This window comes from Marmota marmota, unplaced genomic scaffold (genome assembly GCF_001458135.2).
Source record: "Marmota marmota marmota unplaced genomic scaffold, marMar, whole genome shotgun sequence".
Lineage (NCBI taxonomy): Eukaryota > Metazoa > Chordata > Mammalia > Rodentia > Sciuridae > Marmota > Marmota marmota.
In genome coordinates, this window is record NW_026000108.1 from 44,620,452 (window position 1) to 44,692,540 (window position 72,089).

At 32.4% G+C, this 72,089-nt stretch overlaps 1 long non-coding RNA gene across 1 annotated transcript; it reads left to right on the forward strand.

The window, feature by feature from the left end:
• Positions 1–24,101: 24,101 nt before the first annotated feature.
• Positions 24,102–33,901, forward strand: LOC125610864. Its single transcript, XR_007340915.1, has 2 exons — positions 24,102–24,147; positions 33,811–33,901. It is a non-coding gene; the product is annotated as an uncharacterized LOC125610864 (long non-coding RNA).
• The last annotated feature ends 38,188 nt before the right edge of the window (positions 33,902–72,089 follow it).

Sequence of the window (72,089 nt, forward strand, 5' to 3'; positions counted from 1 at the left end):
GCTATCAAACCATGCCTTGCATATCAGGGCAAGCCAGTATGGAAGCTGTCTAAATCATTGACACTCCTAGAAATTGGCATTCTAGGTCATTCTATGAGCACTCTTAAAGGCTAAGGAAATAATCCATATATTTATCCAAAATGCTATGTCAGAAAACATTGTTTTATTACCTGCTGAGTATATTAAAATATGCACTTTCCTAATGTTTTTTTGATTAAGGTGAGAAGAAGGCAAGCATTGAGAAAATGGAAGTACCCTAAGAATTAGACATTTTCTAATGTCTAATGTCTGTACTTTTGGTAATTTCATTTGCTTTCTTTGTATTTGTAGACTGAATTTTGATGAATAATGAACCCTTAGATGAAATCCCTATGACAGAATTATAACTTAATAATTATGTTGCAGCTTAACACTTAAACATTTGTTAATTGTGGAGTAATTGTAGCATAGCAGAAAAAAGCCACTTTAATATTTTTAGTTACTGATAATAACAGTATAATTAGGATTTTCTATTCTCTTTTGTGCTTTTTCATCTTGCATACTTGGTAATATTTATTGATTAATATTTTAATATTAGTTACTAGAGACATATTGTTACAAATTAAAGTTTCACAATATGCATTACAAACTTGACAATGTCATTGGTAATACACTTAAACAGAAAAGTTCATACCAATTTTATTTAGTCAGCAGATGGCAGTGCTAGTGAGTACAATTTCCTGTTACCTATTAGATTTGAAGATTTGACATTGAAATACAGATTTCTTATGTTCAGAATTCTGATACTGTACAGTATCAGAAGATATGTTTGTGTGTTTTGGAAAGACTAAACTTGATGAATCTTTGAAGTACTTCACTCGTGATGCTGATCCACACTTACCCCTTGCAGTCTTCTTTTCATGTTCCATTTCTATCTTGATTTCCTCCTTTCATTTTCTTCTTTCATTCCTCCCTACCTTGTGCTCATTTCTTGGTTTTTCCTTATATGTTCTATCTCCTTTCCTGTTAAAAAGAATTCTAGAAAAACCATCTCATTTTTAGTTGGAAAATAATATATGTGGAGAGCATTTAATGTAAAGATTAGTTTTGTAAAAGAAAAATAAACCATCTGAAAAAGTATACATGGAAAATTATTTTGAGAATAAGGCTCTGAAAAGTCAGACTCATTGATAGATTTATTTTTGCTAATTTTGCTGATTTATTTAAATTGTCCAAATTTTTTGATGCATGAATAAGAGAGGGCTTGTTGTTTTTGATTTCTTTTATTTAGTATTTGAGGTGATTTCAACTTTTTTATTTCAGGAAATGTCATTTAAGGCTTCAAAGATGCTTGGATTTATCTATACTTTCAGTAGTTATAGAATAGATTTACAGATGAAGTTTTGAGCTATTTAGGAGTTATTTATTTTTCCTGGTGTTCATTTTTTTTTTTTGGTATGTCTAAAATGAAATCTATTGAGAAGAAACTTTTTACTTTGGATATTCAAAGTTTGCTTTAAAAACATCACTTCCTATACTCTTGGGAAATTGAATTTTGTAGTGCGTATTTCATAATTAATAATGTATAATGTTTAAAGTAAGAAACATGATAAACCACTAAATGAATGAAAGTTCTATTTTTTTCCTTCTGAAAGGCTTGCATTCTATTTAGTGAAAGGGGAATATCTTAACTAAAGTCTTTAATAATTATTGATCAGTCAAATTTATTAGGATTTTGAAATATGTTTAGTTTTTTGAACTTGTGTGTTTCTAAATTGAACTAAATGAACATTTTCTTATACAGGTACTCTAATTCTGTCTTGTTTTCATGCAAATGTCAATTTTGGGAATTTCCTGTCACCCACAACCAGGGCATCCACTCAGGAAAACTTCAATTCAATTGTTTGAAGGAAAGTAGCATTCAGTGTAATCCAAGTTTCACCTACTATGCATTCAAAAGTCATGAGTACACCTGCTTTGAAGTGTCACGAAAGGATCCTGGAAATATCTCTAAACATGATTTGGGGTTTGGGGAAAATCTGATAGTAGGATATAGTAGGATATAGTGAAACCTGAACAAACTTCCAAACCCTAGGGAAAAAGATATAGAGAAGTTCTATGAAATTTAAATGTAAACTTTAAGTAGAAACTCATTATCATTTTTTGCTGAAATTTAAATTTCAGTGCATGATATTTTGTTATTTTAATTATACATAGTAAAAATACTAGCATTCATTGAGCACAATCAGGAATTCTATGTTGAGCAAATAGAAGCTTAGGAAGCTGAGACATCTAGGTATTGTTTTTTCTTTTTTCCTTAAGGAATGAAGACACAATAGCAGTCTTAAAAAAGCAAAAGCAAAAGTAAACAAACAACAACAACAAAATTCTAAGCAACTAAACAATGAACAACCATAGGAAGGGAGAACATGATTACAGCTATTGTAGAGAGATATTCTCAGAGTCTTACAAAAGAAACTTAGTAGAGAGGCAGTATAGAGGCTCTTGGGTGGTCTAACCAGTAGGATGTAATTTAGATCTCTATAGTGGAATATTACAGCAAATTGAGAAGATAGGTAGATACAAAGGACATCTAAGGTTGAGTTTGACATAATTGATTTGTGTTGAGAGCAAAAGAAAGTAGAATCTACTTAAACATAGAAAACTCTTTGAAGTTTTTTTTCTGTTTCCTGACTTCTACTTAAATGTTCAGGAAACTCAATAATTTAAATACACCTATGTACAGCTGCTTTTAACACTTTGAAAATTTAATGTGATTTTTCTTTTGCCCTAAGATAGATCTATAATTAACAAATATGGGTTGATTTAATTTGAAATGGATATCATATGCCTCCTGAAGCAAGCACCATTTCATTTTGCTTCTGACTTTTGGGGAATATAAATGTATAGGAATAAAAGATATTTGTACCAGCAAGCCCAATAATTAAAATACTTTTAAAAAATAAAAATGCCAAGAAAAAATAGGGAAAATAAGATAAAAAGCATATACAATATATTCATCTCAAAAGTAAACATAAAGTAATTTCATGGTATTCTTATTAATAGACTTGATCCCAGAGCATTTTTGTTTCATCTATTACCTGCCCTGGCTCCTTCCTCTTTGAAGAGGATGCTTTGTTGGATGCTTTTGAACAGCCTTACTTAGAAAACTCCAATAAGAAATTTTGCATAAGGAATTTGGGGGAAAAATGATTTTTTTCTTTACCAAATAAGAAGTCTCTTCTAAATTAGATTTTATTGGAAGAAATAATATTATTCCTATTGGAATATATATTTTCTGTATGTCCCTGGAACTGTGCATATACACAAAGGGAAAATATAAGCAGGTTGAACAAAATGTTATAAACTGAATTCTTACATCCTACCAGGTATGTTACATGTTCTCCATTCAATGAACTTATTTATAACATCTCACTTTTTAGGTGATATAATTGAGGGTGAAAGAAACTAAATAACTTTCACTAGTCCAACTCCAAATAGTCTTCCCTTAGATTACACATTTATAATTATTTTAATGTCATTTTGGATATTTCAATTCTAATAAACACTAAATTAAAATATTAATATTTGATGTTTAGGTTTAGAATACATTTTCTTAGGGAAACATTTTTCTTACTTCAAAAACAATTATGATGTTATAACATATTTGTATATGCTTGCATAATTCAGAGTGACTGCAAATGGGAAAAATAGCATTATAGAGGACAGGCCATTCCCTACATAACATTTGTTATTTTCTTGCATGTAATGGTGCATTTTTAAAATAAGGTTACATGTTTATGAAACATTAAAATGTCAATAAATTTCTAACTGGTCATGAATATTTGGAAATCTCTCAGTATTCATTATGTTTTCAATGGTAGTAAGACAATAAATTTTGAAAACATAAGTTACAAGTAGAAAATTAAATAATAGTATAAATTATTGGTCAAGTGATAATAATTCCTGCTCTGTTTTATGAGTTATCTGGCTCTACACTGGTGGATATATAAGATCTGAATGTGTGCAAAATAAATAATAATTCAAGATTTAAATTAGTTTTAAGGAATTTATGTGATTAAAATATAGGAATTTTGCTTTCTTATTTTTAAGTGATTGGAAATGATTTCTTATGAGATAATGCTGTGAAATAATTTTACACTGACATAAAGATTTCATAAAAGTTGCACTTTCGGAAATGTTGCAATGAAGCTCAGTCTTCACCCAGATTCCTTAGCAAATGATATTTTTCCACCGTTGCTCACTCATAACTTTCTCTTTGCTGCATGTAGATGTCAAGAACTGTGAAGTGTCTGGGATTTTATCCTGCTTGGAAGCTAACAAGTTAGCTTGTCATAGTTTCATAGATGCTGGCACAAGTTGAGAGACACTTGGGTCATTGACAAAGATTTTGTTACTGGTGACATAACAGGCAGCATTAACTGCATATGCCCATTGGTTCCTTTTGTTTTCAGTTATGGGGATAAAAATTAAAAAGCAGGCTCAAGTGAATTGTCCCAAACAGTGGGCCCTTATCATGACCGAATAATCAGAAACTTAGGAAATCCCTTATCTTATCAAAAAGACCCAGCTAAACCTTTCAATCTTTCTACCAAAGGGAGATATTACATTTATTATCCTGGGGATAAGAAACATCTGCCCTCTGCTGAGTGAAAACTCTACTTCTTTCATCCATGGCTATTTCCCATGCAAATTTCCTTGCAAAGACAGTATTGGATAAAATATTTCTCAAGACCTAGAAATGCAAACACCCAGAGAATTGTCTCTCAGCAATAAATACTCATTATCATTCTTCCTTTTGTGGACCATTGAAGATAATTCCAGACATAATACACCCCTTAGTTCTTAATTAGGTCAGTCATGCACATTTTACCAAAACAAAGATAACCACAGCACAACCATGAAAATCTGGAAATTGACATTAATACAATATTACCCTGAAGTTACAGATTTTATTCAGTATTAACTAACAGTCCTATAATATCCCTTTTTTCCCTTTATGTCCAAGACTTAATACAGAATCATGCATTGCATTATTATGTGTCTTTATTTTTTCTTTAGTCTGGTTCATTTCTCTAGTCTGTTAATATTTGTCATGACCTTGACTCTTTGAATGAATGTATAGTTTTCTATCTAGAGGACTCCCCTGATCTGGTTCTGTTGAGTGTATTTTCTCATATGCAGAATCACCTAGTGACTTTTCAGGAGAAATGCCACAGAATAATTGTGGGCCTGTTGGTGTGTCCCATCCTTCACTGGACTGGGATTCTGACTATATGTTTAAGTTATAATATTTTCTTCAAATTTTTATATTTAAAATTTGTATTTTCCTTGTGTTATATTTTAACTATTTGGGGAAAAATGACTAAAAATATATGTATAGTACGATGGATTATCATTTTATCTAGTGTGATAAAAGTTATTACTGTTGACATTTTTTGATATTTAAATATTCCTAAATTTAGCAAGTGAGACACTCCTAGATACTCCCCATCTCCTTGGCTTTACTACAGCCTTTTAATTCACACTATCTTCTCAGCTTCTCCAAAGGAATATGTTGAAAGAAAAGAAGAAATTAATTTTATCTATTGTTGTTTACATAAGTTTGTTTTTAAATATTTAAGCAAATAAATAATTGCAACAAAGTAAATGTCATTTACAGAAGATCCATAAATCAATAAAATGGGGTAGAAGTTATGATGTCCTACATTGGCTACAATTGTTTTATTATGGTTGTATGTAGATTTTAGTATTAAGGCCTCACTTTTTTTGAATTGTAGCTGATGCCAACTATTTTTGTCTCCTAGTTTTGTTACATTAGAGATGGCATTCTATTAAATCAATGAAATGCTGTTCAGGATAGTCCCAACGGCATAAAGTTTCTGAGAGAAAAACAGGAACCAGTGAGTTATCAGAAATAGTGTCTTTGAACCATGACAGGACATCATATTCCTTCAGCAGAATTGGGACAGTTGGGTCCCAAGAGTTGCAGATAAAACTCTGAGTAACTTAGACCTATAAAAAAAGATATGTTGGAAGTGACCTGATATCTCTTTAGGATTCCAATATGATTTTCTGACCATATATACAGTAAGCATGAAAGCAGACTTGCTTCTAAAGTGAACGCAAATCTTTTATCTTACCATATTCAACATGAATTGAAGCCTTGAAAAAGATACAGACACTACTTTCAAAAAGTGTTAATAAAGCACTAGTTTAGCACTTTGTGATTTAAGTAATAGTTTGAGGTATCTAAGCATGCTCATGCTACTTTTAAGTAAAAATATATCAAAGCAAAATGTAAATATCAAGATGTAATTGAAGAGACTTGTAAGTTATTGGCCTAGTTTCCAAAAGAAAACCTTTGAAAGAGGTGTGATTAGTGAATCCAGCTTGAGTGAAGCTCTCTAATCATTTGTGTGTACAGAATGTTGCTGAACCATAAATGTTTGAAAATATAGTGATTTATAGTAAAATGACACTGATAAATATCAACTGCTCAAAAATGTTAGATTTATTATTTCTTTATATACACATATATATTTTTAGATGTTGATGAACCTTTATTTTATTCACTTATTTATATGCTGTGCTGAGAATCTAACCCAGTGCCTCACACATGCTATGCAATCACTCTACCACTGAACCCCAACCACAGCCCCTATTATTTCCTTTTTTAAAAATTTCTTACATACATGACAATAATGGAGTGCATTACATTCATAATCATCCATTCACAGCAAAATTTTTCGTAACTCTGTATGTAGAGTATATTCACGCCAAATTATGCCATTATACATGAGCTCTCTTATTTTTTTATCACAATTCTTAGTACACTTTCATACCACAATTTATCATATCTCTGTTTGTATATAAGGTATGTTGACACCAAATTCACATCTTCATACGTGTATTTTGTATAATGATGACTGTCTCCTTCCACTATCCTTGCTGTTCCCCTTTGCCCTCCCTTTCCTCCCTTTACCTGCCACTCCTATTCCGATCTAGAGGTAATTTTCCACCCATGCTCTCCCCCACTACCCCACTTTGAGTGACCCCCTTTATAACAGAGAAAACATTTGGCATTTGATTTTTAGGGATTGGCTAACTTCACTTAGTATAATCTTCTCTAATACCATCCATTTCCTTGCAAATGCCATGATCTTATTCTTTCTTAGTGCTGAGTAATATTCCATTGTATGTAAATGCCACATTTTTTTTTATCCATTCATTCACTGAAGGACATCTAGGTTGGCTCCAGAGTTTAGTTATTGTGAATTGTGCTGCTATAAACATTGATGTGGCTGAGTCCTATAGTATGCTGTTTTTAGGTCCTTTGGGTATAGTCTGAGAAGAGGAATAGCTGGGTCAAATGTTGGTTTCATTCCCAGCTTTCAAAGGAATCTCCATACTTCTTTCCAAATTGGCTGCACTAATTTGCAGTCCCACCAGCAGTGTATGAGTGTACCTTTTTTTCTCATCCTCCCCAACACTTGTTGTTCTTTGTCTTCATAATGGCTGCCATTCTTACTGGGGTGAGATGGTATCTTAGAGTAGTTTTGACTTGCATTTCTCTGACTGCTAGAGATGATGAGCATTTTTTTTTTGTATATTTGTTGATTGATAGTATATCCTCTTCTGAGAAGTGTCTGTTCAAGTCCTTGACCCATTTATTGACTGGATTATTTGTGGGGTTTTTTTGGTGCTTATCTTGTTGAGCGCTTTATATACCCCAGAGATTAGAGCTCTATCTGATGTGGGAGGAGTAAAAATTTGTTCCCAGGATGTAGGCTCCCTGTTCACCACACAGATTATTTCTTTTGCTGAGAAAAAACTTTTTAGTTTGAATCCATCCCATTTGTTGATTCTTGATGTGACTATTTAGAATGTGATTTTGAAATATAAGGTAGTTATTTTCTTTATTACTTGAGATTTGGGTTAAGTATAAATCTGGCCAGGCAAACAATACTGTAATTTTCTTCAGTCACACAAAGCAATATGGGAAGCCAAACTCCGGCACATGTGTCCTGAACACAGAGAGTAATTTAATGTCATAAATAAATAAATAAATAAATTAAACAATTGGTTACTCTTTCTATAATCATATAGATATTGAAACTTCTATTTTAGTGAAGCCTTATTTAATTGAAAATAAAAATTATAATTAAATCATTTTTATAATTTTAGGTATTAATCCTGAAAAGTATGCAAACATAGAACTAAACTTACATACCACATAATTGTATGTGTCTTAATCTAGTTGTCTAAGTACTGTGAAGCTGAGACTTGTAGTAGTGCAGCTCATTACCCTCCCCTCACCCTGTTGATTGTCATTTTCTTTTTTCTCCTCTTCACTGACAATATTTACCATTTGGCTTATTCCCACCATCAGCCACTTTTTGTTTTTCTCAAGCAGCTTTGACAAAATTTGCCAAAATTATTTATTTCATAAAAAGAACTTGCATTTTTCTAATGATTTATTTGAGGAAATGTTTCATTGCCTTTTAGACAACTAAAATCAACATTCTATAGAGATAATATGTGTACCAACATTTATAGCAACAAAGTTTTCAATAGCCAACTTTTTCAGTCAGCTTAGACAAACTGATAGAGAAAATTTAGTACCTATACACTATAAAGTCTTATTCAGCCAGTAAGAACAATGAAATTATGTCATTTGCTGGTACATAGTTGGAACTGGAGAATATCATGCTAAGTGAATATCATGCTAACTGGAGAATATCATGCTAAGTCAAAGGTTGAATGTTTTCTCTCATATATAGGAGAGAGAGAGAGAGAGACAGTGAGAGAGAGAGAGAGAGAGAGAGAGAGAGAGAGAGAGATATTAAAAAAAAAGGAATCTCTTGAAGATGGAAAGAAGACCAATAGAGAAAGAAAACCAGGTCTAGACAGTTAAAAGGAGGATAAAAGGAGGGCATGGAGAAGTACGGTGGAAATCTAATATATAATTATTATGCATTAACTAAAATAATTATAATAACAGCAACAACAGAGAGATTAGTACAGTAGAGCAAACAGATCAGTGGGAAGAAAAAGGAGAGATAAAGGGAAGGTACTAGGGCATGAGGTTGATCAAATTGTTATGTGCATGTACAAGTACCACATATAGAATTCCACTATCATGTACAATGTATCCACATAAAAATAAATAAAGCATACACTGTTGATATGGATTTTATTACGAAAATGAATCAGAGTAAATAAATGAAGAAAATTCTCCTAAAATATAGTGTCATTATATGCAGAATAATAATTAGCTTGTTTCTCTGTCACTTTTGGTTTAAGGTCAATTCAACTCAGATGAACACTAGAGAATATAAGAGTAAAATCTGTGAATGTGCCATAACATGTTGGAAATGTTCCTGGTGAAAATATGAAATTATGCTGTGGATTTCTTAAGGACAAGGCAAATATTTCTTTGAACACAAACTCGGAAATTGGCTAAGAAATCAATAGAATGAAATAGGGTATTGGTTTCAAAACTAGATACTGGAGTTCTATAGAAATGCCTCTGACAAAGTTGCAACAGCATGCCAAAAATTTTCTTCAATCATACAGTGACCAGCTGCATTGAATCCAGGTATTTTTTTTTTTTTTTACAGTCAATCTAACTTCATGGCAATCTGTACTAGTCTGACACAAATTGTATTGAATTTGATTTTTTTGGCCACTTAGCTATGGTCATTTTCTTCATTTCTATCACTGTAACTTTTTATTGCTTTCCTGAAATAAACTGAACTTCCACTTTTGTATTGTTTGGAACACCGAGTCTACTATTAGCAAAAAAAAAAAAAAATATGGGGTAAAGAATATAATAGTGGCATTAGAGCAGATAATGCTAAGTGAAGTTATCCAATCCCCAGAAAAACAAATGCAGAATGTCTTCTCTGATATAAGGGGAGTGACTCATAATAGGGAAGAGAGGAAGAGCATGGGAAGAAGATTACCTCTATATAGGGAAGAGGGGTGGGAGGGAAAGGGAGGGAGGAAGGGAATTGCATGGATGGTGGAATTAGACCCTCATTGTTATATAAAATACATGCATGAAGATGTGAGGAAAAAAATAATGTTACCCTAGATTAGGTAGAGAGAAGTGACGGGAGGGGAGGGGAGGAGTTAGGGAGATAGGAAGGATAGTAGAATGAAACAGACATTATTATTACTGTGTGTATATACGTGACTGCATGACCAATGTGATTCTGCAACCTGTAAACTCAGAAAAATGAGAAATTATATCCCATCTGATTCAAATGTATGATATGTCAAGATCATTGTACTGTCACGTGTAACTAAAAACAAATAAAAATAAATAAAATGGTAAATTTAAATTATGTTTTAAATTTAAAAAACAATATAATAGTGGTTAATTAATACTAAAAAATACTTCAATTTCTTATTGTTATTCTGATTATTATTTAAATTCAAAGTTACATGATAGATTAAAAAGATTTATGAAATTGCTTTTTGTTCATTGAAAACATTAGTTATACAAAAGCAATACATAGAAAATTCTCTGAGATTATCATTTGTCTAAACTATAAAGCTTCTTCCATTTGTATCTTGTACTCAAAGATTCCTGCAAATTTTTCTAAATTAAATCAAAGTAATATTTCATGAAATATTTTTGGATTCAATTCCAGTAATTTAATAATTTCCAGTTATAATTTATTTAGTTATATGGTGATTATGATGATGATGATGATGATACTTTAGAATTCATTTATCTCCAAATCCTAAAAGACACAAAGTTGTTTTAGTTAAGAGCATTCTGAACATTTAAAGCAGCCTCTCTAAAATTATTTAGGGTGGGTTTTTATCCTCCAGCTTAGTTACTAAACCTTAATGGACAAGTTATTTAATTTTCTTGTTCAAATAACCTAATATTTTTGGAGTCCCACTTTTGATGTTTGATAAATTTTACAAGATTAAATAAGTGATAGTCTATAATATATTGAGTATATTTTAAATGATCAATAAGTAGGAGTTCTTGCAAATCTCATATCATCATCACTAACTTAATCATAATACATAAATATCCTTTCTAAATATTCCTTGAGAGGCTCATGATACTAAGTAAAAGACAAAGATAGGTTTACAAGCCCATTTCCACTGAAATCAGTTAAATTCTAATGTTAGCACATTGTATTTTTCTAAATCCATTCTGTACTGTCAAATATGTATGTAATTGATATTCATTTCCTGCTCTGGAGTAACCATGTTCGTCAATAAAAAGCTATTATGCAAGACAAGAATGGTGGGTGGAAAGTCTCAAAATAGTTTGTATATTATGTTTCCATCCATCAAGGTAAAAGCAGAGAAATGCAAAACACATTTTATTACCTGACAAGCACTATGTGATGTCTAACACTACTGCATACAAAAATCATATTTTATTAGCATAAGTTAATATAAGGAAATGACATTTGTGGTATAGCATGATTTGTAAAGTGTATATTCCTTCTATGTGCATATATTCATAGTCACACTTTATTGCTCTTAGAGACTATGGGAAATCTATTGGACTGGCTGATAAATGGTTTATAGGCATTTATTAATGCTGTAAACATTTTTGACAATTCACTATATATCAAAGAAGTAATTAGGTTGTATGTATCCACAAGAAGCTATACATGTTCCCTGATCATAATAGCTAGAAGCTAAGAAAGATTGCTATTGAAGTAATGCTATGGACAGTAGCTTGATCAAATTTTTATTGTATTTAATGCAATCCTACTCATGGGCCAAAAAAACTTTGCTTATGTGCATGTGTCTGTTTGTGTCTGTTGTTGGGTGGGTGGAAAGGATTAGGAGACAAAAACAAAACAAAACAAAGGAAACTTCACCAAATGTTTTTCACAGTGAACATATACACATCAATACGATGAATAGCCATGCTTTAAACAGGGCTTTTATTTTGATGTAGTTCTGCAGAGACTGAATGTGGAGAGATGAATAGCAATGAAAGTGGAAAATGCTTTAATACCAGCTTAAGTTGTTTGGGCTTTGTTTTTTAGTTATGTAAAATTATAGAAATATTACAGAAAATTCATTCAATCATTCAGAATTATTAAGTCAAAAATTATTTGCAGAATACTTAGTAAGTTCCAGGCATTGTCTAAAAGCTGCAAACATAATGCTAATCAAATACTAACGCAGTTATTGTTCTTGCATAGCTTACAATCTATTGGGGGAAATCAGAAAGGAATGAAAAAATCCTCATAAATATACACATATAAATGTATAATTTAAAATGGGGAAAAATTGATATGGCAACACATATCAATCAATCAATGGTTAAGAAGTCGGTAAGTGGGCGTTCAACATGGATCTTGAGAATATTAAGACTTAACCAAGGAAAGAGGATGACAATGAGATGGACAATTTTTTTCAAGGAGAATAATGTGTTTGTATAGTTAGTTGATGAATATGACAAGTTTGAAAAATGGGTCCAAATCCAGACTAACTGTGACCTAGGCCATGAAGAAAGTCAGTTAGACACCCAAGCATAAGGTCTTGATAAGTATTGTGGAGTATATGCATTTTCTTTTGCTTTTAAAGAACTTATTAAATAATTATTATAGTAGTAAAACAAAGAAATGAGTAAACAATTCTATATGGAGTGAGGGAAAGAACCATGCTCTGTGTTACTCCCTCATTTTGGTGAGAACACCGACATCTTGGTGCCTTCATTCCCTGAAAAACAGAACACTGAGAAATGATAAGACCTGGAAGGAGACAGAATGGTGTTGTAGAATGAAAATTTGATAATAATGTAGGCAATATTTGGACATGGGAAATGAGACAGCTGTGAAAGGGGTACAATAGTTGATGAGGCTATTTTTAGTTTTCTTTAATGTGTAACAAATTACTTCCAAGTTTGTAATTTAAAAATATTGGGTTTTTTTTCCCTCATATTTTTCTGTTTTAGAAATTAGGGGGATAGCAGGGATGGCTCATAACTGCTTCACAAAGTCTTGAACCTGAAGTAAGATAACCTGTTTCTCTCCACTCTCCCTCTCTCTCCACCACCTTTCCCACATCTATGTTGGAATTACCCTCAGCATGGCAGTCTCAAATATTTGATTTCTTATGTGGATGTTCAGTGCTCTGAGAAGGAAGCAGAGACTGATGGTTTTCTGAAAGAATACAGTGTGGTGTGATTATTGGTTGTGTTGTTAGAATCCCATAAATGAAATATCATCAAACAGTATATGAATCATTCCTTAACTCTTATTGCATTACTCATTTTTTACTGGAAAAGATTATAAACCTGACAAAATCTTCCTTGAACTATTTTCACAGTTACCATTTGAAATAATTTTAAAATAAAAAAAGAATCATGCTAATGGTGGATTATAACATACTGAATTGCTACATTCCCTGAGTCCATAGGAGAAGGACTATGTGGTAATGTGGAGACAAAATTCTTCCTTACACAAGACTGAAGACTAATAATGAAAAGAGAACAATAAAATTAGAAAATAATCATGTTATAATCACTAATCTTGGAATTGACTCAGGCAAAAGCTATTAGTTAAATCTGATTGTGGTATAAAATATTCACCTGTGTTCTCCAAATGTCATCTCATAGATCACCTACTAGTTTCAAAAGGTAAAAACTAATTTTAAAATGAAACAATCTAAACCTCACATTAATCATGTGTTCAAACAGCATTCCGTGCTTTCAGTTTTAGCTAGGAGATGTAAAGAGTTGGAAAGAACATTTCACTTACTCATAAAATGAGAAAGAAAAAAAAGTACAGTGAACAGAAAACTAATTACTTTTTCTAAACCTATCAGAGAACCAAGTTCACAAGGGCAACCAACTAACTTGAAATCTTAAGGCTAACAGGCACATAGAGGGAGAAACAGGACCCAAGCTTTGACTGGGACAGGAGACCACAGTACCTTATAAACTTTAATTATTTAAAGTCAAATGTGGGCAAGAGAGCATGAATCTTATTATTAGTTGAATTATATACACTTAAAATATTTACATCTAAGTCCTAGTTCACAGCAACACACAATGTGACTTTATTTGGAAATCAGATTTTTACAGAAATAATCAAGGTAAAATGAGACTGTTTGGGTGAGCCCTGAGTCAATAAAACTGATGTTGCTATAAAAAGGAGTTTATGGATACAGAGACACTCAGGGATGGGGGGGGTGATGTGAAGAAGCATAAGGATGTTCATTTGCAAGCCAAAGAGAAAGACACAGAACAGACACTTCTCTCATAGTCTTCAGAAGGAAACAGTCCTGTTGACACCTTAGCTTGAGACTTCTCCCCTCCAGAATGTGGGACAATACATTTCTGTGCTTAAGCCAAAGTCCTATCAAACCTTTCCTGATATAAAGCAACATAGAAATGCTGACATAGAGCGGTCTTTCACTTTCATGCAGACTTTTAGAGGGAGAAACAGGACATATTCCCACAGAGAAAATCAAGGAGATCCTGAGAAATGCTTCTGCTGAGTGGAGAATAGAAAGGGCAGCAGCTTTAAGATTCAAACCAGATCATCCCCTATTTCCCATATGGTACAAAAGCCATATTTTGTTTGAGCAAATAACCAAACTTGCTGCATCAGGGTTCTATGAAAAGCCCATTGCAGTCAGGGGGAGGAGCATTGCTGAGCAACGGAACGCTTAGCTCTGTCCCCCTTATCATCCTAAGGAACAGAAACATTTATCCATAGCTTGGAGGGCACCCAAACTGCAACACTGTTGATAGAAACTGGGAAAGAATGACGGGGGGAATATATAAGGTCCAGCATTTTCCCTGCAGGAGTGGCTGAAACATCTATGAAAGCTATCCCCCTAAGATGCTGGTTCACAGTGCTTGTCTGAAAGCTAAATGAAATGTCAGAGAATATCATCCTTCCACATCCCTCCAATGAACAAACAAACCTCAAATAAAAATAAAAATAAAAACAGTGAAATAGAGCTGGATGGACTGAGGCAGAATCTCTCTGAGAGAAACACAAAGTGAAGATCCAAAGTCAATTTGGGAGCCAAACATAAGGCATAAGTAAGTATCACTAGAGGGATTTGTTTCTTTGGGCACTGCTCAATACCATAGTAGCAGCAACTTTCAAACACAACCACCTTCTGACTAGATCAGCTGAAGCCCCAAAATTAATTACCTTGCAATTAAAAAAATGCTAATTTTCAAACAGAAAAAAAATATATATTTTCTTCAATATCTATTATTTTATCTGTCTAGCTTTCAACAGCAAAAATTTTCAAGGCATATAAAAAAGTACACCAGAGAGCTAATTACAAAGTCTGGACTCATGTATACACATGTTAGAAATTATCAGACAGGGAACTTAAAATAACTAACTTTAATACACTGAAAGCTTTAGTGAAAAAGTAACGTGCATGAAAAATCAGACAAGAATGTTAACAGAGAGTTGGAAATTATAAGAGCAACCAAGTAATCAACATTAATATTACCAATGATAAATCAGAACATCTATCATATATTCTGCTCTATGATATTTCCCCCAAAATCATAAATTCATGTGATAAGGAGAAAACATCAGAAAAACACAAATTAAATATTTTTAAAAATACCTAGACATTTTTTTTCTTTCCAAAAGTGTTAAGGTCATAATGAACAAGAAAAGATAAACTCTATAGAAAGGAGTAGACTTAAGAGACACAATGACTGAAGTCACGATGATATCCTGGATGAGATCTTTGAAGACAGAAGAAGAACCTTAATGTGAAAACTGGCCAAATTAGAATGAGCCTGTACTATACATAAAGACATTAAAATTATTGGGATCAAATTGAAACTTATGTGGTAACTCTGCACTACCTTTACAACTTTCTAAATTATTATAATTATGCAAATATATAAATAATTGCAAAATGAAAGTCTATTCAAAATTTTTAATATGGAAGTGGTATAAGTTTACATCATATACCTCCTACGCTGATATAATAGTGTATAACTCTACCTATACAATATTTTATTCAAAAATTCTAGCATGGAAAATAATAACAATCATCTGTAATCACAGAGAAATAATAAAATAAATATAGGTTTGACCTATTCTATTGGACAACTGGTCTAAAGTTTTGGGAGAAAAGAGAAATACTAAAATGTACAAAGTGTAAAAAAATCAGAATTTAAAAAAATCAAAAAGTTGTGGGGTGTGTTAGTTTCCTAGGGCAGCCATACTAAAATATCTATAATTTAGTGGCATAAAACAATATGTTATTATCTCATAGATTTGGATATAGTCTAAAAATCAAGGTGTTAGAGCCATCCTTCCATTGTTTGCTATAGAGAAGAATTCTTTCTTGTCTCTTCCAGATCCTGGTGGCTCCAGGTGTTCTCTTGCCTTTGGTTACATCATCCCAGTTTTTACCTCTGTCTTATATGGTCTTTAAGTCTATATTGTCTCTTTTGTCTCCTATACACACACTTATCATTGTATTTAGAACACACAGATAATCCAGTGTAATATTATCTCAAAATACTTAATTTTTCCTGAAGAGACTGTTTTGTCCAAATAAGATCACATCCATAGGATATGGGATGCTGTCATATCTTTTGGGGATCACCATACAACCTACCCTAGGGAGAAATTTAAAGATAGTAGATATGTTCATATAACATGTTAACATTGGTATGATCAAGTTGAAGGTTATGTGATAACTCTCCATCTATTACAATTACAAAATACTAGAAAAGCAACTTAAATGAAAAAATATTTACTTTGGCTCATGGTTTTGGATATTTCAGTCTATGGTTGAACCCATTAATTTTAGGTCTGTGATAAGCCAGTACATCATAGTAGGAATGCATAGCAAAACAAGTTGCAAAGTTCTTGAGGAGTGATATTTTCTCTTATTCTTGATATTCTGTAACTTAAATTCTATGATATAAAACAAATAACATTGTAACACTATGATATAATGTCAATGTACTTTACATTACATAACAAGGGAATAGGCAACAGATGAAAGCAAATACACACATACAAATAGATGTTTATAAGAAAGAAAGAAGGAAACATGACAATTATTCCTTATTTCTGTAGCTGGTGATATGGTTGTAAGTGGTCTTTAAACCTCCCTTCTTCAAACATTTATTCTCTCATCATTTGCCTTCAGCAATCTCTCAACAGGTTGTGATTCTTTTCTTGGTAGAGCGATTCAAATCCTTATTCCTGAAAGGTCTGGGTCACTCTCAGTCCTATCTGAATTATGCTATTACACTTTTCCATTGATTTTGATCACAGGACATGGAAATACTAAAGAAGCCCAAAGTATCTCCAATACTTAGGCTTAGTAGCCCTTAACACCTCCATTATGTAGTAGTAGTCCAATTTCCTTTTGGTAATCAGAATACATCACCCCAACCAGTTCAATAACTTCTTTTTTTTGCCTGCTAAGAGGTATTAAAAAATCAAGAATAGCTGCACAATAGTTTTAATTTCCAACTAAATGGAGTCATATTTCTGTCTCTTGGTCGAAGCCTCTCCACATTGAAACTAAATCCTCTAGGCCACCAGAGTACAAGGTCCTATGAATAGCAGACATTTGCCAGTGGGTAATCAGGGGTAACAGTGACAGGTACCAATCCTGTTTCTGCCGCTGATTTCTGAACCCATGAATCCTGCCTATCAAAGAAGTAACACTATATACTAGATGCTGATTCAAAGCATATATTACCTTCTGGAAAACCTTGTCCCATTCCTGAAGTTTAAGCCACCTAGTTGGTGCTACAACTGAGCTTTTAAAATGTCCTTTTTACTATTCTATCAAGCAAGTTGCTTCAGGTTTGGAGGAATCATAATAAGATCAGTGAATGTCATGAGTATAGGTCCATTGATGAATTTCTTCTGCTGTGAAGTGACTTCCTTGATTAAAAGCAAAGTTGTGTGAAATATCATGATGGGGAAAAGGCATGATGGATGCTACTTTTGGCAGAAGCATTACATGCAGAGAAAGTAAATCCATATCTAGAGTAGATGTGTATTCCAGTAAGGACAAAATATTGCCTTTTTCCATAATGGACACAGTCCAAGGTAGTCAAACTGCCACTAGAAAACTAGCTTATCATTCTGGGAATTGGTGACTTATTGGAGCTCAGCATTGGTTTTAACTGCTGGCAGACTGGACATTGAGCAGTGGTCATAGTGATATTGGTTTTGATCAGTGTAAGTTCACATGACTGAATTTACATATAAGCTCTAATGCCACTATGTTAGCCACAATTTTTATGTGGCAATTGGACAATAACAATAGAAACTGGGGAAAGAAGCATACAGAATGAGTTATCCTATCCATTTTCCTATTAAATTTTTCTTCTGCTGAGGTCACTGTTTGTTGAATATTCACACTGACACATATATCTTCACATTTGTCACCCACAGACTGAAAACTGCATAGTTCTTTCTCAAATTTTTCTAAAGGAGAATTTTTTTCCTTGATGAGGAAATTATTTTATACCAATTTTCCAATCACATTCCTCTCAATTCCCTGGCCATCCAAGAAAATCACTGTCTATAGCCCATGAATGAATATATAATACCAGGTATGAATATTTCTCCTTTGAAGCAAAGGATATAATTAAGTGCACAGTCTGCAGTTCTATTCATTTCAAGGACTCCCATTCATTGTTATGATTCAGGGATGTCCCGGAGAGAGACTATTGTGGTATGACTGTCCATTTTCAGTCGCTGCTTGCATATTGTACAGAACCATCTGTAAACCATGCCTAAGTTTTCTATTCCTTTGTGAATTGATCATGGTGGATTCCCCATGAGGCCAGTGATATAGAGTGGGAGACAGAAGGCAGTGTAGCAGGAGTGCACATGGGCATTTGGGCCACTTCTTCATATAATGCAGTTGTTCCTCAGGGCCTGCTGTGTCCCTATCACATGTATGCCTCTTCTATCTGATGATATAATGCTGCTGTGTATGCTTAACTTTATGCCTTGACAGCACCCAGTTCATGATGGGCAACCCAGGTCACATGGTAACCTAGTGACCCATGATTACATGTTTACTCTCAGTTGGGCCCAACAGCAGGTCGATGTGCTATCTCTTAAAAGTAATACAGTCGTTTACAGAGTTGTGGTTCATATTGCTAGGAGCTTATACTGTGATTCACTATGGAAGCCTGCAAGAAGCTCTTCAGACTCTTCTGAAGTTTGAGAATTATGTAAAGTAGAAGAAGAAAACAACCAGTAACTCACACACCAGTCAATTTTGCTAAGTCTCTTCCAACTTTGAGTCATGCGTATTTTGAGCACTTCACATTTTTAAATCATACTCTATGAATTAATATATATTTTCATTTTGGTTTTAATTATTTTTATTTCCATGTTAATGGATATTTTAATGGTAGCATCGTTTGCTTTTATAAATTAACAAATATATTTACATCGATTATTTTCCATCTGTTCTAATTCTCTTATAATATTTATCTCTCTTAAAAGAGGAAGATGTCACAATATTTGCAACGTTTGAAATGGAAAAAATATCATTCTGTCAAATAAGTGCTACAAAATGAAAAACAAACAAATCAAACAAAAAGTCAAAAGTCCTCATTTTGAGTGATTGGGGCAGATTATGACTGTTGCAGAATTATGAAGCGCTAACACTCTTCTCATTGCACTTTCATTTCCACTCAATTATGTCATGACTATCTTTAGTTATAAAATGTTCCTGGTACCTAACTGATTCCTTTTGTTTCTGAGATGCTTGAAAGGCCAGTAAGGGAAAACAAAAAACATAAACAAAACAAAACGAAACAAAAACAACAAAAAAACACCTGAGCTGAAAAAAAAAAAATGAAAAAGTACCTAGTGGGGAAATTATCTGAAAGTATGGTAATACTTATTGGACAAAACAAAGTTGAATTTTACTTTGGGTATTTCTGTTGAATACATGGGATCATTAAAGGGAGAAATTTTTATTTTTATTTTTTTCTGTAAATGGTCTCCTGTACACTAAGAACAGAAGAAATGAATATTGTATTATTTAAAAAGTAATATAGATATGTTTGATACAACAGTGTGTGGTGTGACAATATTTAAAATAGTTGCTGAAAATCTTTGTAGGATCAAGAATGGAAGGCCTTAAGAATGAGAATTTAGATTTAATTTTTGAGAAAAAAGTAAAGTGTTTCATAACTTAAAAACAATTTCTGTGATAATTTTAGTGTGGAGAATATTCAAAGGTAAATTTGCAAATTAAAAAAATTAAGATTCATTAAAATATATTTCCAATACTAAAATAAAATTGCGTGTATCTTTATAATATTCAACCTATTGGGAAGCAAGTAGCTTACAATATATAAAATATAACTTCAGAGCTTCATGAAACTTGGCTCACAATTCATTAAACAGACAATATATGTTTTGAAATTTATTGGAATGACATAATTTAAAAAAAGATGTAGCTTATTAATACGGAGATTCAAAAAGTACCTTTAGATTCTCATTTTTATTTATCTCCTGCAAATGATTTCCACAGTGGAGCTCCCATTTACTACAAAATAGATAGTTATCTCAAAGGAAAATATTAGAGATAATCATATTTATATGACCCATGTGTGCAATCTGAAGAGAATGTCTGCTCACCTATAAACTACATATATGTGTGTGTATGTATATGTATGTATATATATCCAGTTTATTTGCCCAAAATTTGAGAAATGACTTCTTATTTGTTCTCTATTATTATACCAACAGTTAAAGAGAAAAAAATTACAACCAAAACAATGATTCCATGAAAGTATCAAAATACAAAAAAATAATATATTGAGTCAAACAATGGAAGGTGACATACACTTCACAATTAGAGTTTACTCTATGGCAATTGTAGGGTCAATACCAGTGATTTAGAAGGTTTCATATTTTCTTGCAGCATCATAAGATATTCCTTGAGTCAAGAGTATATTTTAGCAAATCCTCCTCCAAATATTAACGAATTAATTCTACTTCTAATTATTGTGCTTCTTTTCTCAGAAAATAAGTAACTAATGATAAGGTTTAAACACATTCTACTTAGAACTCTTCTGAGGGTGTTGGCTATTTGGCAGCATCCTCAGGAAAATCAAAACAAAGGTCATCAATCATCTTACTTAGGGTGGTCCTGTGTGAATATGGCTTTTGCTTCCACACATATTTGTTCTAAGGATTTTTGAAGGTTTATTATATCATTTTATTTCTAGTTTCACTTAGATGCCAAATTTAGGACCTGAGGAAACATGCAGAGATATGTTAATTTTTTATTGACAAAATTACATAGGCATAAACAATTAACTAAGTAAGAAATTTTAATAAATCTAATATGTGGGGCTATATAACATGTTGTAAATGAATTATCCTAAAACATTTTTTTTAATTTCTAATGGTACTAGCATAAATTGATATACTATTTGAAGTGACATTATTTAGCTTTCTTTTTTTTTTTTTTAACTTGCATTTCAATCAGTTGCTTAAAAGGTCATGTTTAATGTCACATTAGCACTTCCCCCAGAAAGGCTTATTTTTGTTTGGACTTAATATGATAAGATCAAATCTTTCTGGGTGCTTATTCCAAATGGAGCCTTCTAAATGTCCATTCGATTTTTTAGCATGATTCCATGAAGATGTTCTCCTTCAACTAAAGGTTTCTAACTATTACAAAACTTTACAACAAACAATGCATACTGCTATTTGTTCAATGAGTTTTTCTCTTTTCACTTTTTGGATTTCATACACAAATAATACATGAATATCATACCTATATAATGATTCTAAACACAAGTAATGCTCAAATAATTTTCTCTTTAAACTAGATTAATATCAAGGAAACAATATGAATTAGTTGGTCTTTAAACTGTTCTTTGAACATTAAAGTACGGCTTATTTCTTGTTTTGTTTTCTCCTCTTACTGGCCAATAGCTTCTTCAATCACAATAGAAATGCATTATTGCCTGAAGCCTTTAATAAGTGTTACGGAGCATGATGATATATAACCATCTGTCTCGGGTGCTGTCAGGTAAACATATGCCATGGCAATTGTCCCTGCTATTTTTGATAGCTGGGTATCATTTCCCTTTTTTTTTAATTATTGAGGGAAACTTAATTTGGTTCTGGTGAGCTACTTATGACATACTAAACAATCTATGTAATTCAAAGCCCAGGAGGAATCACCAATTGACTTTACTGAATCTGTATTTATGTACATGTATTCCCAGCCATGAATTTGTTCATTTTTCAAGGGAGGTTGCAACAAACATTTGCAGTGGATTCAGGGATAAAAATACTTCCTAATCTTTTGGAAAATTATCACAACTTATTCTCTCTTTCTGATTGACATAGAAACTGGAAACACAGAACACAAAGATACTGGTATACTTTTTAAATTCTCAGAATTTCTCAGCTTTAAATGAAATACAGGGCAACATAAAGAGGGAAGAATAAGTGAAACTTACAGAGTCTCTGCATGCTCCTAAATGAGCTCTTTCAAGTGCTAAAAACATCACTTTATTTTTCAGGCTAAGAATTATTTGCATTGGATCCAAAGATGCCTAACTAATAATTCTACCATTCTCTTAATTCAAGTAATAATTACAATTAGAATTTTTTTTTTGCTTTTTTACTGCATTTATTTTTAATTCTTTGAACATTAAAGTACTGCTTATTTCTTGCATTATAGTTAAACATAGTAGTTGTGGTTTTTTTTGATAAAATCTTACATGCATAGAATTTGACTTAAATTCATGTCCTCTTCCCACCATTCTCCCTCCCCCTTTTCTCCTTCTTCTACTCTACTGATCGTCCTTTTGCTTGTTTATTTATTTATTTTTGATTAGTATTTTCTACATACACAAATGTAAAATATCCTGTGGTATATCTATATATGCATACAATATTTTACTCCACTGATCTTCCCTATAACTTTATGTAATCTGATGTCTCTCCTACCCCCACTATTTTCTTTTCCTTATTTTGCTCTAGCTTCTGCATATGAAAGAAAACATTCAACCTTCGATATTTTGATTCTAGCTGCTTATACTTGGCATGATGCTCTCTATTCCCATTCATTTACTGGCAAATATCATAATTTCATTCTTGTTTATGGCTGAGTAAAACTCGTGTGTGTGTGTGTGTGTGTGTGTACTTCTCTTTCCATACACATACTTATCTAGCTCAATTTCCACCTCTCATCACTCTTTGTTATTTTGTTGTGACTTCTGAAAATCTACCACTTAATATATTCACAAATTTTCTCTAAAATATTCCTTCCTTTATTTAAAAAAAAAAAGTCTAATAAAACCTAAAAATCTGCCTATCCTCTTAGGATACTATTTTTCTTGAAGCATTCTTTTTTTTGTTGTTGTTGTTGAATGTCTTCCCCAGCATTATGAGGTTTACTTGTTTCTTTGAGGAGACCTAATCTTTTATTTGCTCATCATCATCATTTCCAATTATTTTTTCCTTCAAAACTCCCACATTCTTGAAATTTGTAGCAGCATACTAGAGCACTGACTAATTCCTTATAATTGTTGGGCATCACATTTCACATTTCATAGTTATGTAACATGCATTTATTGAATATTAGACCTCACTAGGTCACTCTCTCTATTCATTACTTTCTTTCATCATTTCCTTTTAATAATGAAAGTAAAAAAAAATCATCTTTATAGCAGTGAATTAGAGCCACTAAAATACACAAAGTACATATTATGGCTTTAATTCAAAATCTGTCATTTGATTCTATTAGAAACATCACTAATTTTACCATATTTATATTTATTTATGACTTTATCTATGCTATTTTTTTCTTTTTTCTTTTTTGGTCTGTTTTAGATTCACTGTCCTAGAAATCTGTTCAACATTTATTGCTCATGTACTTAATGTAATCATGATTCCCTCTATTAGCCAATACCCCACCCTGGTTAAACTTCAGCACTTGTGTATTTGCTCTGAAGCCTGCACATAGATGACTGGATATCACATAGAAACAAACAAACAAACAACAACAACAACAAAAATTATGTAACTATGTTTCCACATTCAATTTTATTTTATTTTATTTGTATATACTTTTTAATTTTTTTTATCAAGCTAGGTGCAGTTGCATATGCTTGTAATATCAGCAACTTGGGAGGTTGAGGCAGGAAGATCACAAGTTCAAAGACAGACTCAGCAATTTAATGAGGCCTTAAGCAACTTAGTGAGATCCTGTCTCAAAATTGAAAGGGATGGGGATGTGGCTCAGTGGTTAAGCACCCCTGGGTTTGCTCCCTGTTACCAAAGGGCGAAAATTTTTATCAAACTTCAAATGGATGTATTATATGTCTTATGGTTACATATTGTTGTATTTCGAGGCAAATATGGTTTCTTACTCTCTGAGAAAATCATTTTATCATTCCTGTCTCCACAAACATCTCATATCCCCTTGCTAACAAACAGTGTCATTAACAAATATTCCTTTTAAAAAATAGCAGGAATCAGAAGACATGCTGATAATTACAACAACAACAACAAAAAACCTGTTTATCTACTTATATTCTTTCCTATTTCTTGTGTAAAAAGTGCTCTATTGTCTTTCTTATGTGAAGGTTTCAATGCTACTGTGGAATCTATCATTTCTTGTCCCCTGGAAATGTACCTATTGTAATCTGATCTTGCCTGCTGAATGTAGGTCTTTATTATCACTACTCACAGGTATTTAAACCTGTCTTAATATTTTCTTAATAAAATTATCTTTACACTTGTGTCTCTCTCCTGATGATTCCCTATATACTCATTAAGTACAATGACCTTGTCTGTTTGGTCATTGCTGTATCCTCTAGGCTTAAAATAACTGCCACAGAAAAAAATCCATTTATGCTTTAAGGGGATATATGTACGAATAAATGAATTGGTGGATTAGTTGGTAGGACATTATATAAAATATATAAATGGATTATTAAGATGGTCTCAGATAAATTGAAATATGTCTATTTAGAACAGAAAATATTTTAAAAGGAGAGAAACCTTGATAGTAAAATGCAATCGTCACCTTCAGAGTTGAGATGTTGGAAGTGGCAGTAAATTTATGCACTAATTCTCTAACATATTTTCGTTAGAGAAAAAGGGAGTAAGTGAACAAAACAATAAAGGAAATACAGATGCCAGTGGAAATTACTGTAAGTATTAATATATTTTTCTTGTTCAAAAGTTTTAAATAAAGGTCAATTGGAAGCTTGAACCTAAAGATTGATTAAAATAAATGAAAGACTAAACAGAAAAGTCAATCATTCAAATATCCCTCTTCTTCCATTTTCTTAAAGCTATGAACATCTCTATACTGGTTAAAGTGAAAGATGTCAGAAGAGATACACACTTGAGTTTGTAAGTAAGTTCAGAAACTAATAAGCTATGGAGTCTTTGAACCATTGACTTGAACTATCTGGGTCCTGTCTCATGAGAGATGCAATGTAGACAGGCCTTTCATTTCACATATTTGCTAGGTAATGACCCAGCCAAGTTACGGCAATAAATAGATTATTTTCCTTTCTTTGTCTTTTTCTTATTGTTATTGTTATGTAAGAGAAATACTATGTATTTGCTATATATATATATATATATATATATATATATATATACACATATACATACATACATTTCTAATAGATTTTCCTAGCTTTTTCTGGATGCTTGTAAGCTTTTCTACAGAACCCCAAATAATTAATTTTGGCTTTTCAACCAGATGGTTTGTGTCATGTCATGAACAAGCATGCAGATTAAATGTTCTATAAAACCCATCAAAATCATTTAAATATTAAACAGTGATTATTGAATTTTGGCAACATTCTTATGTCTGAATATTTTGCAGTTGACAATTTTAAAACAATGTCTGAATCCTATGTTGTATTTACATTATAGAATTGAGGAATTTAATTTGGATTGTATGAAGACGTATCCAAAAATTGTTATAACATGAGCTTAAAATATAATTATATTTTAAGGCCAACATATTAAACAAAAAAAAATCTAAATGGTAAGGTAAAGATTTTCTTAAGAGAGAGTTCACTTTCTGGCATACTGATGCTGTATAGAATGTACAATAATGCAAACTTAAGCCTTAATGTTTAAAGTACCCTTTCATTTTTAAACTAGAAATAAATGTTCTTAGAGAATGAATGCTGCGTAGTGCCAATGAATATAATTTTGAGGACTACTTGGTTAGAAGTATGACATGGTCTTGTAATATAGCACATGCACAATTTTACCTTAGTTGTAATATGATATAATTTGAAAATGCAGTATTGATTTAATATCTGGGAATGAATTTAACTATCATATTCTTTGTGATAGCATCCTTTTGTTCTGGAAAACCTATCAACATGAAAAATGAATATTTGATTTAAATTACATATTTTTCCTTCAAAATACTGAGGGAGATATAGAAAGGTTGAGAGCCATGGCAAGATGGCAAGTGGGGAGATGAGGGGCGGGGCCAGAACAAAGGAGCAGGGAGAGGGTCAACTTTCTGATTGATGAAGGTGCTTGTGGACACAAGCAAGGGACCAATCAGATAGACACTCTGTACTCGTGCTCCTAAGTGGGACATTCAACAGAAAAACTAAAACAGATGCAGAGCTGGAGGGGCACTAATCAATAATAGTGAGGTAAGCTTGGATGGGAGAAAGAGATAAGAAAAGGTGGAAATTCCAGAGATCATAATAAAGAACAAGCCCAAATTCCCCTACCAGATTTCCAGCTCTGAGGCCCCTTCTCTTTGGAGCAAAGTCTGTCTCTGTCACTTTTGCAATAAACCTGCTGCTTACTTGCTACCTATGTGTCCTGTTTTTCAGTTTTTTTGCTGAATGGAGACAATGAACCCAGCACCCTTAGAAAATAACAACATCATTAAATTTGTATTGTTTACATAATACAATTCTGAAAATGATCTGATCTGGGTTTTAGGATTAAAAAGAGAACTAGACTATGTAGTAGAAATGTTTCAGAAGGTGCTTTCAGTTAGTTTTAATTAAAAGTGCAATTTTTCTCTAGTATTCACAAATTACCAGGTTTAGCAACATTTATTTTGATGGAAAAACATAAATGAAAGATAAGTATCAAGACTAAAATGTCTTACCTAGAAGAGATAACATCTAATAGTCAATACATTATTTCAAGGAAAAATCAGCTGATTGAGCTGGCTCTCCTGGGACAGCCCCTTCTCCATCTCTGCTCCATTTCTCACTCTTTGATTGAAATAGAACAATGAGAAATAAGATGTTACTGGCAAGGGACAGGGGCATAAAACATGGATTTTGGTCATACGATTTTCTTCCTATGATTCTCTGTGTCCATTTGTTTAGATGTCCTCCTGATACTGCAAAGCCTTGCTTACTTCAAGAGGAATAATAAACACGTTTTTCAAAAGTCACTTATGCTCCAAAGAAAAGTGTGACTAAGCCCACAGTAGCCTTCCATTCTGAGGTAATAAGTTTGAAATCAGGAAGAGCTGATGCCACAATTTGTAAAATTTTTCTTCATGCACTTAACACTTAAGTGATAATACATAACATAAAATGAAAAGATCTTGTAAATACTATTCAACGTGAAATAAGCCAGAAAAAAGGGGCAAAAATTGGATGATTCCACTTAAATAGTGTAACCAGTACAAGAAAATTCATAGAGACAGAAAGTGTGATAGCAGCTACCAGGAGCTTGAAGAGTAAGGAATGGGGACTTAATTAATTGGTAGAGAATTTCTCTTTGGAATGATGAAATAACTCGATTTTTTAACATGAATATTGGTGATGATTACACAATATTGTGAATGCAACTAAACTGCACAACTAAAAATGGTTAAAATGGTAGATTATATGTGTAGGATAGTTTTCTGGTTGGTTGTTGACAGACCTAGTTCTCTCTTTTTTCTCACCTGTAGTTCTCATTGTAACTAAAGGAAGAGTTGGGTATATAACATCCTGAAATAGACAGGAAGTAGTCAGAATATTTCAGGCTGTTTCAGACTTTTCTCCACATTCTCCTGAAACAGAATGTTCTTCAGTGCTTTGGGCGAATGAGTCATGTTTCCCAGGGTATAAACCCCAGGGTGGGGTGCTTTCTCTGCTGTGCAAATGGAATAGGAACAGGTGAGGCTCCATCCTTCCTAGAAAGCTTTCCTGAGTCTTATGAGACCTGCTCAAACTGAAAGCTAGGGTTTTGTTGCCTGTTAGTGCCTACCTGAAAGTAAAAAACCTGCTTCGTGAAACTGGTGTGTGTGTGAGCGTTCTCTCTGCATGGATTCAGACAAGTTGTTAACCAATGCACATTGAATCTATGTCATGATATAGTTTTATACATATGCATATGCATGTATATATTTAATTGTTGTTAATTGATACACTGTGAATTTATGTCATAATATGGTTTTATATATATAAAATACATATATACATATGTTGATGTATATATTATATAATAAATGTATGTGTGTGTGTGTATATATATTTATTTATTTATTACACAATAAATTCAATGGGAAAATGTGAACATGGTAGTAAGAAATAATATACTTTCATAAATATGCAAAATCAAGTTAAGAAATCATTTTTCTATGATAAAATCTCATATTGGTACTCTATTTTCTTTTGAAAGCAAATTTCCAATGTAAGTGGATTTTTTAAATAAAGATTAAAGGTATCTGCTGTAAAAATGATACTTTCACTCTTACTCTCTAAACTCTGAGACTAGAAAGCGCTATGCGATCTTTAACAATAATACTAAAGCTAACATTTATTAAGACTTCATGTTTCCAACTGCGTGACACAAATATTTATAAGCGAATTATTGCTATTATTCCGCATTTAAATATGAGAAGTTAGGCCTAAATAATTTAATAAGACCCCAGACATTTTTCTTGTCCTAGACTATGAAAATGGCTCTAAAATGTTGTCTTGGATTAATAATCAAGGAGTACTCATATATCTTCTAAGTTATATAAACACTTTGATAACTCCGCTTATCCATTATATTGGTCATCACATATCAGAGATATTGTTCAATACGTTTGATTTTTTTTCAAAAAGTTATGCAAAGTATTAGTGAATCTACACTTCAATCATGTTCAGTATGGAAAGACAAAGATCTAATTACTCTGCTTGCTATTCAAGTCCTTGTCACTGAAGACTCTTTTCAACATCAAGTTTACTCTGTGCTCTTAGCATGCTTTTATTTGCCAAGGTCTGCGCAGGTCTGTCTTCCACAGCGTATGCGGCTTCTTATATTTTTCCTCTTTGAACATGAGAGCATCTTGTAATCTTTCACTTTCTCAAAAGTACATTTCTGATTTTTCATGAGTGTATTCCTGCTATTGCGATTCCTTGTTTGTTTTCAAACTGTGAGGTATGCCATTGTATCAAGTAATATAATCAAATGCTTGAAAAAAATCAGATACTCCTATTAATTTTTTATCAATGTGGTTAAATATAGCTTAAATAATATGCACCAACCTTGTGATTTACAAATGTATTTGTTTAAAAAGATATCAAATATTTGCACAAATTGCAACCAAATTCAACATAAAATCTTTTGTGGGTGTTTAGTCCATGTTAAACATATCTACATGTTTCTACGGTCAACGAGGAAACATTTATTTAACAAAATCTACTAAAACTCAGTAAAAAAAGTAAGAGTCTGAGTTTGAAGAGTATATAAAGTTGAAAAAAATAGGGATAACAAAACAAGTGAAAGAAACAGGAAATATCAAATGAACACATCATATACACAAAGTATTTTATTTTTGTTTTTCTTTTTTCTTTTTATTTTTTGCTCGGGATCAAACCCAGGGCCTTGTGCATGAAAAGCAAGCACTCTACCAACTGATCTATATCCCCACCCCTATACAAAGTATTTTAAATTATACAACATATAATATCAATTACATACTTACGTTATTAACATATACATTATGATAAGCATGATACTACTCTAGTCATAACAATAAAATACTCTGCAGGGATGAGCAAAAATTTACAGTGGACTTGCAAGATAAGCTATAGAATTTCAAAGGAATAAAGCTGTGGGAAATTAGGTTTAGAATATAAAAATATATGAATGCTCATAGGTGTATAAAAAGGATGAGTATAAAAAATCCAGTAAAACCCTCTTAAATTTTGTACTTTCATAAGAAATTATTATCAGTTGCAATTTTTGTGTCTCTCTTCTCTGAGTATTACATGTGTATATACCTCCTTGAAAATATGAGTGTATGTGTGTAAATTCCTTCAAAGTGACTGCTTTATAGTACATAAGACAGGGATATTCATGGTTCATTATAACAAATCTGATATTTGCACAATAGAGATTTATAAATAGAATTTATGAACACATACAGAAAAAAGAAATTTGGGGAAAGGATTAATTTTTATGACAAGAATTAAAAACTTACAATGAGATATTCTAGAAATTTAAGTGGGATATAAATAGAAGGAGGCAAGTTATACATGTTGAACAATGTCATAGACTCAAAAAACTATGTAGAATACTAGAGAAAGAAATGCTAGATTGGTTTTACTATAGTAACAGTGCCCAAAATACACAATTTTGCAGAGAACCAGGGAGTTCTTGATCTGTCAGGTTAAAGAGGTAGTATTTAAACTGGTGGTAGTTAAATAAAGAATTTCAAGGGGGTCACATTTTAATCATACAGAAATAAATAACTCTCAATAGTTGGTTGCCTGCATGGTAACATGCAGAGCACCATAGATTTGTTCCTTCCTCAAAAGAATAGACATTATTGACAAAAAATTCTAAACTACTTGCAAATGTTACTGAGGACATACAGTAAATAGAGAAATTGTTATTCAGCAAAATCTACTGAAACTCCATAACAAATGAAACTGTTTCTGGCACTGTGCCTAAACTCAGTTCTTCCAGTTTTGTTACCACCCATGTGCACACTTTCCAAGATCAAGGTAACAAAAACTCCACCACGAATGAAGACAGCCAAGAACACAGAGCTGTGTGTTCCCCTGGTCCCCATGGGAGGAGTACAATATCTTTCAAGAAATGTGATGGGCATTAACATTTACCATCCTACATCTGGTGATCTGTGGCAGAGACTGTTTCAGAGTGAGTGCTGCTGAGAGTTGAAGAAGTCCTTCTTCCCTACACTCATGAGACGAAGGCTAACTCTTGGGCACTACACAGGTAGAAGCTGTCATTACTGAACTGCACACCAATAAAGGCAGGATGAGCAGATGTGAGGCTCTTCATCTGCCCCCAATAAACCCTCTTTTCATCCAAATGGGCCTTCACTCAGGGAAATGTGCCATTTCACCTCCCTAAGCCTCAGGATTCTGGCTCCAAGGCTTTTCTCAGGAAAAGGAGCAGAACATGAAACAGAGAGTTCTGATAGTTTTTCCAAACGAAGCAATTTTGTTTGTTACAGATTATAGGGTAAATTCAATCCTAGAAAAACTCTCAAAAATAATTCAAACTGAGGTAAAAAGCATTAGGAGAAGATTGGTTGAGTTTTTAATGATGTAATCTATGCCATAGGCCAGCCAGGGTGCCATGGACATCCAGGGATATGGACTGGTAAGAAACATACCCCTGCAGTCACATCAAATATCACACATTGACCTCAAGAATTCTCCTGGAAAATGATGCTGTTTAATCGTATTACACTATAGAGTAATTTATACTTAAAGACATTGTATAAGTAATAGTCAATAAAACCACCGTCATCTCAGAGTAAATATACACATGCACAAGTCTGTGTCTTTGAAGAGAAAAAACAAGTGTTTCTAGTGTGTGTGTGTAAGAAAAAGAACTGGAGGGATATTAAAATAACCCAGTATTAAAATAACCCAGTCAGTGACCAAATAAAACAAAACAAGCAAACAATAATACCCACAAGAGACAAGATCAGTTTACCAACTTGCTAAAATGTCTAATTTCTTACAAAAATGTAAGAGCTTGAAAAAAAAATAGGTAAGCATGACTCATGCTTGAGGGGGAAAAAAAGAAAAAAAAAGGAGGGAGCAGAAATTATATACCAATGAGCAGAAACTTCAAAGTAACCATTATACAATATGTTAAATATCTAATGATAACCATACTTGAACAGTAGATAAAGGAAATAAGGCAATATGTCCTCAAATAGAAAATATCCATGAAGAGATAGATATTATAACACACTATCAAACAGCAGTTTCTACTACAGACTGTAAAAACTTGGAAGTCATCATTCCTGCCCTCACAACATGAGAAAAGATGAACACAGTAAAAATCAATGGCTTTTCTTAGATCCATCCTAGAATTGAGATTGAGGACAAATCACCACACACAAAAAAAATGGAGACACGGGTGAACACAGTGAATACAGATTATCTTACCTGAAGCAGAAGTTACTAGAGCCAGTAACTTGAATGGTAATTTAATTTATTGCTAGAGGCTGAATGTATACTAGCTGAACAGTTCAAAGCTCTGGGGAACCATCCTAATGGCTTCTACCTCAATTAGTCCCAGCAGATCTTGGTGAAGTCCAGGGGGAAAAAATTTCCTTTGCTCTCTGACAAGAGAGAAAGAAAGTCTTGGATGCATACAAGTGGTAAAAATTACAATTTTCCAATTAAACCCACAAGAGTTAATTATGACAAAGACTGTCACCAAGCTAAAGTATGTAATCAGAGCCTTGTCCAATGAGAGAGAAGGAAATTATTCTACTTTTTTCCACAGACTGATCAACAAAAAGCTTGCCACAAAAACTTAACTATTTTGTTTTAGATAGCTAATGAAAACCATGTTAAACAGTAAGAGAAGGTAATATGTCATACAATAGACGATATCATCAAAAAGTTAGAAATTATTAAGAGGAAAAAAATGGTAGAGTTGTTTCTTACAAAATTTGTATGTTAAAACCTTAAGGTCCAGTGACTGTATCTGAAGACAGTCTTTTGGAGTTATAGTTAAATGATGTCCTATAGTGGTGTCCCAATCTAAATTGACAGGTACACTTACCTGGAGAGGAAGATATCTCTTTCTCACAACAATGAAAGCTATTTGAGCAAATGGTGAGGATGGCTTCTTCAAGCCAAAAGGGGTGTCTCCTCAGAAAATAAATAAGTTGACACCTTAATTTTGGAATTCTACCTTCCAAAACTGTGAAGAAACTATTTCATTATTTAAAATACCCATCTTGTGGTATTCTGTCATGAAAGCCCAAGAAGGTGAACACAGACTCTCTGAAATAAGTACAAAATAAAGGGAATTGTCACAGGTAGACTTGTCTAACAAGAAATATTAAAAGGTCATCAGAGAGAAAGAATGTGGTATTGGTAAAAACTTAAATCTGCATAAATAAAGGAGAACACCAAAGATGGAGTAAATGAAATACAGTGAAACAATATACTTTTATTGGTCCTAATTGATTGACTAGTAGACTGTTCAAAGTAATCATAGCAATAACGTATTGAGTGACTGCATAATTTGTATAAAGGAAATTATTGGCTTGGATATTATGAAGAATGTAAAGATAAATTAGGATGCTATTGTAGCTACACTACACATAAGCTGGTATCATTATAATTAAAAAGAGTACTTAGATAAATTGTAAATATTTACTGAAAAATCCAGGGTAACAACTTTGGAAAAAGCTTAATTTTTCCAATTATGATAAGAAAGGAGCAAAATTACAAGTATACAAAACGATCAACTAAAACCAGAGAAGAAATTAAAACAAGCAGGAAAGATGTCTTAAAAAAAAAAGGAACAAAGAGCAGGGCAAAGTGGCACAGGCCTGTTTTCCTAGCCGGCTAGCGAGGCTGAGGCAGGAGGATCAGGAGTTCAAAGCCATCCTCAGCAAAAGTGAGGCGCTAAGCAACTCAGTGAGACCCTGTCTCTAAATAAAATATAAAATAGGACTGGGGATGTGGCTCAGTGATTGAGTTCCCCTCAGTTCAATCCCTACCAAAAACAAACAAACAAAAAAATTTAAAAAGGAACGAAGAACAACTGCAACAAATGTAAAACCATCACAAATATGATATTATAAAATAGAAATAATTTTAATAAAAATAGTCACTTTACCTGTGAAAAGCATACCAATTAAAAGACGGAGTCTGTCAGAGTAGATAACCGTATATACATTACTATGTGTTGTAATGAATTAGAGTTACGGGATACCAAGGAAAAGAAAGGTGGTATAATTATCTCAATTTCAGACAAAGCTGACTTCGTAATAAAGATTACAAAATGCAATAAAGGGGGTGATTCCATAATGATAAAGGAGAAAGAGAGAGAAAGCGAGAGAGAGAGAGAGAGAGACAACGAGAGAGTGCACAAGTAATATTAGAAATGAAAGAGATTCATCTTTCTGATTCCTTGGATGTTGAAATCATAATAAGAGAATATTCTGATTAACATTAAAGACAAAAGTTGATTATCTTGAAAGACACAAATTTTTAAAATTCACCCATGTAGAAATGTATAATCTGAGTGTATCCATATACATACAAGAAAAAAAATAAATGTCAACCTTCCAAATAAACATGGGACCTGGCTCAGATGAATGATGTCACTGTTGAATTCTACTTTTAAGGATAAAATGATACTAATTACATGCAATCTCTTCATGAAACAGAATGCTTTTCCTACCTAATTTATAAGTCATTATTAGTATAGTACCGAAATCAAATGAAGATATTAAAATAAAAAAAATGTTTATTGGAGACAATTACAAAAATTATCTCTCATAAATGCAAAATTCCTCAGCAACAGATTAAAAGTTACCTGTGCATAGTTTGTTAGATATATTGCTAATAACTATTATTTTTATTTAGTTAATACAGATAAAGTTTCATTTCCCATCTTTAATTGTTGGTGTAAAGGATTCCAATTGACTTTTGCATATCAAATTTAGTCATTAATTACATAGCGTTTTTTTGCTGTTGATTTTGGGGGAATTTTCTAGAGACAATGATGTTATATGTAAACACAGGACATTTCTTCTCAAGAAATATCATTTGTTGCCTTTTTTAATCTGTTAAATTAGATAGACTTGTCATTATGTGGTTGAATTGGAGTGATGAGAGTAACATCATCACATCATTCCCTATCTTAGGTGGAAAACAGTTTCTCACTAAGTATTATATAAATTACATATTTTTTGTAGTTGTTTTCGCCAAGCTTTTCTCTATCTCTAGTTTGTTGAGAGTTTTTGTCATAAGTATTCATTAGATTTTTCAAATGTTTTTTTCTGCATCAGTATTAGTCTGCTTTTTTTTTAAAGAGAGAGAGAGAGAGAAGAGAGAGAGAGAATTTTAATATTTATTTTTCAGTTTTCGGCGGACACAACATCTTTGTTTGTATGTGGTGCTGAGGATCAAACCCGGGCCACAGGCATGCCAGGCGAGCACGCCACAGCTTGAGCCACATCCTCAGCCCAAGTAGTCTGCTTCTTATTTTAGCTTTAGACAGTGGCCAAAATTTCTGACATGAACCACATAAAGGAGGAAAGAGGAAGAGTTTAGGGAAAGATAAACACTTCCAGGGCATGTACCCAGTGACTTAATTCCTGCAACTAGTTTCTACTTTCCAGTAGTCCATTCAGCCATCATAAGATTAATCCACTGATGAAGCTAGAGCCCTCTTTGGGGTAATAAGGATATTTTAAAACTGATTGTGATCATTATAAAACTCTGGGAATATATTAAAACCATTAAATTTTGTTCCTTAATGGATGAATTTTAAGGTTTGTAAATTTGTTTGAGTCACCTTTTGTACTATTGTGAATAAAAGACCCAACAAGAAAAAATTCAGAGTAGAAAATGTCTATTTTGGGGACTTTGTGTGTCAGAGGTCCCAGTCCACAGAGGGCTGATTCCCTCAGGCAGGAAGTGAGGCAGAACATTATGGTGGAAAAGTGTGGTGGAGGAAATGGCTCAGAACATAATCAGGAAGGGGAGAGAAAGAGAGAGAGGAAGGGAGAGGGGGGAGAGAGAGAGAGACAGACAGACAGACAGACAGACACAGGGGGGAAGCAAGCCAGAGCCAGGCACCTATTCAGCTCAACAAATATATACCTGAAAGGCAGGCCCCCAATGACCCACCTCCTCCAGTCAGACTCTACCTGTGTTCAGTTACCACTCAGTTAATTCCCATCTGGGGATTAATTCACTGGTTGGGTTAAAGCTCTCGTATCCCAAACAAAATTATTACTCAAAATGTAAATAAAAATAAATAAGTCTCAACACTAGACGAAGGCTAATGAAACTGCAGAGACCTGTACATGTATGTACACATGTATCTATATATATAGATACATATATGTACACACATATTGATACAAATATACACATTATTCAACTAATATGTTCATAAATGAGATTTGTAAACAATGTATAATAAACAGTGTATGATTCTCTTTGATGGCCAAGTTGAAAATATATGCTATTTGTGAATATGTATCATGAAGCCTCCCTTAAGAAATAATTAGTATTCTACACTGAGCATCTCCCATTCTGGAAAATTCAAACCGTTGTGTCAGTACTCACATTTCTCTTTTGTAATTTAATGATTTATTATTGACATGTATTAATTGTACTCATTAATGTAGTTCAATATGATATTTCACATTTCATACTGTATGCACTTATTAAGTCTATTCTCCTTTTATCTATCTTTCCTCCTTACCATTCTCAACCTCTAGTAATCACAATTCTACATTTAGAAAAACACTTTTTAATTTCCAAATAAGAGAGAGAACATGTGGTACTTACCAACTGGTGTCTGGTTTATTTCACTTAACATAATGTTCTTCAGTTTGGTTTCATTTTCCTGGAAATGACAGGATTTCATCTTCTTTCTGGCTGAGTAATATTCTATTTTGCATATATATACCACATTTTCTTTATACATTATTCATTGATGGGCACCTCTGTGGATTCCATAACTTGGATATTTTGAATAGTGCTACAATAACCTATGTGTTTCATATAAGTACATAACACCTCTCATCACGCTTCAACCATTAATCTACTGTATTGTTGTTGTTGTTGTTGTTTTAGTTTTGAGCTCCTTTCAAGCTAATCAACCAAAGGCCACGATGGGATTCAATATAATTAGCTTATACACCTCTAATATCATTAATTGTTGATTGGCTCTATTCTGCCATCTCTATATTATTTCTGACTTTAACATAAAAGTGAAACATTATGTACCCTCTAAGTTCTCATGCATAAGTTTGTTGAATAAATATATTATAACTATTCAAGATAAGAGGCTCTATTTGACTTACAGTAGTCATATTTTTATTATCATCTTATCTTTGGTTTTTACTTTAGTTTTCTCAAACCATTGTGTTTTACAATAGGATTCATATGCCTTATTTTAATCAGAAATAATAGCAAAATATATTTATCTTATGGGACAGATATAAATAATTTACATAATTTATTACTTATTTTATAATATAATTTTAAATGCATTGGTTGGAATTCTCCTAGGTTTCTCAGGCCCCAAAGACCTTCCACTAATAAAATGCCTTTGCAATTGTATCTCATTCAGAAATAAGCATTCTTGTAGGAAAGTCCATGACATTGCCAATTAAGACATTCTTGTCATAGAGAATCAAATTGAAAAAAGTAGTAGAAGTCCTCGTCACCCTTTATAATGTAAGAGACAGGATTATTTATTAGAATGCATTTTCCATATGATTATATCATATTTACCAAGTATTCTGAAATCCATGAACTAAAGTAAAGCAAACACAGGTGAATTTCTTTTTATCATTTACTTGAAATGTAGTAAGACATTTTTTATATTTTTATTAGGAATTATGATTATATGTTAATAGTGGAATTCATTGCGCCATATTTGTACATGTACATAATATAATTTGCTCAAACTCATTCCCCAGTAACACCCTTCTCTCCCCTAATCTGATTGCTGTACTCTGCCCATATCCCTCTTAGTATTGTTATTGTTTTTATAATTAGTGCATTATAATTATGTGTATATATATATATGTATTTACAAATACATGTTTCTCTCTCTTTCTCTGTGTGTATACATGTATATACAGGATTCTTCTTTCTAAGTTACTTTAGGCCCTAAAATAGACCAGTGAGAAAAGTTCAGGTATAATAGATATACAATGGATTTTAAGTTGGCTTTCCAGATTAAAAAAAAAAAAAAAACATGCAATGAGACATTCTGCTACTGAAGTCCACAGTGCTCCTAGAAAGATGCAAGTACAAAAGTTAACGTTTCACCTGCTCTATGTACTTTTCACAAATAGAGCTTTATTGTCTTTTCACATTGTTTTGCTCACAGGTCCCTAGAGTGGCAGTACTAGTTGTTATTAGGCAGCAGTGAAGATAATATGAAACAACAAATGCAAACTATTTGCCTCATCTTTTGTACTAGTATAAAATCATTACTCAAAATTCTCAGCTAAAATAACTGTTAATGACCACAATTATTGTTTCAAAATGTAAACTAGAATTATTTCCAAAGGTATATTTCCTTATAAATACAAATAAAAACATTAGAGAAGGTGCTTAATATCTATGTAGATCACACTAGGCAGCTAGATTCAAAATTTGTTTACTCGTATGCACCCAGAATTACCTATGCTTTCAGAGGATCCTGCTTAATAATATAGTAATTTTAATCCTCTTTGTGCTGAGGCAAGCAAAACAGCACACTTGAAAAAAAGCCCATATATATAATTTTTTTTTGTTTAGTTCACCATTGAGACGATAATAAATGTTTGAATTGCCCACCTAGAATGATTTTTCTTTGAGGAGAAAGTGCTGGGGTCATTTAAAAAGTCACTTGATACTATGCTAGATAGAATAGCTTTTCTCTTGGGTTGGCTATCAATAGGTGAAATAGCTTTTTTCTCTCTCCTTGTCTGAACCCCCACCCCTATCACTCATGCTCTTTATAATGTTCGACAAAAGCATTGCTCAACTGCATCTTGTCTGACAGTGAAGGTACATAAAATGCCCATTTTGTTTAAATGAATGGCAGTAACCTTTTTGCTACACTAACTACTACTGCACCACAGGAAACAGCGTGCTTTCTGCTTATATCTCTTGTATATCGGTTCATGATGTCTTTCAGGTGTAAGAAATCACAATCACCTTTAATCTAATAGTCATTCAACACCAGATCCCTATGCCATATGAAGTAGGTCCTTTGCTTGTTTGAAACACCTGATGGTTTAATGTTGTATACTTTCTACCATTGATGAACATATTTTAAGAGGAATAACAAATATCCAATAGCATAGTCTCCAATCCTACAACACTCTCCTAACTTAAAAAAAATGTTCTATCTATTCTTTGATCTTAGATGGTGGCTTACATAATGCTTACTAATTCTCTTAAATACCAGTCTCATGTGAAGCACTTTGAATGAAGTGAGCAAGAAATTAAGAACCCTTCCTTCACTAATCTATCACTTAAATTCTTCATTTCCTGATATTTATATTTACATTTTATTGTGCATAATATTTCATATATTTTACATGTATTTACTATTTTTGAACTAATGGAAATAGTGAGCAGATGATCATGTAAGTCCTCCTTCCTAGAAAATTCATATCACTCGTCTATTGCTGACAAATGTAGTCAATATGTTCACAGTGGCCAAGCTAATATTTAAGACTAAAACCAACAGCACAAAAGCAATTTATGAGCAGAGTTAACACAAATTAACCCATAGATGCTACCAAGGATTATATTGGAAATGGTCAAATTGATGAAATCATATAACCACTGATTTAATGTCTGTTTTATTGAAGGTTAACCCAGAAACATAACCTGTGACGAGTATGGTAGTGCAAATAGTTATTTGGGAATCATTTGGGAATTACCTATCTAAAGATGTAGGAATGAGATAAGATGAAGACAGACAAGAAGCACTGGTGCATTTAGTTGCTATGATGGACATAGAAGCGGAGGAATCCTGGCATCATGATGTGTAACACCTGACAGAGAGCAGTATTCCCCAAGGGGAAAGGGAACTGAGGCTCATTGTTTGCCACCTATATCTCAGGGACACTAACTTCCTGGTTATTCTAGTTTAGTACAACAGTGAATAAAGAGGGCTCCAAAATCCAAAGAAACGCCTCAGGGAAACAAATGTAGGTGCTGGCAACTACAGATGTTCCCAGGAGGCAATAAAATGGTAGGTTTGAGGGACTCAGGTAAAATACTTACAATGCCTAATAACAAGACACAATGAAGAATCAATGGAACAGATAAAATACTGGGAATAACAAAAACTAAAGGAAGCAGTTAACATGAGTGATGCACCACTGGTCTTTCATCTTTTTGTATGAAATATTGAGCATACAGGCACAGTGTCACATACAAATAATTAAAAGGGAGCCTAACACGTAGTAGATTGTTTGTAAATATATGGGAAACAAATGAATCATTAGTGCTAAAAATATTTGAAATGCCATGTTAAAAGAAAAAAAAAGAAGAGGTGATTTTTACATTAAATACACTTAAATATATGTACTACACTTAAGTGGTTCTATAGATTATTCACGTTACAATAACTCAAAAGAAATATCATTCATTTTATTTTTTCTATATATATAAAACCAACAATCAGGCGGCAGAAATAATTTTGGACTTTGTAGTTTCAAAAGTTATTTTCTGTTTAAACACTCTACTATTATTATTAGAAGGGAAGTTAACAGTTTATCAGGATGATTTTAGGATTTGTTTGCTCTTGTCATCTGATACCATTTGCTTTTGATCTAACTTTTCTTTCAAACCGATACAAATTTTTCTGAGCTGGGAAGAAAAAAGAAAGAACTAAAGAGCAAATATTACAATATTCAGGTTATGTAACTTTGAGGAATGAATACTCAAGAAAAAGCAAAGATAATTGCCAGAGACCTTAATTAGTACTTAGCCTGAACTTGATAATGTTTAATGATCCACAATATTTGTAACATTGAGTGTAGTCTAAAAAATTTTTAAAGTACTTTGATTTAATAAAATGTCTAAACAGATGTTTCATGTTTAAGGGGAAAAGTATCCTGTCTGGTTAATCTAGTATATGTCTTAAAAATTGTGAAAACGTGAATCTGTTAGTTTTAACATTATAGTCAATGAAAACATGAATCTGTTAGTTTTAACATTATAATCAATGAACTATATGATCAAGCACACAGTCTTGAAGAATTTAGTTCAGTTTAATGAGTAGAAATATGAAGGGGGGTGCTGAAACTCAGGACTTCAAGTTATATAGAAATAACATGTGTGTATATATTTTTGTATGAGTATACATATTATATATAAAAAAATAGCATATGTAAACAGTGTATACACACACAAATAAATTGGGTATTTCTTTTCTCTTGAAAAGCTTTGTAGATTTGCCTCCTTTGATGAAGAAAAAGTTCTTAGAGTTTCCTTATTTAAATGTTACAATTTAATAGATAAGTAGTAAATGTGGGCTTTTCATCACATACACTAACTTCAAAAAGGTGATATATTAGCATTTTAGTTTATCAACAGTGTTGGAGTTTTTGTCTGTGTTTAAATGGAGAATTGTGACAAAAGGCAACTTTTAGTGTTGTAAGAAAATATAGTTTGTTGCAGGGCAGATTCAAATATACATTTACCATTCTTTCTCATGGACTTGTAACATGAATAATTAATTCTCGTCTCCTTACACGGGACAAAAATCTACATTGAAATTTGCTGAAGATCCAAAACTATATGATCAAGTAAACAGTCTTGAAGAATTTAACCTCTACTTATTCATTTAGCATTTTCACCTTAATATAAACTGACAAGTAAAGATATTCAATAAGGAACTCATCATCCATCTTCAAACCTAATCTCTCCCCCATGTACAGTAGTGGCCTAGTGGGAGGTACCACAAGCTGCACATTTGTTCTAGGACTAAACCCAGGAGATTCAATTACTTCTATCTTTCCTCATCCAACATTTAATCTAACATTCATCTTTGTTGATTCTCCCTCTTACAGTTCTCCTGAATCTAATTTTTTTCATCCCAATTGCCATCCACCAAATCAAGCCAAATAGCTTAAGCAAATATGGTTCAGAAACAGCAGCATATGTAGGGAAATAAATGGGGTACTGGTGGATTTACATTGTCTTCCCTCATAATATTTTATGTTACCAAATCACCCTTTAAAAAGTCTAATATTATAGTTTAACATACCAGTATAATTACAAAACCGTATGATATTATTTAAACTCCTTACATTTTTATGGTGATAAAAGTAAACACTTGGAATTAGCCAGCTGGACTTAGTCTAGATGATCCCAATTTTGTTAGCATCATCCAAAGCATCACAATCAGGAGCCAGTCAAACATACACTTTCTTCTCTCTCTCAGACCTGATCAGGGCCATATTAATCCTTTAGACCATTAATACATTAGAGCCTTCTTCACAGTCCATTTGACCTGGTGCTCATTGGCCTTGATATCCATCATGAGCACAAGTGTGTTGCTGTCTTCTCTTTTCTTCATGATGGACTCAGTGGCCAGGGAGAGCTTGATAATGGCATATTGGTCAAGCTTGTTTCTCCTGGTGGTGCTTTTCTGAGAGTATCTGGGCTGCTTCTGGGTGGGTGATATTCAGATCTTTTATTTTTTGGGGGGAATGTGGATTCCTTTCAACATTGCCTTCCTCTTTTTTTTAAAGAGAGAGAGAGAGAGAGAGAGAGAGAGAGAGAGAGAGAGAGAGAGAGAGAATTTTTTAATATTTATTTTTAGTTTTTGGTGGGCACAACATCATTGTTTGTATGTGGTGCTGAGGATCGAACCCAGGCCGCACGCATGCCAGGCAAGCGCACTACTGCTTGAGCCACATCCCCAGACCAACATTGACTTCTTAATCTTCAAAACCTTATTGATCTTCAGCTTTGGGAGGAGCAGACACTTCCTTCCTCACATTTGGAACCATCTTGGGAACTCTTTACTTTCAAAATAATAATATACTATTTCAATAATTATGCATAACAGAAATTGTATGATTTATGGAATTCAAATAACTTCAAATTAAACTGTACAATCTTATGAGATTAGTGACTAAAACCTACCTTTGAGTAGACATTGAATGAATGACAGGTTAAACTCTCTATCTTTGCAGATTTGATGATTCATTTTTATAGCTGTCATAGATCATTGATTAGGAGGAATAAAACTCATTAATTCTGGGATATCAAAATGGAGAGATTAATCAAACTCTCAAAACCCACAAAGATTGTCTGAAGACCAATGACTTTTCTGGACTATTATGGATAGAGTAACTTGAATGAATTAAATTGATAATTGGAGGGAGAAGTAAGATTCTGTAAAATAAATTCAGGATGGCTTTACTAAAGACTCAAAAGAATAAATTTCTATCCACAAAAATTGAACATTTTAGCTTTTATATTTTTGAGTTGACTGACTCATGACCATCTAGACTTCTCACACACCAGTTATTTTAGTATCCAGTCAATCAGTACTGATAATTACAGCTGAATGGAGCCTATCATTATGAATTAGTATAATATACTACTGTCTCACTCACACACACACACACACACACACACACACACGACAACTTTTACCTTGCTGTCAGAAAAATTAAATGATTCTTGTATTAGCCTTAAAAAGATTTTCTTTTCTTTCTTTCTTTTTCTTTTCTTTTTTTTCTTTCTTCTTTTTTTTTTTTTTTTTTACCAGGGATTGAACTCAGGGGCACAAAACCACTGAGCTACATCCCCAGCCCTACTTTTGTATTTTATTTAAAGGCATGGTCTCACTGAGTTGCTTAGCTCCTTGTCCTTGCTGAGGCTGGCTTTGAACCCGTGATCTTCCTGTCTAAACATCTGGAGCCCCTGCAATTACAGGCATATGCCACCGTGCCCATCTCTTTTCTTTTTGATGAAAATATTATTAAAAAATGTAATGGGTAAGGTTTGGTCAAGGACAAACCTGAATGACTATTATAGAAATATACATATTTTGAGTTTTTATATGAGCATATAAGTTTACCACTGTAAATGAGAAAATTATGCATATATTCACATAAAGTAGGTATTTTCTGTTTTAAATATATGAGTATTACTTAATTATTGATAGTATACCTGACTGTCAATAAAAATTAAAAAAATTCTAGTCCACTCTTCCATACTATAAAACCAATAATTTTTTTTTTAATTTGGAATTCATTCTTTTACTACAGAAGCTAAATCTATTTTTATATATTTTATATTCCAACTTGTTTATTCTTTTCTAAAGTTATTAGAGATTTTTGTCTCAAAGACCACTTTTTATTCCCTGATAAAAATCAAAGATGACTCATAATTTCAATTGGCAAGTAACATACTTTTTACTGTATACTTGCATTTTCTCCCATATGCTATTTTTTTTTCTAAGATTTTTATAAAGAAATCCTAATGGAAAATGAAAGAGAAATGTCAAATGGAATATCTTGATCTCATCTGGCTTTGGAGAACTTTTAGAAAAGCATAGGTCAAAGTACATTTCTCTCCCACCTAAGCATTGTATCTGAGTCATTTTATTCCTTGTGCATATAACCTTTTACTTAGATGCTTTCTTAGACACACAGGCAATTCTATTGTGGCATGAATACACAGATTTAGTTTGGAAAAGAATTCAAATGGAAAATAAGTTTACAGATTTAGTGTTACTATAATCTAGACATTTAAAAAATTCTTAAATCATGTGAAGGAGGAGAAAATACAAAAAGTAAAAAATACAACTAGTCAGTTTTGAGATACTAGGTTTTCTTGAAGTCGTAGAAATTTAACAGGAGTGTAAATTTATTATCATAAATAGATTTATGAGAATCATAACTGCAGAAAGTTTAGAAATTCTTAACCCATTCATTCACTGACTGGTTATGCATCACTCGCTATTTTTCTTCTCTCTTTCTCTTTTTCTTTTGTGGTACTAGGAATTGAACTCAGGGATATTTTGCCACTAATCTAAGCCCCAACCATTTTTATCTTTTTATTTTGAGACAGTGTCTCCCTAAGTTGCCCAGTCTAGTCTTAAACATGAGAATCTTCCTTGCTGGGCCTCCCAGGTAGCTGGGATTATACTAGTGCACCACTACCCCCAGCTATCAGACAGTATTTGAGGTTGGGTAGATGCAATGGTGAACAAGACTTCTCCTGATACAGTTTTAGGCCAGAACTTTTTCTATTATAACAGCAATATCAGTCATTAAACTATTACATGGACTCTTAATACACAAGATGAAGCAACTGGATTTCTTCTGTGAGATGTTTATATCAAAGGAGTTATTTGGGGGGAAATTCTTTTTTTTTACTTCTCTGGTCTTACAGCTTAACCCCATATCTATAAGTGACCATGTTTTCAACATCCATGATTAAAAACAAACAACCAACCAACCAAACAAACAAACAAAACTTTACAGAGAGATGATTCACAAGATTCACAAGATTGCCAGAGTGTCTATAATGTTCTCTCTTTTTGATGTATAAAAATTTAAATAAATTATCTTTTCTCAGCAAACTTACTTATTTTGGGAAGTCAATAGCTACCACTCTTCTATTATTTCTACATAGTTACTTTTACAACATTGTCAATATTACACAATTACATTACTTTTCTGTACACATGATTTTATAGACCTTTAGATGGCAAACATTTGGCTTGATCTCCCACTGGAATTTTGGCAGGTGGGGATGTGAGAAAAGGAATATAATGAAATTGAATTTAATGGATTAACAAAAGCATGAGTCTATGATAGACCTTTTATTTTTTTCCTTTAGTGATTGCTCTGTGCTAATTCATACACTTACTGCTCCCATACCTCTAACATTTCTTTATTAGATTATAGAGAATATATCTAATCACATTAACAAAAATAGCACCAGGTTCAGGCATGTTTCTGAATATTTGCTCCATCCTCTTGCTGGAACAAAAACATGATTCTGCTCTGGAGATGAAGCTTTCCCTAAAATCCTTTTACATTCTTAAAAACAAAAGGGGGAGGCTCCCTTTGGTAGTTGCACCACCACATATCAGTCAAAATTACCCTGATTAGAGCACCAGGTAGAGCTAATTGGGTGGATTGCTTCATTTGTGCTAGGACTTCTCTATTTGTCTCATGTATTATCTCACTTAACACTAAAATCAATATTGAGAGAAGTTTTAGTTTTACATCTGTTACATAAATGATAAAAAGTGTCACCAAAATTACAGCTAGAATGGTGTTTTTCAAATTATTTATTTCTAAATTATAATCACTGTGAATATATTGACTTTAGTGAATATAGCTTAAAATGCTGATTTTTTTAAATGTCTGTTCCTTATCTGCCATCCAAGTTTCTCAGAGACTGTGAGATGACTAAATTTCCAGGAAATTCCTCAGCTAATATTAAAATAATGAGAATGAGTGACCTAGTAATTAAAAAAAATAGGCTTTTAACCTAGGTACTCAATAAATCTGAAATCAGGTGTTCTTAACATTTCTAATAACAAAATAACATTTTAATGTAAGTATCATTAGTTTGGGGAGAGTGCCCATTCAAGGGGTTTAACGTACATGTTTTGTGATATTAGGATTTTACAGATAAAGGTGACTTTATTACACAAAGAATATATGATGAGGTCTGTAATTAATAAAAAATATTTTTACTAACTTTTATTAGATTCCTATTCTATTAATATATATATCATTTCTTCAGAATATTTAACAGCAAACTTAATAATATCATTATAATCAAAATTAAGTAAAAGTCTGAAAATGTGCTGTAGATGTTAAATATCTGATCTATGCCCAGACTTGATGTTCTATCAAAATACTTTCAAGGTTGTCCTCACAAATATCTCATCTGTTAAACTAATGGATGAATTGTGAGCATTCACAGGATTTTAAGTCAATACTTTATATTTAAATTTTGAACCAAGCCTTTGTAATCACATGGTTCAGTACAGGCTACAAAATTATATGTTCTCACACTTCATTATTTTCTCAAATTTTAAGAATAATATTTTCTTTTTCTAAGTCACATTTTAAAAGTGCTAAAAGGAGTCTTTTGTTTATGATTCACGATCATTTTGATGAATATCAACTATTCTACTGCTGCCAACAGCGTGACACAGTATTTTCCTGGAGCTATTGAAATTAACAGGGCAAGTACTATGCCCCACCTAATATCTTTCTTTCTCAACTCTTCCAGGAAGGGAAACCCAAACCCAATTTCATTGTAAGTATATCTAAAATAACAGTTTGAAAGATTAGAGCAAGCACTTCTATAATTGCATTCATGAATCCAGAATATATAATTTATTATTATTATTATTAGAGACTCCTGTATTTTTCCTTGATATGTCAGTTTATTTTTGTTATTAATCTTTTTATGTATGTATTTCATGGTGAATAAATAATAGCAATAATAACAGTATACATTTTCAGCCTCAAGGGATCTTGGAGAAGGAAGCCTCTGTTATGTGGAGCAAGTGATTATGGCGCATTGGTTGTTATTCGTTTATGATTCACTCCATTTCTTAGCTTCTAACCTGCACAGGCATCTGTTTCACCCTCTTTTTGATACTGAAAGAAAACAATTGAAACATCATCTAGCCACCATTCCTCATAGGCTTAAAGTCTTTTTATTCCTTATCCTCTAGTGAGTGCTCATGACAAAGCTTCAGAAGCTCTAGGGAAATTATCCCAGGTGGTGGCTCTAACACAGGAAAGGAACATTGCTCCTAAATAGTGGATTGATTCTGATTGCATGCCTTGTATTAGATGATCCCCAGCCTCAGCAGGATTTTCAAAAGAAATTATTGACTTTCTACCCTGATGTCTCAGGCCAACAACCTGTAAATCATATGACAGAGACCATAGGAAGTTTATTTCTTTGGACAGACAGAGAAAGAATTCAGATTCCCTTGAAGAAGATTGAATCTCCAATTATTGATTTTTGAGAGAGACAAAATTAATAGAGGTTTCTTGCCTCCTATCCAATGAAATCTCAAGACTCTTCAGCTGGCTGAAAATCTTCCTACCTTTGAATCACAAAATATAGAAAAGAATATGCTGCAAGTTTTCATGCCAAAATTTAATCCTAGATTTGGTTTTACTCTTACTCGTTACATTTTGTTTTCATTATGACTTATGCACTATTCTTGAGGGGGAAAATTACTCATGGATAAATTCAGGGATATGTTGCTAGGATTTTCTTGAAAAATCACTGTTTCCTTATAATTTATTTTCACCGGGCTCAATTTTCCAGTTAGTTTCTGAAGTGATATTTGGAGGGCTTTGTTACTGGGCAATTCAATAGTTCAGTGGCTAATATTGAATTTTGTGTAGTAGATGAGTAGAATTTCAAATATGATAAATACCCATCTGCCTGATGGTTGCCTGTATTCCCCCCATGTAACAGGACATCCTCCAAATGCTTTCATTATATTGTGTACCTTTACCCTTGTGTTTCAACATTAATTCCCAAATTTTAGTGATCTAGGAATTAACTAACAAACATTCTGTTGTGTCACAGATCGTGAAGACACCAATTGTAAATGCAGAAAAATATCACTAAAAATCCTTTTGCTGTTTTCATGTTTGCAAAGGGAAAGAGAATCCAGAAGCTGACTCTAAAATAGTTTGCATGCACTCAGGAACAGTCACTCCTTTGTGTTTCCATGCTGTACATACCAAGTGCCAATAGGAAAATTATTCTTTCATTTCTTCTCTTTCCTGCTTTTTCCACTTATGGACACTCCTACAGTTATTCAGGTAAAGGCAAAAATCAAGAATTTGAAGGCAAATTTATTGTGTCTGAGAATCCATAAGTTTTGAAGGGATTTGTTCATATTTCTACAGTTTACTGCTATTAACTTTGTGGTAAAAGCCTAAAAAGACAAAGGCAGTATAAGATTGGTAATAACCACAGATCATGCTCTTCTATCATAATTCCATGTCTCGTTATGTCTTTCCCATTTCACTGACTCTTCAACAGGATTGGAGCCATGAAGAAATTAGTAATAGAAATGGGTTCACTTTTGTATTCTCTCATTTAACTTGTCACCAGCATCACATTCCACAAATACTTTATGATTGTAGTCTACATTGACAGGCAGTCTGTCAGACAATGTACAGCTAATTGTAAACAAAATAAGTTTGAAGGATAGAAGATGGCCAACTAATTCAGGAAGAAGAGTCCAAGAAGCCTTCCTCAAGAAGTTGAACAGGAATCAGAAAAATCATTGGCACACCGTATGAGTAGAGAGAAAGAGTGAATCTAGATAGACCATAGATAATATAGCAGACAAAAAAGATTGGGATCCTAATTAGAATAAGTTATACTCAATGTTTATATAAATAAGTCAAAATATACACTAATATCATGTATATCTAAAAAGCACAAAAAAGAGAAGATGCAATAGTATGGATATTATATTAATATTAAAATTAAAAGTGTAGGTGTTAAATTAGTTTTACATGCAGTTCTTTTTAATATTTATTGTTTAGTTGTAGTTGGACACAATACCTTTATTTTTATTTAATTTATGTGGTGCTGAGGATAGAACCCAAGGCTTCACATGTGCTAGGCACACGTTCTACGGCTGAGCCACAATCCCAGCCCTTACATGCAATTTTTAAAAAATGTAAATACAAAGGCTGAAAATCTCAGTGATTTAAGAGAAGAAAATTGATTTCTTTCTTACATGGTATGTCCTCAGAGGAGCTATACTTATCATCATTCAGAGACCAAAGTGAGTAATTATTCCATATCAAAATGTACTTCCAAAATCAAATATATACTTAAAATAAAACATGTAAATGACTCATCATTTTACTTGTATTTTACTATTTTTATTTGTCTTTCATTTGGCAAAATCAGTCACATGACTAAGCTTGCACTTAATGAAATAGAGATTCATAATCTCCCCCCACAGAGAAAAAGAATATGTGTGAGCAATAATACAGAGTTCTACAGAAATATCAAAATGAAGAACCTTCAAGTAAAAAGTTCTAGAAGCCACAACAATTGTGGATTGTTTTTTAAAGGAGGCAGCAATTAATTGATAATAGATAATATTTTGACTGTTTAGCAAGATATGAGACTGGAGCGATAAGCAGGAATCAGATAATATAGGACCTTGTCATCAACCTTGAGTTTTATCTTGAGGAAAACAGTGAAATTGATTAGAAATTATATTATCTCATACATGTTTTATCAATCTCATAAGTTTGGTTCTCCTTTCTCTCTCTCTCTCTCTCTCTCTCTCTCTCTCTCTCTCTATATATATATATATATATATATATATATATATATATATATACACAAACACATATATATGCATATCTCACATACATACACACACAAACACAGAAAATATATATATATATATATGATGGAAAGAAATTTTATGTTATCTACATTAAGTATGTAATATTTCTTGTGTACATTTTATTTAGTTATTTTAATACATTATAAACAAAACAAGCATCATATACCTCTATTCCTCCTTTCTGAAGAAAAATAAAGTGATTATGAAACATTGTTAAATAACTCAAATACAGTTAAATGTATGCTATACTAGAATCATAGTGTATAATGCTCTCCATTTTAGAACATTTACTAGTTGAACACTAGTTGATTTTGTGGTGCTTTTCAGAATGCCAGCCATTGAAAATCACAAAGCAGATTCTATTGTTTTACATGCACACATATTTAATATTTAAACTTTGGGTTCAGTTGTACAAAAGTCTATTATTGGAACTTGCACTGTGGTTTTTGAACTTATTTTTAATGCTGATGTTTAAAACCATCTTGATTTGACACAAAATTTAAGTTTTCTTTTAACATCAGAAAATCTTGCTGTTAAAGGCTCAGAGTTTTGCCCAGCATTAGGCATTTGCTTTCTCATGCTGCTGACTCCTCTTTTTTGGTTGGTCATTGATGCTTTTTGATGTCAGTCATTCATTTCTGTCACCTTTCTGACCTGTGTACATATTTCCATTTGAAATGCAGGTTATTTCATCCTCCCATCTACTTCAGAATTCCTTCCTAAAGTGTGTGTGTGTGTGTGCATGGAGAGAAAAAGTTGTGTGAAAACTGGATTAATTTTATCTTGTGAATTTCAAGAAATGAGGACAGACTTGTAGATATAAAAACATTTCTAAATAATACATTTTCTTGTTAATATGTTTCAGTTGAACATTTCATACCAGTTCATCTCAAAATTTAGTGTGTTAAAACAACAACATTTTGTTTAGTTCATTGTTCATTTTGTTTAGTTCATTGTGTTGAGTGTATGGTTAACTTGATCTAGGCAATTTAGGCAATTTCTGTTAAAATTGTGGATGTGGTGTCAGTCCATTTATGGTGTGTTTAACAGACTGTTGGCCACTGCAACAGGGATGACTTTGACCTTGGTTCACTTCATCTGGCAAGCTTCTCCACCTGGTGCAAATATGGTTCCAATGGTAGGAAGATGGAAGCTCAAGAAGATCTCTTGAGGACTGGGCTTAAAACACATAACACATCACAAACCAACTTCTAAATAAACCTGGATTCCAGGAGTAGGAAAATAGATTCCATCCCTCCATTGGAAAAAAAGTAGAAATTTTTGTGGTTGTTTTTGCAATCCACCAAATAGAAATAAATAGTTCCTTAGATAAAAACACAAGTGATTCTTAGCAGCAGATATAATCCCTGGGAAAAATTCTCCTCAGGTTAATTCCTTACTACCACTACTCTTCTCAACAGCAAGAAGCCTTTCTATTTTTGTAACTTTCTCCTGGAATTTAAATTCTTCAGTGATTTTTTTTTCTGAAAAGGTCTATAAATTGTACTATTTCTGGTAATATAAATATAGAGATGAGGTAAATATGTGTGATGTATTGGCCACTACCCAAAATGTGAGACCCTTTTCTATATGCTCTTCTGATTCTTTTTCCTATGTAACTCAAGAGCTTTTATAATAGAAAAGTTTGCTTCTGTTTTTTTGTTTGTTTGTCATTGATACTTCTACCCTTCCTATAGGGCATTTCAAATAGCTTACAGTTCAGACGGAATCAGGTTACACACAGGGTACTCATGTGACCACTGACATAAACTAACAGAAGTGAGGGGTGTACCGAGAATGGAATATATATACCATATGTGATGTGGCTTTTTCTTGGTCCATTAATAACTTTAAAAAGATATATAGCTGCTTGTTACAGTGTCTGAATAGGAATAGTTATGCCAAGTTTAAGAAAACACCCTATCACAGGCTACTATGTCTATACTTAGTTTTTTGTCAAATTTCCATAAATTATTCAATTTCTGTCTTTCCTTTAAAGATCTTCAAAATCCTGTTTCCTGATGATCCTTTCCCTGAAAATCCTTTTTGTATGAATTTTAACAATTGATTCTGATTCAATACCTTCTCCCCCCACACACAAATTATAACAAGCACTGTTTTGTTCAAGATATGGTCAAAAATTATTTCCTTTACATTTACTTTGACAACTCTAAGACTTAAAAATTAATAGCTTCAATTTTTAGCACCTCTATTACTATAGTATCCTGTACCCAACTCATGGCATAGCATATCTACTTTGACATAACCAACCTATACATCCAGTATTGCTAATTTAATGTTTAAACAACCTATACAGCCAGTATTAGCTAATTTAATGTTTCTCCTCTGACTTTCTTCTTCCACAAGTTCTACTTTTACCTTTATCTTCCTACTCATAAAGATTGAAATCCTAATTTCTCTCTTCTTTCTTAGTATGTTCCCCACCAAAGCAATTCTGAATCCTATAATCACATCTCAAATTTGTCCCTCCATCCTGCTTTCCATTTCTTCTGCCCAGGAGCCTACCTATCTGATCTCTAAACGTATCTTCTGGAAAACCCCATCAAGTTCAGAAAAAAAAATTATAGAACTCCACAACTACACTGATTTTTTTAAAGAAAAATCCTAACACATATTTTCTTATTTATGTACAAATTCATTAGACCAGTACAAAAGATCCTTGTAGCCAAAACTCAATTTCACTTGCCTGATATTTGCCATTGTCCAGGTTACCATATACATAGTGCATCAATAAGTTCCTTTTTGCTTTTAAACCTTTCTTTCTTAGAATTTCCTTCCTTTTGTTTCTTCATAGTCAGTTCTATACATTCTTTTAGATCTACATCCAAATGCTTTCTTCCACAAGAACTATTTAATAAGCATTATCTGTTTATCTCTTCAACACATTTACCTACTATTTCTATACTTCACCATAACTGATTACTTTTAATTTGATTATATCACATTTGTGCATATGACTCATTTCCCATATTAGCTAATTGACTGGTTCAGCTTTACTTCTGCACAATAGGCAGTCAGATAGTGTATTAATTCAATGGGCAGGTGATAGAACTAATTAATGAAGTCAATGTTTTTCATCAGACTACTTATCATCCCTTGAATACAATAGATGTTACTTTCTCTAAAGACAAAAAAAAAAGTATGTTTTATTTTACCATTTACTTTTTTTGTGAATGGTACTATTATATAGTATGTTGTCTGCTGGCTGGTTCAGGCCCAATACATATTTGTATAATGCCTAAATTAGTCTTTCCACTACCTTCTTATACTAAAATATAATCCCAATATCTCACAATTAGGCTTGCATTTGCTTAAGATCATGTTAGACTAGTACTTCTATCGCATATGATTTTACTAAAATTCTAGTTATTACAATATATTGTTAATTTATACTCAAATTATAAGCAACTGAAATTTTTATAAGTACATATACACGTACACATGTATGTGAATTCATATTTATGAACATATATGATTGTGTGTATATGTGCATATGTGTGTATAAATAACTGTTATGAAAGATCTGTTCATCATTTTTCAAAGCACTGTTAGTTTCAAACTAAAAATTGTATTGGTATAACAATTTTATTTTACTTACCATTTTTATTCCATCCCATTGAAATATTGTGATTCTTATTTTGTTCACAGTTTGTTTCAGTTTGTGTCATAATGAGATTGGGAAAGCTTATATATCCATGTCTGGAAGTTATGTTTAATGCAGTATCACCAATGTATAAAGCAATATTGATTTTTTTTCTGGAATTAAACCAGTATATGTTTATTAAATGAGAACACAGAAATATAGATGAAAAACTACAGTGTAAATGAAATATATTTTATAGTACATCTCAGCCCTAAGGGAAATTTATGCTTTTCAGATATTCATTTGTTACTGCATGAAAATGAAACAGAAAAAAATAGTTATAATGATATATTTGCATACTAAACAATATTACACTTTTATGTCTCTTGTATGATGAACACTTTTAACACCTTTTAATAGTACTATATAAATGACTGAATAAAAGAAAATTCCAAATATCAATTTCCTTCTCTGAAAGTCTCTTTTAGTTACTCATATTTTGTTTCTGTTCTTTGTATGCAGGTCTGCCAAGAGAGTACTAAAAAAAAGGTGAATTGCTATATTCTTATGATTGAATAAAGGTCATCTGGGTCATTCATTAGAAATATCAAAAGCACATGATAATAGTTGAGTGTCTCTTAGGAAGTGATTTGTTCAGAAAAAATAAATATTCTGTTTGTTGCAAGTAGAGAATTTTCTAAAGTTTTTTGAGAAGTTATGTTCTATATAAAATTTGAGTGTGAAGGAGTGAATAGGGAGGGGAAAACAGACCAGAAATGTGATATTTTCACAATTTCATTTTTCAAACATAAATGCCAATAAATTGTGGCTTAATTGAAATTTTACTTTTAATTTTTCAACTTAACATTGAAACTTCAAATAAAGTTACTCTTTTGTATAACCAGTAAGAGAGATCTTTAAAATAAATAATTTTCATTTTATTAAAAATGGCATTTTAAAGTATTTATTCTATTTGTGAAAATAACCAATACAGAATTGATTTTGTATGGCATAGCAGATTCCAGTTTACAATTCTTTGATTTGTGAAGCAAAATTTAGATTTTGTTCCTATGTCCTCTCTATTCTTCAATGTCTTTCCATTTACCTTACTCTCTGTAATTTAGTCTTGTTTTCTTATAGCACTATGTCTGTGACTTTTATTTTGTAAATTTCCCTTTATATTTGTTTTCTGTTTAAGTATGGGAAAATAATCTCTTTTTCATGTAGTTTTGGATATACTGGAAGATAAGCATCATTTAGTAGTACTGACACAATATTGAATAATATCAGATTTCTGAATAACAAATATATTATTTTCCATTTTTGCTAAGCAAATACCTGAAAGGGAAACCAGCAAAGTAAACCCACTAAAAACATGAAACATATATATGCATTAAGAAAAGAGAGACAATTTAAATATGAGATTTGAATTGCAGAGAAAAGGAATATGAATAAATCTCAGACTGTTATGAAAGAAGTATTCTAGATGCCTTAATATGTACATAGGTTTACAAAGATAAACAAAAATAAATTGACATTAGGATCAAGATTTTTCACAATGATTTCTTTTTCCTCTTTAAATGTGATTTCTACTTTGACTCTATAGGTAATTTGAAGTATTCTTATTGTTCAAATGCATGCGTTTTTCCTAGGAATCCATTACAATAGATTTCCTTAATAATTGAATAACTTGTCAAAAAATGTAGTCTATGATCAATTCATTTTTAAAATTTGCTTTAATTTTCTGGCTATTAACATATTCAGTTTAAGAAAACTAACATTAACATGTTACATTAGAATATATAATAAATACTTTACTATAAGTATCCATTTGATCAAGCTTATTTATTTCCTTTTACTCTTTTCTATCATAGTAGGTTTTGGGTCTTTACTTCATCTGCTTATTCAATTACAGAGCAATTATAAAATATCATAAAATGGAGGTCAGTTTTTAAAAATGTATTTTGATTAACCAATTAATAATTACTTTATGTATTTTGAGAATATTTTTTTAGCAAATGCAATAATTATTTTATTTTCCATGGGAATCAAACATTTTTTTAGAAAGCATTAATGAATTTATTTTCTACAATTGAGCATTGACATTTATTTTTTCTTGGAAGGATAACATGATGATATTCTCTGGAGGATAACATTTCTTTCATCTCTGTACTGTTGCTAGATTTTTGTAGGTGACCTGTTTTTCTCTTGCTTTGGCTACATTTTACTTGACTTTTTCTTCCTCAAAAATCATTTAGACTGATTTCATATCTTAGCCATTTTAGTTCCAGGGCTACCTGGAAACTTTGTTCCCAGGGACCAGCCTGGGGCCATAAGGGCTGGCCTGGTGCTGATGCTCCCTGGATGGGCCTGATGCTAGTGTCCATAGAGAAATAAGGTGCTCATTTCACTCTCCTTTGTCCATGCAGAGGATGTCTCTTTTCTTGCTCATTATAGAGGTGTCACAGGTCATGTAAAGTTCTTTCTATACTCTTCAAAGCCTTTTGTTATTTCAGTGCTATTCCAGGTGCTATAAACTCTGGCCTGAATTTGGTTTTGTAAAGGCATTTTTGCATGTGGGTGGTTGTTCAAATCAACAATTACATGAGGGGACAAACACTGAAAAGTCCTATTCCACCACATAACTGATGTCACTTCCCAGGTAATTACTTTGGATATACTCCCATGATACATGGCTCTGTTCCACTATAATCCACCCATTAATACCTATGTTGTGTTTGTATTTACTGTGAATTTATTTGGTATATTCAGAAGTTATGTTTGATTTTTCTTCATTTTCACTTGTCTGCTGCTCATATTTGCTATTTTTATGCTTGTACATATAATATATATGTACATACATATTTTTGTATATATAATATAGATTTTAAAATTCTATAGTAGATAATTTCATATCTGAGTGTTTCAAAGTGTATTTTATCACAGAACTTTCAAGAATATTATGAAAGTGAATATTATGTAATATCTTAAAGCAGCCTAAAGATGACAGTGACTCAAGTAACCTCAAATTTATTATAATATTTAAGTATATGTTACACATTTATTAAGAATGTGATTGTTAGGGCTGGGTATATAGCTCAGTTGGTAGAGGCTTCCCTTGCATGCACAAGGCCCTGGGTTCAACCCCTAGCACTACAAAAATAAATAAATAAATAAATAAATAGAATGTGATTGTTGGCTTTGGAAGCTGAGGCAAGAGGATGGCAAGTTCAAAACCAACTTCAACAACATAGTGAGGCCCTGTCTCAAAATAAAAAATAAAAGTTTTGGGGATGTGGCCCAATGGTAAATGACCCCTTGGGTCAATTCCTGGAACCAAATAAATAAATTAATTAAAACAAACAAATAAACAACAACAAAAAAACAGCAAAACAATAAAAGAATGTTATTTGTGACAGTGAATAGTAGTGGTAGTTATAAATTCTCAAGGGAACTATTGTTTTTACCTTGACCAGTAGTAAGTTTTCATTCACTTATTTATTTTGTAATGCTGGGGATGAAAGCCAGCACCTGGTAAGTGCCAGGCAAGTGCTAAAGCACTGAGCTATACCCCAGTCAGCCCAGGAAAGTTTATTTTCTCACCTCCTGAGAAGTGTGGGATTTATTCTGGTACACTGTATGCTAACTATGTAACTGTTGGAGCTCCTTTTACCCTGTGGGTCCTACAACATCGCCTGTCTTTAGTTGCCCCTAGTTTTATATATTGAAACCCTTTTCTAAGGCAGCAGTCTATAATACAGCAGAAACCCTAAGTGATTATTTTGATTTTGACATTTTCTACCAGTCAGGAAATATAGTTTCACTGACTTAAAATTCTTGGCAGATTCTTTACACTTGCCACAGCCTGACAATGGGTATAAATGTATCTACACAGCTCTCTAAATATATACTGATATCTCTGCATATGTTGGTATAGATATAGATACATGCATATAAGTAGAAAAAAATTTAATATGTAATTAATCAATAAAATATCGTCTTCATTTTCAGTGACTATAGCTCTCTCCTGTCTTTTAATATTTATCACTAGTATTATAACACCTAATACTTAGTGACTGTCTAATATGTCATAAGTTGATGCTAAGCATTGAAAGGCATTATCTTTTTCAATGCACAAAAGAGCTCTTTGAGGTAGATATCATTTTAATCTTTAATTTTATATGTAGAAATTGAGTTTAAGGTTGAATAGACTGCCAACGTTCCTATATCATATAATTTTCAAAGCTGAAACTTGGACTCAACGTATTATCCAGATAATGTCTAATAATTAATAATGGTATATTTTTATTTTTTTTTTTATAATTGGATTGAAAGCAGCCACAATGAAAGACCATGTGTGCTGCGGCTGGATTCCTTATGTGTCCACGTTATGATTTGGAGTGAATCTCTTTGCAACACCACAATTCTAACTGTAAATGATGAAGCACATGTGTGTACACTCTTTCAGAAGAAAATTGGGGATTTAATTGTTAATTGGTTTTGAGAATCTAGGATTAAAGGTTTAAGTTTTATCTTTATTAAGGATAAAAACTAATTAAACTTTTAATCTCAAATAATCTTAGGATTAAAAGATGTCTCTTAAATTTGTATATTGGTTAATTGAAATAAATTGCTTTACAGTTCATACCACTTTCCTTTTGCCTTTCCCTTCTATGATTTTCTTTCTAATTTGTGTTATTGGTCAGTGATGAAATCATTCCCTCTTTATTTTGGTGAAATAGTACAAAGAAAATTTCCCATACTTAGATTAAAAAATGACATAGTTTTCTGCCAATATCAACAACTCACCACTGTCATATAGATGACTCAAGCAAGAGTCAAAAATCCTACTCTAATGAGAGACCCAATTTTGGAGAAAGAATCATGTGTACACTATCATTAAAATCATTTCTAAGCAGATCGAGGTGATTACTGTAGGAACAGTGAGACCAAAACAATTTATAACATGGTTCTAGACATTACTGAGTTTCCAATTACACTGTTTCTTCCACGTGAATCTGGGTGTGAAACAAATTTGAGACTGGCCTTAGATCTCCATGAAGAAATTAAAAATGTTCTGCACACTTGACTTTTACCCTATCTCAAAACTACACATTTTCTATATAGGGACTATTTCCCTTAAGGCATGATACAATTGGAGAAGTCTAAATTGAACAGCATATTTCTAATGCACTTTTACTAAATAAGATAATTAGTAAATAACGTATTACAGATATTACCAAAAGTGAACCCCTCTCCCTCTCTCTCTGCATACACACACACACACACACACACACACATACACATACATATATACATAGTCCAGTTTCATTTTAGCAAAACAACTTATTAAGCAATTGCTTTTTGCTTTCATATTTCTGATAACAATAAAATTATAAAAGAAAACATATAAACATTTGTAAAAGACTATGATATCTATATTTGATATTATTAAACACACAGAAGAAACACGTCTCAATGATGTTGTTATATAATTTGGTAAATATAAAATAAATATACAAACTTCTATCTTTTTTTTTAAGTAGAGACTAATTAAATTTAGAACCTTGGAGGTTCAGGGCAGAAATATATTACTTTGTAATGTTGAGCAAAGCTTTTCTATATAAAAATGCAATTTGTGCTTGACATTTTAGATAAGGGGAAAGATTTTATGTTACTCAATTTTATGTCTGAGTTAAGTACTCCTTGTTAGAATTTAGCTTTTCAAAACAATTTTTAGAACTTCTGTCTTGGTCCTACTATACTGTAGAACATGTCAATGCCCATAGGTATTTGTTTCTCTTCTTATGTGAGGCCAATAACAAGTCGTTTTCTGATCATTTGGTTTTCATGAATATTTTCAAAAGTCATTTGGAAGTTTTCCCTGAATGAGATTTTGTAGTGTTTATGTCTCATCCATAGAAGTCAATACTTTCAAATTGATATTTATACTTTAGAGCATAGATTTATGGGTCTAACACTCGTCCAGAACACAAGTCTCACTGTCTATCCAATCTATCTACCTGATTATTCCATACCACCTTGGGTTCAAAGAACATCTTTAAACATATTTTTTTGAAAATCTGAAATAACACTTTCCTATCTTCTTTTTTTCTTATTTCATCACTGGTATTGTTACCATTCACCATTTTCCTAAGAGAAAATGGAGACTTGCTCAGTTCTCATTGTCCCTCCATTTGCCATGCACAGTAGTTTGATCACCAAATTTCCTAATTAAATGTCATTTATTCTTCTGCATATGTATCCTCTTCTTCTCTTCACATGCTATTCTATCACCTTGACATTTTTGCCTGTATTCTTGCAACTCATTGTCCTTGTGTGTGAAGTTTTTTTCCCCACTCCAATACAGATCTCCCCTCAGTGTTACTTCTTATGCAATGTTTCTAATATAGAAAGCTGTTTATGCTGTTTTCTCTGCAAAATCCTTCCATGATACTCCATCACGTTTTTGTGATTTATTTCGAACTTTCAGTGATTCATTCATAACTTTTACTTTATGGTGACACTTTCATTTTTTGATTGAAGCTGGTTATTTTTTACTTTTGTCAGGGTTTTTATCTCTATTTTGCATTAATTTCCTATAAACCTGAAAACCCTAATTTATATGTTGATTCGCAGGCTATGCATGCATTCCACTTTGAGTTCCCCTCTACTTATTTAAACTTCATTTTTTATGTAACTTATTTTTTGCATGTCCTTCATTCCTGCCTCTGGTGTACTGAGACTATGCCCATTCTTTACTCTATGCCAAAATGTAGCCCATGAGTCTGGTTTCATCTAAAGTACTAGTTATTTGTTGCATTAATTTATGAATCCACTGAATATACAGTAAGTGACTGTGATAAAGAATGCCTAGACCTCAGGATAGTACACATAAATATTACAGGTAAATGTGAAATTTAGATCTGGCAAAGACAAACATCTAATACTAGAGAAGCTAAATCAATTGTGAAAAGTGCTCTGAAAATGTTTCAGTCATCATGCAAAGTCTCATCAGAAATAAAAAGTTAAAAATCACTTTTTGAAAGTTATACCTAGTAGATGAGTAGATCTCAAATGGGAAAAGAAGTTTATTAAGCAAAATCTTAGAAATGTCCAGATGACAGATGTGTCCTCCTCTCTGTTCATCCTGACAGGTCTCCAACTGCATAGACTAGCTAGGATTGATTAAAATAAGTTATTATCAAAAGTCCATCTCTTACTTTTCATTGCCGTGACACACATGACAAGAATAGCTTGGAGGAGGAAAGATTTATTTTGGCTACTAGTTTCAGAGGTTCAGTCCTTAATTGTCTGGCTTCAAGGCAGAAACATCATGGTAGAAGACCCTGGGAGAGAAAAACTTCTCAATTCATGGTAGTCAGAAATAAGAAATAAAAAGAGAGAGGGGGAAAAAAGAGGAGAGAAAGGGGCCAAGGAGAAGACAGATTCTTACAAGTCATTGTCAACAGTACCCTAATTCTTCCAAGGAGGTTCCACCTCCCAGCAGTCCAGACAGTCATCAGTGGATTAATCTGCTGATAAGTTTGGAGTCCTCATGACATGATAACTTTCTAAAAGCCCCAGAGGGAAACACATGAGACTTTGGGGCACATTAAAGATCCAAACCATAATACCATACAAGCAGATGAAATTGAGGAAAGACCCTTTCTCTGGGCCATCTCAACCAGTCCAGGAAAACTATAAGCATGTATGTAGTCTAACAAAGGGTGAAACTTATTTAAAGTTAGAGATTTCTCACATGTACAAGTCCCATTCCTGGACTTTCTAGAAAGTAAAGTTCTTTATTGGCACCAGGGATTAATTAAGAAAGAGTATAGTAGTCACATTTCTTTATTCTTACACTTTTTTCACAAACAGGAATAGACAGTGAATAATAGATTAATATGAACAGGTACAGTTTTTATTTCAGCCAATCATATAATTAAAGACTAAACAATAGTGCTCATTATGGGAAATGATGATGGGTTATTTGATTGGAATAAAATATCAAAGAAGATTTTTCTAAGCAAGGTGCACTCCCACAGAAGTCTAGGATGAATTATCCCGATGAAACAAGCAGGTTTGGAAAAAAGATGTAGCATCTCAGAATTAATGGGGTTCTGAGATGGGAAAAAAAAAAAAAACTTGAAAAATCTGGAGAACTACTGGCTATTCAGTGCAGGTGTGTTAAAAGACTTGGGATTAGCAATTTTATATGTTTCTAGAAAGATAAGAGGGGGGTCAGTTATGCATGCCCTCACATCATAGGCCATGTCAAAGCTATACAGCATTTTTACTCACATGCTTTTTCTAAAAATCTTCAAATCAGCAAGTCATTCTCTTCTATTAAGCTGAATACTTAACTGAATATGCTACCCAAATGTGATATATATATATATATATATGACCCACTGAGCAGATGGAAAGGGACAGCAGCCCAACTCCCAAGTAAAGTATATAAACAGGAACCACAATTCCATTACAGATGAAGCCAGTGGAGTCCACAAGGACCCTGCCCATAAGAAGTAGGGAATTGTATCTGGTTTCCTGATGTCTTCTTAAGTTTGCCCTTCAAATCAGATATTTAGACTATGCATCTGTAAATAACTGCAGATATGTTTTGAAATCTTTGTTAATTTGGATTCAATGTATTTGAAACACAGTTCTTTTAAGCATAAGCAGTGGATCTACTGGTTGTCTTCATCAATTTTCATTTAAGCTTTTCTATAGGCCTACGAAACAATAGAATTCAATCAAGATTCTTACAAGATAATTAGTATGAATCTCCTTATTTATAGAAGAGGAAACTGAAACCTCAAAGAAATCATATGAATAAAGTTTTCTAGGGTTAAAAGAAGTAAAGATAGAATGAAAGTAATGAAGCAATATGGTAAAATAACAAAGACATAAAATTTATTTCTTACCATCCTTAACTATACACTGAGGGGCAAATAAGTCTTTTTTTTTTCCTTTGGGGCCAAGATGAAGATATTATTTTGCATTTGAAGAATTTTTCAGACTTTATTATACCTACTGAACTTGTTTCTAAATAATAAATATCTTTTTCTTCTGATAATTGATATTTTTTCTCTTTTCTGGATTACAGGGACTTTGATTATTAACCATATTATTATGTATCTTGAATTCACCTAGTGAAGTAAAATAGGATAATTTGACCACTAATTAAGGTAATCTTTGCTAATGAACAATGAAATTTTTATTGCTAACTGTTAGAAACAGGACTATTGAAATTTGCATAAACCTTCTTGTTCATGAATTTCTCTGAATGCAATTATAACTATTTACAGTCAAATGCTGAACATCTCAATGTAATGGTGCCATTTATTACAGAAAGCCATTTAAGGAGTGATTGTTAACTGTATCTCTGAAACAAAAGACTTCACAAGAACAAATTATTCTTCTGCTGTTCTTAACCACTGGAGTAATTTTTTTCTCCACTTAATTAACCTGACCCTATTCAAATCAAGGTTGCTATTCAAGGAATTTTTCTGTTGATGATTAATTTAAATCCCACTTTACTTAGTATGTAAAATCCCACACATACTTTGTCATATACCTAGTATTATTCTGTGTATCATACATATCACAATGGCAAAAGCAAAAGTAGTCATTAGTTAAAGCACTATGGTTGGACTTTATAATCCTAAAATTTTTGTATTTGTTTTATAATGTGGTAGAAATATGAACACACATGCATATAATAAACAGTTTCCAGGCAGGCACAGTGGTGCACAACTATTATCTTATAATCTTAGCTACTTGGGAGACTGAGCCAGGGGGATCACAAGTAGAAGGCCAGTCTCAATAATATAGCAATACCCTGTCTCAAAATAAAAGACAAAAAGAGCTCGGGATGAAACTCAGACATAAAACACCCCTTGGTTGAATTCTCTCTCTCTCTCTCTCTCTCTCTCTCTCACACACACACACACACACACACACACACACTACAGTTTTCTTGAGTAAGCTGCAATGAAATGTGATTCAGAAGAACACCAGTATGTTACAGGAAAACAATATTTATAATTCCATTTAAATTATGTCGACTCTTTATGATTTAGTGTACAGCTATATGAATATCTGTTTTTACAAGCTTAAGTAATAATACTTTAATTAAAAGTGTCCAGTGAATACAATAAACATTACAATTGTATGTGTGTGTGTGTTGGGGGGTTGTGCAGAGGAAAAAGAAAAACCCAATATTTTTGGATATATAGCAAGATGAAAAGATGGATGATTTCTTATACTTTTCACCATGAGGTTGTTTCATTTATATTTTTAATAGTTAAATATTTTTTGCAGTTCCATATTTTACTCTTTATATATTATGGGATTTTCCTGCTATCTGTTCATTCTTGTGAGAGAATCATAGCATTCCATGTTCCTTGTCCATCAGAGTTAAAAAATAAACCATTTTATTAGCCATTTTTTATCATACTTATAAGAAATCTTGACATTTAATTTCCTAAAGTTCTAAATGCAAACTTGACTACCTGTATATCAAAAATATTTAGCTACATTTTCTTTCTGAAGTACCAAAATTCAGTATAAGTTTGTGATTCTAGGAAGTTTACTTCTTTTCAATAAGATTTTTTTGAGTGACTGCTACATCAGGAAAGGCTTGAGTCATGTCTATTTCCCCTTTGAGATGGAATCTGCCTGTGTTAACAGGAGGTATTTTCACCAGGAAACAACTGTAAAGTTCAATGTCAATAATATGGAAAATTTCCATGTAAGCAGAAGTGATTACTTTCCAATATTCTTTGTGAAGATTATAGACTGAAATTTTTCTGTTTATTATATTAGGTGGAAATGAAGTGAAACATACCATCTGCATATTTAATAGATTAAAGTGGACCACTTAGAGTACTGTCTGGGTTTTCTGTCATTGTTGTTGTTTTTTCTTATTCCAGTTAAATACAACATAGGATATTCAGTCCTTTTTTTGCCTTTCTTCCAAGAGATTTATTGTCCTTATAAATGTAACTCAAATGATTTTATTCAAAGACTTAAGGCCCAAATGTTCCAGAATAGTCTAAGGCAAAAATATTTTATCTAAAAGATAAACACATGAAAAATTTGATCTCTATATCACCTAGATAATAATAAATAAAATAATAATCGCTGAAATAGTATGTAAAATGCCTAATTATTTTTTAAATACTATAAAATTATATTCATAAATTAAGTCAATATTATTTTTACCAGTTTTGGACTTTAGTGTAGCCATGAAAAAAACTTTGTTTTGATCACACAGTTATGTTGCTTAAAAGCATTACTCATCCCATTTATTTGCTGAAAATAAGTCATCAGTTTATCAGTTAAGAAAAGAATAGTGTGATCTTAACAATATCAAGTAATGTGATTTTTACACAATCTACAAGTAGCATGTTTGTGTCTAATAAACAGAGCCAATTCAGTAATACCTGATGGAACATCAAAAAGCAGAGTTTAATGATCTCTGCAACATAGTGGAGAGTTCTGGAAAGGAAATCATTAAAACATGAGTATATTGGAGTAGTGAAAGAAGACAAGAGAAAGATTGGTTAAAGGGTTCTAACGAAGTCCAAGGACTAAAGCTTAAAATAATGGACTTGGTTTCGATAATAGAAGAAGATGCATTAAGATAAAAAGAAGATTCTCTAGTCGAAGGTAATTACTCATAAGGCTGATGATTTCAACATAAGCCTTTTCCTATAGGTAAATGAGTACATACTGTAAATTTTTGAGTGGCTAAACAGAAATGGAGAGAAAATGTATTTGATTTTACGGTGTCAAGTAAATATAAGGCACCCAAATAAATATAATGGCACGCAAATAAAATATGATGCTACTAATGTAGAGAGATGTACTTCAAATTTAATACATTATATGTGAATGATGAAAATGAAACCATAGATACTAAATTCCCAGAAATGGATGTGAATAATAAGAGCCTATTGCAGCCTAATTTTGTTTTCTTATCTTAATGCCTAGATTTGTCATTGTGAAGTATCATGTCAATCATTACTCAAGTTGCATTTAACCAAATATAAAAATAACAGAAATTAGAAATTACAGACCTTAATTATTCATCTTTTTACAAAAATAAAATGCAGCTGATTTTTTTTTCATGATTTTTTGAAAGAAACACCTGTAGTTGTGAATGTTCTCTAAAAATTTCTGAGTATATACCAGTCTTCAGGTTCGTATCTCAAAAGTGACAACAAAAACTATCAACTGTGACTCTAAGGAGATAACAAAAAAGATACTGTGAGCAAATACTTGTATACATATATGCAGGGTCGAATTTAAAAGATTTGAGTGAGAGAAATATTAGTATTGCATTCAATATATTTACACATATAAATTTTTATTAAAGAAAATTATATTCATAAATTTGAGTTCAATATTATTTATAATACAATTATACATGGTTTTAAGTGAATGTTCCTGTTTCCCTCCCCCCTCACACATACACAAAACAGAATAAGTTGTTATGAAGAGGGAAAATATATACTATCAAACCAATTATTTTTCAGTATTTCTGTATGGAAACATATTTGTATAAAAAATTGGGTAATATAAGCTTGGCATAGGACTGACCAATACATCTCACCATTATTCTAGGTCACTGGCTTAGCAAAGACTTTTTTTTTCCTAGGGTTTTTTAAAATCCATGGGTGGTATGCACATATCTGTGAAATTACATGGGAAAATACATTTAGATTTTATCATCCTTTTAAAAGTTAATATTTTCCTCCATTATATATTCATGCAATAAAATAATGTGTCTGTAATGTCATAATATAACATGCCAGGAATTTTGTAGACAATGGAATTGACAGCTGCTTTTTTGATCATATTACAGTAATTGAACATACTTTAAAATAAATTTAGGCTTAAAGTTACTTATTTTTAACAGATATTCTCCTAAATTATATTATTGAATGAATTTATAGCATAATGAATTGTTAGTTAGCAATATAGCAATACGTTCATCAATGTGTTAATTTGGGTCCTGCAGGAGACACATATCAAAAGGTAATTCAGAATGTTAATGAAGGGTAATATCTCAATGTCCACAAAGGGTAAAAGGGCATAGGTTTTCCAGCTATTAATTAATCATTATTCAGGTGTGTTATGGGATTATGAAATTAATATTTGTTTTGTCAATTTTGAGTAAAGCAGATTAACCTATTTAATGTGTATGAGTTATATCCAGTCCACAGAAAGTCTTAATCAAAGAAAAGGGCTTAGTAAGGAATAACGTATCCTCCCTGTCTATGTGTCTATGAGTAGGGACACTGACCTTGCTCTGTAACTGGGCAAGAACAGGTACCATCAACTCTCTCACTTCACAGGCTTCACTGGGACTGAAACTCTACCATTTGGTCTCTTGGATATCCAGAGAGCCAAGTACAGATATTTGAACTTCATACCCACTCTATTTATTGGATACTTCCTTATAATCTCTCTGTCCTCCCTCTTCATCTTCCTCTCCAACTCCCTAATAGAATTTTCTCCTTTTTGCACTTACTGAGCAGTCCCTTCAATGGCACATTAAATAAACAAACAGACAAAATCTAGGAGATATAATAGTATCAAAAGTGTAAAAATAAGTTTTTCTTCAATCAAGATTTACACATTTTGGCATGAGGAATGAAAGAATTAAAAACGCAATCTTTGTTTAAAACAGATCAGTGTTTCCTGATTTACTGGCCTAATTTCCCATAGATTCTAGCAACATCTATTTTGTCACAGTGCAAGAGGAAAAGATCCAATGCTAAGAAGGTTTGTGATAAAGAAGTGATAAATGGGACACTCTGAGGCTTGCTGTCACCAAGCAGAACAGATATCACTAGCAGAATATATATCTCCATGAGCTGATATTTGGGATTTGGGTTTTCTTACAGGGAAAGATGTTAGAAAGTAGAAATCCTCATTTTCAACATCTATTTTTCAGCTGATTTTTCAGGGATAATATACAAAATCTTTCTGTGGAATAAGAGAGTAATTATTCAATGTACTGTAAGGTTAAGACTGTACTAAAGAAAACAGAAAAGATTAAAACCTACACAGAGAACTCTGGTTATGCAAATGTCTTCAGTATGGTTCTTTATGATATATGAACACGTTTGAAGACAGGTAGTGGTTTGAATAAATATAAATGAGTAAATGAAGCTTGGAAAGTTTAGGTACCTAAACTTTATTGGAATAAGTATGGAGACCTTGCACCCTGATGGTTGTAAAATAATCCAGTAGGAAAGAGGCTAGGTTCTATGATCTCTAATCCAGAAACATATGGAGTCAAGTTGGTAGGAAAGTAGGTTGTATTCAAAACCAGCTTTTAAGTAAGGTCGAACAAACTTAACTAAAGTTTTTATCTCTGAAATACTGAAACTGAGCCAAACTTTTGAAGAAGAGAAAGCAGGGGAGAATAAAAAAAAAGAAAAAAAAAACACAGGAAAATGAGTAAAAAGGTAGGAAACATAACATTGTAGATTTAAGCGTCCTGCATTACTTTGACAGGCTTGAGTGGCCAATATGCCTATCTTCTTGATGTCTGTGAGGATGGAGTTGCAGCACCCCCAGACCCCATGCTTGGCATGAGAAAGTCATTCCCAATTACAGATTGGGGTCCCCAAGTTCAGTGTGTTTAGTTAGTAACATGGCGCTAGAAGCCAGCATGTTTGTCTTCATGACCTAGAGTGGAACAGAAGTTTGTCTTAAATTGGAAGTGTCTCATCGGAAGTCCAGGCAAAAGACATTTCTAGTGAGACTGCCTGTGAAAAGCAATGTTACATATGAATAACTTGTACTATTAGTTTTCTAATTATTTATTTACTAATTTATTTACCTCTATTCTAGTCTCTAGAGATACATACAGACAAATATAGAACTTGACATATTTCAGGGGCAGGCACACCATAAGGACATAACCAATCAAGAAGCTAAATAATTAGAGGTATAGATGAGTACAAAGAAGAAAAATCATGGGAAAATGAAATAAATAATAAGTTGAGTTGAGATGGAAATTTCTTGTTTGGGTGGTCAAGAATGGTATTGGTGGGGCTACATACATAGCTCAGTGGTATACCATTCGTCTAGTATATGTGAGGCACTCAGTTTGATTCTTACCACCACCTGAAAATAAATAAATAAAATGGAAATATTGTGTCCATCTACAACTAAAAAAAAATAAAAAATAAAAATAATGGGACAATTAAAAAAAAAAAAACAGTTCTTGGGCTGGGTTGTGGTTCAGCTGTAAAGCACTCACTCTACCTGGGTTCAATCCTCAACACCACATAAAAATAAATAAATAAACAAAATAAAGGTATTGTGTAAAAAAAAAAGTTTTTGCTTTTCTTTAATGTTGCCAGTAATTAAATGCCATGCAATCACTCTACCACTGAACCACAACCCAAGCCCTTGGTATTGCTTTTTTAAGAGGGAAATTTTTACTAAAAATAAAGGGGAATGAAGATAAAAAGTGGCCAGCATGTCAAAGAATTGAAGAATATCATTCTGTGTAATTAAAGTAGCATGAGTAATGGTCAAGAATAGGAATGTCTTAGCCTGCAAAGAAAAGAAGGTAATGTTCACAGAACACACTGAGCAGAGCAGTAACTGATCATAATGGAGAGGTTTATAGACATCAGATCATTGAGGATATTATTCAATATTTAAAATATTTAAATTTCTCTAAAACTAATGGAGCAAGCTAATTTTAAAAGATTATTCTGGTCTTGTTTGGAGCATTGATGGAAGAAGTAAGGGTCAAGATGTATTGACATATTATGTCATTTATTTCTTATTTTGTATATTAAGGGAATTAACACCCAGTAAAGTATTTAAGTGTGACAAGGAGCTTCACTCCAACTGAATAAATAAATCAGTTATGAACAAGTGAAATGACATAATTATGGATTGAGATAAGAGTGAGCTGACTTAGAACTAATATCCTAGGTATGCTTGGATCCTATTATTATTCCATACACCTTAGAAATTTTCTACAGTCCCTGCATTGAAAATTCTACAGTAAATTGAAGACAGACACAGGGGAAGAGAATCAGTGGATTGATCTGGAAGTAATTCCAATAATTTCTAATTCTTCTGCATTTTGTTTGAAAACCATCTTCAGAAAAGATCTAGAAAAATTATATTTTTTCCAAAATAATATAGAGTAATATATTTACTTTAAATATAAGATGATCACCCTTTAAATAGCAAAAGGCACATTCTTAATATTTCTGTTCAGCTTAATGTCCATGCTGATCTCACATCACAATCTGGTAGAGCTCAGACACAAGAAATCCATATGCATGTGGTGACATCAACAAAATGTTGATGTAGCATATGGATAATAAAAGCAGGAAAAAATATGTAAGCTGAAAACCAAGAAATAACTAAGGATTTTTTATTATTTTCCCAAAAGCAGAGAATAAAAATCATTTATGTCCAAATTTCAATTCTTATATTTTATGTCCATATGAATTATATGACAAAATGAATATTTTTCATGATACCTATATAGAATTTGCCACAATTTACTCTTATAAATTTCCAAATTGAAGAACTCAAATATTCCCTCCCTATTGCTTCATTGGTTCATTAAATAAATGTTTTTAAAATCATAATGGTGCCAAACAGTGTTATAACATGGGGGAAAATAATGAATAGTTGTAGATAGGATTTCTACAATGACATCTGTAAAGTTATTGTGGAGTTCAGTAATACCAGCAGAATTTACACTGTTCAGGGTTTGTATGCTATGCACTGAAATTTCAACATTATGAGATCAATCTGATGATAGAATATAGAGACAAAATTATGCCTTAATAGAAAAGTGTTTTATTCCAGATGTGTAGGAGCAACATTTTCTTCACAAAAAAATTGAACTGACATGTGAGTTACACTCTATAAGCTGTTTATGATTTACCCATATGAAGATTAAAGTGGTCAATACTATCAAAATAATTTAAATGTGGAAAAATGTAATATAAACAAATAATGAGAGAACTAGAAATTGAATATCTTACAACATAATGGATAGTTCCATCTTTTATTTCTTGAGTGTAGTCATTTGATTGTTTTTTAAAATTTATTTATTTATTCTAATTTGTTATATATGACAGCAGCATGCATTTCGATTCATAATACACATATAGAGCACAATTTTTCATATCACTGGTTGTACACACTGCAAATTCACACCATTCTTGTCTGCATACATATAGTTAGGGCAATGATGTCCACCTCATTCCATCATCTTCCCTACCCCCCATGCCTACTCCCATCCCTTTCCTCCACTTTGCCCTATCTAAAGGCCTGAATTCCTCCCATATCCCCCACCCCAGCCCCATTATGGATCAGCATTCTCACATAAGAGAAAACATTCAACATTTGTTTTTTTGGGATTGGCTGATTTCACTAATCATGATATTCTCTAACTCCATCCATTTACCTGCAAATGCCATGATTTTGTTCTCTTTTAGTGCAAAATAATATTCCATTGTATAAAAATACCACAGTTTCCTTATCCACTTCATCTACTGAAGGGCATCTAGGTTGATTCCACAATTTAGCTATTGTGAATTATGCTTCTATAAATATTGATGTGGCTGTACTACTATAATATGCTGTTTTAAAGTCCTTTGGGTATAAACTGAGGAGTAGCATAACTAGGTCAAATGGTAGTTACATTCTAAGTTTTCCAAAGAGTCTCCATACTGCTTTCCATATTGGTTGCACCAATTTGAAGTCCCACCAGCAATTCATGAGTGTGACATGTGACTTTCTCCCCACATTCTTGCCAATACTTATTGTGTTTGTAGTCTTAATATCTTCCATTCTAACTAGAGTGAAGTTAAATCTTAGAGTAGTTTTTATTTGATTTCTCAAATTGCTAGAGATGTTGAACATTTTTTCATGTATTTGTTGATTGATGGCATATTATCTTCTAAGAAGTGTCTGTTAAGTTCCTTGGCCCATTTATTGATTGGGTTATTTGTTTTTTGTTGTTTAGTTTTTTGAGTTCTTTATATACCCTATAGTGATTAGTGCTCTATCTGATGTGTGAGGAGTAAAGATTTGTTCCCAACAAGTAAGCTCTCTTTTCACCTCACAGATTGTTTCTT